Raw genomic sequence first — 72,089 nt, forward strand, 5'->3', positions numbered from 1 at the left:
AAGGCACCACAAAGACAACTTAGATTACTAGATTATCTTATCAGTAGTAGAATGAACTATGACTTTAGAGAGTATCAGCATTTTGTGTATTTTAACTTTAATATGAATTGTGAGGATGATAACATATGGACTATAGAGATAAATTTAAATTATAATGTTCCTTTCGAGTTTCCTGTAAATAGTCATATCCATCGTATCTTGTGTTTTTATATCTACGGAGGAACAGTTAGGCCCCTAAGGGTTGTAAATAATGTCTTTACATTTCACGACCATGACTTTTTTGGGAGACACATCCAATATACATTTGAGAGATATTTAAGTATAGAAATTGTGGTGGATCCTAGTGAAGCCTACCTCAGAGAAGACAAAGAATTAACTACTGAGAATCTAGCCGAGATAGAGGGCTACATGATATTGATGACTAGGATCAAGTCTTTAGTGTATGGGTGTGGATAGACACTGCTCTCAGGACTTAAGTTTATTTTAGTTATATAAATATTTATTTTAAGTCCTACAATTTTTTGATTAACAACTTGTAAATTATTATATTTTTTATATGTAAATGGAATTTACTACCTGTATATTCTTTAACTAGTTTAGTATAATGCAATTATTAAGTAACAGTTTACTTTTTACATTTTACTCCCTTGGTTAATTTTGTGGATGGATTTTTTCATGGGAAAGTTTTAATTTCTTCTCAATTTTATATTGTCTATTTTAATTGAATTTATTTTATGTCCTTCAAAAATATACAAATTATAATGTATTTGAAAAGTTAAAATTTAGAGTGTTGCATTAACTATTTCATTAGTTGATCAATTTTCATTTTAAAAACTTTCATTTTAATATATGGCCTATCATTAACTGGATTAACCTAGAATTTGATGAAACATATACTACATCTCACCTCAACCCTCAGGCCACTTTGGATTGATGGTAAAAATCATAAAAATATTAGGATTTTCAAAAGTTCTACATATGACAATTACATCTTGGTAGTTTTGAACCATATATTGTGAACCACATGTGAATGAAGAAGGTAAGGTAATATAATTATTTTTTACTAATAGCAACAACTAATATATCTCCATGAAAAATTGCATCACAAATATTTTTGTACAACTCTATGAGAACTGTTTGATTTTGCCTAATCTATCATAGTTAATCTTCTTTTGTAGTTGTATATGCATCAATAATATATTGCTAGAATAATTGACCAATATAAATAAGAGTTTTTGCTTCAAAGCTTCTTTGTTGTATTCAATGTGCATGGCATTCCATTGTCAAATTATTTCATTTTGTTTTATTTTTTCATCATTATAAGTATACTAAATGTCCAAGTGAATTCCATCCTCACAATGTGAAAATAATAATGGATATTGCATTGCCATGAATGAAGGATGAAACTCTAATATTCTTTGTAACCCATTTTTCTATGCTCTATTATTGTATCTCCTCCTTCTATTAGATTGGCCAAAATCTCCAATAATAAGTGCAACAATTTTAGTTATGATTAGCTTGTTATATTGTCGAGATTCTTTTGATCTTATACCAAGCAACTTAATTTGTACATTTTTATCATCTATGAAGATAATATATCTCTTGTCATCCTAAACACCTTAGCAATGAGATTATGCATGTCTTATCTTTCAAACTTTGGACAATTGTTTTGTCAAGATTTTGTCCACTATTGAAAGAATGTTACTTATTTTGGACTTTATTTTTTGTATCATGTACACTAAATTATGAGAATTTTGGTTTTTCACCTTCTTATGGTACGAGTACTCCAATCTTGTAATAATTTTAACCACTAATTCTAAAAACACACATGTCTGGTCTTAAATTGATAGTATTGCCAACTTTTGCTTCCATAGATGCCAAAGTAAAAATAGAATTATATGCTTGAATATTTGGTTTAAATTTAACTAACCAATGGCTACTTGATAGGTTTGTATTTTGACATGTTTTTATAGCCTATATATTGATAGATGGTCATTATTTTACTTGGGTTCTACACTAATTTATATAATTATTATGCAGATTAATATGATAAGGCCAAGTCAATTTTTGGGTGCATCTTGAGCCTAAATTGATAAGAAAATAGGGTTTCACTACAGTCAGCAAGCTCAGATCCCAACAGTAGCACAAGAATGCTTCGACCACATAAATGGCTATGTAAGACGGCCTACTCACCTGCAAGAAGCCCAACAATGAAGGGATTTTAGGTTTTTAAACCCTATAAAAGAGACCTCATAGAAAGCGACTTAGGCATCATTTTTCATACCTTTCACATATGGTTTTCATCTCATCTCTTTCACGCCTTTATCACATCTATTTCACATCCTCAACCTTGATACTAGCTAGTCACTGACAACTATTGAAGCTTCAAGAGTGCGTCAGATCAAGAGCTATCATCGTCTCTTCTCCACTTCTCCACTGGAGACTTCTTTAGTTTGCATTTACTTTTCAAGTTTTATGGATTTGTTTAATGTTGTTTTGGTTTCTTTTTATATTATGTCTGGCTAAATTCATAACTAAGGCTATGGTGAATTTTTTGCATAATTTTATGATATATTTCTAATTAATAATAATTTCACGTTTGCTTTCTTGATTAATGTTTATCCTATTGCGTTATATTTGTATATTTGGAATTAACAAATTTTAAACATATCATAATTAATTATATTATAAGGGACTGTACCATGTATAGTTAATGGATCTATAGGATAAAATAAGATAAATAATTAAATAGACCAAACCGATATCTCTCTTTCAATCGTTATTAAATTAACAACTCACAAGCTCATTATGCTTTCTCTTCCTTTTACCTTTTATGACCATTGGGAGTAATAACTTAATAGAAAGACTATTAATATTGCATGTCCATTGGGTGTTAATAACTTTAGTATGAGTGATTGACAATCATAGGAAAATTAAAATTAGAATTAATCTAAAAGAGAATATAAAGAATTATGACAATGAAACCATACGCCCTAGGATCTTCTTGATTAGTTTATTGTCAAAGGTTATGCTATTTTTAATTCTATTTTAATCACTTTTATATTTGAATTCTTATTTTATTTAATTTCATATCTTTTAAGTTCAAACAATTAAATTAAGAAGTTCTTAATAATTGAAAACAATCCTTATGGGACGATAGTTTGTAAACTTATTTTCAAAATCTTTATTATTTTTCGATAGGTACACTAGCTCATGATCACTACTTTTATAACTACGAAGATTTTTCAAAGCATTTGGTAGTTCTTCAAGGATTGGTAATTAAATTTTTTCTTGTTAACAAAAAAAAAAACTTAGACTTTCTTGATTGTTGTGGTTTATTCGCTCATTCTGCATAATACATAGACCTATCCCAATATTCACGAATGTAATTAGATGTCTTAAATCTATATATTTTGAATTATTATCTACAATTTTAAAAAATTATTGATAAATAAGTAAGTATATATTTGATTTATAATTTGTATGTCATAATATTAATTATGAGAATGGTTAAGATAAATTATATATATACATAATCAAATTATATTTAATAAATAAATAAGTAAATATCATCTTAATTTAGAATATTAACATTGATACGTACATGAATAAAATTCTATAATATTATTCTCTAACTAAAATAGTGAAGTAAATTAGTTTTAAAATAAGAAATTATTTTAAATAATTGTTTGTCAATTTAATAATAATAAAATTAATAAAATTAAGATAATATTTTAAATTATAGAAGTAATAAATTAATATATTAATAGAACTAATAAATAAACAAGTGCATTTTTTTTGTGATACATATTATTAGTTATAAGATATGTGTTATTTTGAATTCCATATGTTAATAATTAAAATAAATTTTAAAATATAAATAATTAAATATCAACACATCTAGAATATTATTATTATATAAAATTTTTCCTGTATTTTATAAATTTAAACAAAATTAACATAAGAAAAAGCAGGTGCAGTTTAGCTTGTTGAGGTTTACACTTTATAATGATATGAACAAAAATAAAAAAATATTAGAGATTAATGTAAAAGAATAATTAATTAAAAAATCTAAGGTAACAAATATTTCATTTACTACCTAAAAAATATATTATTTTTTACTATTAAGAGGTATAAATTAATTTACAAAGCTATATTACATAAAATTTGATAATAATATAATATATATTTAATTTTTTCTCTTTATTTAATTACATATTAAAAAGTAAAAATAAATAAATAAATTTAAACTACTATATTTTGTTCATAATTTAAGTTAAATTAAACACAACTAAAGAAAATATACATTATTTTATTTTGTGCATAATTTAAAAAAATAAATATAAGTTTAATATAAATATATTAAAAATTAAAAATTCATAAGTAAAAATAAAAACTATATTAATTTTTTATTGTTAGAGAAAAATAAATTAATTTATAAAATTATCATACATATAAATTAATAATAATATAACGCATATTCTTAAAAAAAGTTATTTTGTGTGCGTCATCAAATTAAAATAATCAACTTATTAATTTTTCTCATTCATTTGTCTAAATTTTAGAAATATTAATATGGTTTTTTTTTTAATTAAGAATCAATAAAAATAAATTTAACCATAAAATAATTAAATGATATAATAATATTTTTAAAAAGTAATAAAAACAAAAAATCAGTTTAAATAAAAGTTAAAATGTTAGATGAAAAGGAATAGGTAGATTAAATTAAAAATAAGTAAAGAAAATTTACATCATTTATTTAGTCCATAATTATTTTAAAAAATAAAAAACAACTTCAATTTGAAGACATTAAAAATTTATATAGTCATAACTATAACAAAAGTATATTAATTTTTTTATTGTTATAGAAAATAAATTATTTTACAAAATTATCATACATATAAATTCATAAATTCATAAAAAATATATACTAATGGGTAGAAAGTTAACAATTTTTATTTTCAATCAAACATTATAATGGATGCGAAAATGAAATATATTAAAATAAGGTTTTATTTCACAAGCAACTTGAAACAAATATTAATATAAATTTATTTAATAAATTTTTCTTATAATTTTAAAATAATATATTTAAACTTGACTTAAAATATGTGGTGTAATGTAGTGTAATAAGTAAATGTATCATAACCATTTTAATGTACATATTTTATTACATTTGAAATTTGATGATTGCTTTTAGATATATTTTTATGTGATGTTCTTGTTTTTGTAGTATATATTTGATATGTGTAACACCTTATTTTCTTAATTGGTTGTTTATTATTAATTATGGTTGAGTTGTGTTTTAAATTTAAAATTTTGAATGAAGTTTGCAACAGAGGGTCTCGCTCAAGTGAGACTGGACATTCTAGAACACGAGATTCAAGAGTATTCTCACTCAGGCAAGTGAGTCTCACCCATGTGAGATAGGATAAAGTCACCCTAACTATCCTCTCGCCTAGGCAAGATGGAGCTCGCTCAGGCACACTTGCAAGAAAATTTGGAGAACTCTTTGAACCCCTTCTCACTCAAGCGAGAATGACCCTCGTTAAGGCGAAAATATAAAAAAAAAAGCCTAGAAAACCATTGTCTGATGTTTTCGCCGTGCGACTTTGACGTGTATTTAAAGGATTTCCAACTAGAAAAACTTGCATTATAATCCAAGTTATCCTTTTCCTCTCATTTCTCTTTGAACTCTCACTTTTGTTCCACATAGAAACCTCCTTTAAACTCCAAACATTCCTTGAATTTGAATTTGGACATTCAATCCGATTGACCCCATGTAAGTTTCTAAGGGCTTAGTTCTTCAAGCTCTGTTATATTCTCTCAGTTTTCTATTTTCTCAAATGTGCTTTCTTTTGTGATATTTAGGAAAAGCGTTGTTCTTTAAACAAAATCCTTCATAAATCCTCCTTCAAATCTTTATTTCAGGGTAAGGAGAGCTTTTTTCCGTAATTATACATAGTTTATATTTTTGTGCTTATGAGAATACTGTAACCTTTGCTTTGTTTGAAAAGTATGTTCAAATAATATTTAATTGTTGTGAAAAGTTGATGATATATGTTCGGTTGGTTCTAAAAATTATGTTATGTATCATAATATATGTGTTGCATGGACTAAGTCTAGAAATGCTTTACTAAGCACGATTTTTTTTATCTGAATATTGAGAATGAGATGAAAGGAAGTGTATGATGAGTACAAAGTGATGAAAGGAATTAGTGTAAATAATTACAAAGATATACTGGGGGTATAGAGTTTAGAGATGATTACAAAATTCGAAGGAAAAGTAGGGTGATGGACGACATTCACGTAAGTGTACATACTCTTTCTGAGAATGAATTCGTCATATGGCCTCACACTTATTTTCTGACTAGACTCCTTACTATACATTTGCTAAGGGCTCATTATTGTATATATTGTATCTGTGTGCTAGGGCTAACCAACAACTATTTACCTATGTTTAAGACCTCATGAAGTGCTAGAGATATCAAATATCCATGATCACAATATACGTATTTGAGAGAGAAAAGTATAGTGATTTGTGATTAAGTATGTATGATTATGTAGAAATTGTTGATGAATTTGTTTATGTATTTGAAGTGACAATATTTCCTTTGATTTGTGAGTGAAATTTATGTTATGATGTAATTGCATTATGTTTAATGATGAAAAAGATGTTCATCCTTACTAATATTTCAAGGAGTAAGGATGACTGACTTCAGAATTAGATTAGTAGACTATTTTGTAAATTGTAGGCTAAACTACATATTTATATAATAACAATGATTCTATTATTTTAAATTTATTGTAGATCGTAATAATGAACAAGGTAATGTTTTTACCTTAGAAATGAACTCTATGAATTTAGAGTTATAGTACACCTTTAGACTATCCTATAATCAATAAGGATCTGCCACACCTTTAGTATTTTTGTTTATAAAGGAACAACTGGAAGCAGCTCCAAATTGTTTATATACCTTCCTTGATCACAACTTACATGGAAGACTAGCCCAACTTACTGTTGAGCGAGTAATGGGCATTGAAGTCGAGGCTAATTCTGGAGATTTTGGAGAGAATGAGGATTTGACTTCAAAGGAGCTGACTGAGAAAGAGGGTTGGCACGACGATGATGACTAGGACAAAGTCCTCAGTGTTTTTAGTATGGAGTATGGATAGGGACGACTCTTAGGACTTTGTCTTTTGATATTGTAATTATATAATCGAAGTCCTACTGTAATTTTGATAACAATTTACAAATATTAAACTTATGTATATAATGAAAATCCAACTATGTACATTATTTCTTTATTAATTATTGTGTAAATATAATTATTAAGAGTACATCTTACATTATGTTATTTCTAATATCTTTGTAAATCTTCATGAATAGACTTATTGACAAAAAAATTTTAATTTTATCATATTTTCATACTACATATTTTATAACAAAATCATTTTATTTCTTTTATCTCATCATAAATCATATATTTTAAAATAAGAAATTAAGGGTGTCACAATTATATGTTACTCAATTCTGCAAAAAAAATAATTAAAAAGTCAATAATCACTAAGTCTAATTTGAATAATCATTTTTAACTTAAAAAATACATAAATTTTAATAATATAATATAATAAATAACTAATTTAATAAAAAATATATTCATATTATTTTTTTTATATATAATACTTATATTTTAATTTATGTCTTGAGAATGAGTTGTAAGTTCACAAAATGACTGGAGCTTTTCATTAAAAAAAACTTCTGTGTTTACAATTGAATGCTCTAAAAAAATTTAAAACATAAGAGCTTCTATTCTAAATTGAAATTTTTTAATAATTACATAGTTGCAATATGCAATGTTAATAAATAAATATAGTTTGATGTGTTAATATTAAAAAAAAAATTATAACATTTTAAAAATTAAAATATGTCTTTCTTTAATGGTAAGTCTTGAAGATTTAGACTTCAAGAGAAAGATTAAAAGGGTAAAAAAATTTAATTAACTTTTAAATAAATTATTTTCATTTTCTGAATAAATTATCATTTCATTATTATATATTTAATAATATTCAGTTATTATAATTAATTGCTCTTAATTTGATAACAAATAAGCATTTCAACAAAATTATTAAATATAAACTATTATTAATTTATAATTGTAAAAATTTAAATTTATCATCATTATTATTATATAAAATATAAATAAAATATTATCTATTTTAATAGATTATACATAATTATAAGATATCAATTTTTATTAATTTCTTTAAAATATTAAAATTATAGAAGAAGAGGAAAAAAATTTACGGTAAATTTTTCTAATTTTTTATATGTAATAAATTTAAATAATTTTTATGAAATACAATTCATAACAATTTTACTATTGCCTATTTTTAACGTCATATAACTATTAAAGTAACTATACTGGATAAGGCACCACTCAATCCTACTTATAGAAAAAGGAAATTGAGTACCCCTTCGGCTTAAATAGCCGAGTACCCTCTCAGTCAAGTTAAAAGGTAATTAATCCAATTAAGGAGTAATAATTAGATCATTATCTACTGTAATTAAAGGGCCAAAATCAGGGCTGACTCATAAAGCCCATTAACCCATAATAATGCCTATAAAAGAAGGTAAGAGGTACAGGTAAAAGGTTGACTTTTGATTATTAAATAGCATTTATTGTCTAAACTGATGCCTGACTTCATCATCGGAGTGTCTTTTGCAGGTATATCTCCCCACGTCAGATCGTGTCAGGAAGGACATTATCTTAATCCGGAGGAGACGAGAATATCAGCGATTCCTCAATAGGAACATTTTGGCGCCCATCATGGGGCAAGATTGCCTCGCTTTTTAATTATCATGGTACTAACAAGAAGCCATCAAGATGGACAGATTCAGCATGGAGGAACCTCTCGGCGGCAGGAGGATACCACACCTAACCAATCGATCCCTGAAGTACTAGTAGAGGGGGGAGGCGATGAGAGTCTTTTTGCAGTTGTAAGGTAACTCAGAGCTGAAATGATAGAAATGAAAAGGGAGAGAGAAAAAGACGCCCTCAAGTTGTCCATGTTGAGAAGGGAAAACGCCAACTTGAGGGAAGAAATTAGAACACACATACCCTCTCAAACTACACCCCTCGCCCAAGAACAGGGAAAGTCCTTGACATTGCAAGAAAAACCAAGGGTGGTCCAGCAACCTGGAAGCTAAGTTACCAGAGAACTGGAGAGGTCTAACAGTAGATAAATATGATGGAACGACCGACCCCAGGGAGCATTTGGATATCTTTACAACCCAAGTCGGCCTATATACAAAGAATGATGCATTGTTATGTAGAATATTCCCTACTTCACTACGAGGACTAGCACTCAGCTGGTTTACCAAGTTACCTCCCTCATCCATTAATTCATTTGACACCTTAACTAGAAAATTCAGCCTACAGTTTGCTGCAAGCCGCCCCATCCTCTAACATCCTTAGCACTCGTGAACACCCGCCAAGAGAAGAGAGAAACACTTAAAGCGTTCATGGAGCGCTTTGGCAAAGTGACACTCTCAATTCACAATTTGAAGTCAGCAATGGCCATGCATAATCTTACGACGGCCTTGAAATAAGATCTTTTGTGAACAGTATTTGTAAGAAACCGCCCATGGACCTCGATGAATTAAGGAGTCAGGCTGCTAAGTACATGTAGATGGAGGAATTGGCTGAGTACCAGAGCCAAGTGCGGATGGAATAGGGAACTAATTTAAAAGAAGTTGATAAAAGAGAATCTTTCAAATCTAGGCAAGAAACAAAGATCAAAGAAATGATGCCGAGAGGCTGCCTAGAGGACCAAAATATCCTTCATATACAACCCTTAATACCAATCAGTCCAGGGTACTTGATCAAGCCCTAGCCACAGAGATATTGACTATGCCTAGGCGTGCCAACACCTCCCCTCGGCCAAACAAATCCAAATCTTGCCGATACCATTGAAATAGAGGACGTACTACTGAGGAGTGCATGGCCCTAAAAGACAGAATCGAAGATTTGATTCAAGAAGGGCATCTACAACAGTTTGTGCAAACAAATTCTCCCGGTCATGTTGAAAGGGGAAGAGACCGGTACCTTGAGCCATCAAGAAGATACAATGACAAAAAGCCTGAAAGACAACAAAGTCGGTCAAGAGAGCTCCTTGTCAAACGCTATGATGAACGTGAAAAGTATTCCAAAAGAGTTATTAACACCATAGCCGGTGGGTTTGCAGGAGGAGGATCTACCAATTCGGCCAGAAAGAGGCATTTGAGACAAGTCTACTCTGTTAACAACATATCACTGGCAGTAGAATCCGAATCCTCCCATCACATTCACTGACAAGGACTTTCAAGGAGTAGATCGGGTGCAAGACAATCCTATGGTCATAAGTGTTGACATCCTCAACTGCACGGTATGAAAAACTCTAATTAATCAAAGGAGCTCGGCTGACATCCTGTACTGGAACACCTTCAAACAACTTGAGATACCAGAAGAGGAATTGAGGGAATACCATGAGCCACATGTCAGTTTTTCCGGAGAGCGAGTAGAGACCTGTGAATGTATCGACCTATATACCTCGATCGGACTGAAACATGAAGGAAAACACATTAAGGTCACTTATTTGGTGGTACATGTGAATACTTTGTACAATATACTGCATGTGTATGTAAGAATGTGAGTGAATGTACCATGTTTTAGAATGAATGTATAAGACGATTGAGAATGTAAGTGAATGTGTGTTTGAATGGCATGCTGATTTTGAATGTAGTTGTGTTAGAATGGTTGAAAACTATGAATGGTTACACCAATACGCTGAGGGTGTAGAAGATAGGGGCGATAGGAATATCTTGGGGAAAAGAGGATGGTGCTGACACCAACAGTAAGTGTGGGTGCACCACAAGGCACACACTCTTCTTTTGACTTGACCTCTAACCATTACCTTTGCTAAGGGTCTCATGACTACACACGTTGTATCTATGAGGCGGGGGCTAACTGGCGACCATCCATGGTATAACGCCCCAAATTTTTGTAATACTGATTATTATTATTATTTTATGTAAATATGAATGGATGTTGGAATTGCACTTAAGTGCGTGATGAGTATTGAATGGTGATATATACATATGTGTGCGTATATGATAAATGTGGATGCTGATTGTGCATCAAGATTGACAATACTGAACTGTTTGAAATAGGCCGAGTATAGGGTGCAGGGTTTTTGCGAGAGAGGCTTCGCTGTAGCGAGAGAGCCCTGGGAGGAAGGCATGAAACTATCGCATTTTCGCTGTAGCGAGAGAGCGACAGTTTGATGTCCAATTTTGGGTGCAATCTCGCTATAGTAAGAGGGTTTCGCTGTAGCGAGATTCTGTAGAAATCAAGATGCAGTTTTCTCTGAGATTTTCACTGTAGCGACAAGGGGCGTCTATACAACCAGAGATGCCTCGCTGCAATGAGAGTGTCTCGCTGTAGCAAGAGTATCGTGACCAAAGGGGTATTTGAAGGGGTTATGATTTAGAAAATTCATTTCTCATTCCTCTCTTCGATTCTCTCGAACCAAAATCCTATTTCACCGATTAGATTGCCTTAAAAGCTATTCGTGAGCTAGATTGAAGGCTGGATTTATGTTGGGAACGCTTGGAAGTGAGTTTTAATGGTTAGAGTTTTGGTTTTTGTCCCTCTTCTCTGATTTCTGGGTTCTCTTTGATTTCTCATGAAGTTTTCTATGTGTTTTAGGGACGAAATTTGTGTGGAGAACATTTTTTAATGTTAGATTGAGTTGGGTCTTCATTTGAGGTAAGGGAGGACTCTACCATATCTCATTGTGTTTTGATTACCGTTTATTTTGCTAAATATTGCAATGAAGTTGAGATAGAGGGTAGAAAATGTGTGTTGATGAAAGTTATTGTGTGTTTGAATGCAATGTGATATCTGATGAGATGGTTGAACCCATTGTGGGTGATTGTGTATTGTGACATGCCATTGATTAAGGATTTAATAATGTGAATTGAGTGTGGTGAAGTCTAATGAAGATTTAATGCTTAAGTGTGATGTTGGTAAATATGGGCATATGTGCTGTGTAATGTGAATGAATGTGGGCCTGTGTGCCGTGTGTTGTGAATGAATGTGGGCCTGTGTGCCATTTACAAATATAAATATCGTATGCAATTGAAATGTATGTAAATGAGACATGTTAAATGCAGTTGAGAATATGCTATGAATGGTTCAGCGATACACTGGAGGTATGGAAGATGGAGACGGTAGAAATACCTTGGGAAAGAAAGAGTGGTGGTGACACCAACAGTGAGCGTGGGTGCACCCCAGGTCACACACTCTCCTCCTGACTAGATCTCTGACCAACACCTTTGCCGAGCGACTCGTGACCGCACACGTGGTATTCGTGATGCGTGGGTAACTGACAACCATCCATGGTGTAAAATTGTGATCACAGTGCCATAGTGAGCGTGACTAGCATGCAGTGAGTGCACATGGTTGTTGTTTATTAATTGTGTGTATGTGTAATGAGCGCATCAGTGTGTAAATAGAAATGAAATGTTAATGGTGGTTGTGAATGCTTGATTTAAATTAAGTTAGGAAACATGTGAAGTGTGTAAGGTGAGACTCTATGCTTGCGTGTGTGTATTAGATAGTGTAGAGTACTCACCCTTATATTTATTTTTCAGGTGACCAAAACGATCAGTTTCGGACTCAGTAAAGGGATGGATGAAACTGTTATAGGACTAGAAATTTATTTGAACTCTAATATAATTGAATTAGTCCTGTAACAATGATTTGATGCAAGTTATAATTCATCCTTATTTCAAAATATTTTAATGAATTATGCATGGGACAAATCACTTTGAATGAAAATTTATTTCTCCCATTTTGTGAAATTTGTTATTTAAAATTAAATTTAAGGTGTTACACATGGTGTGAAACTAAGTAAGTCCCTGAGGTTGATGGTGTCAGGAAACTATAATCACAGTGCCATAGTGACCGTGGTTAATTTGCGCGTGTGTGTGGATTGATTGAAGGTGCAGTGAGTGCACCTGTGTATGAATTAGTGTAAAATGACAATATGTGTGGTGGACTTGCCATAGTATTATGAATGTGACGTGTGCCATGTTAGAAAGAATTAGTTTATGTTTACGCAATGTATGATTCTAACTATGTTAGGTAAACGTTTGGAATATGTAAAGTGAGTCTCTATGTTTGTATATGTGATAGTGTAGAGGACTCACCCCTTACATTTATTTTTCAGGTGAGAAAGACGATCAGCATCAAGCTCACTAAATAGGATAGATGAAAATGCTATAAGACTTAGGAAATTATTTGGAAATTGTGATGTACTAAATAGGCCCTGTAGCATTTATTTTTATTCAAATTTGTAACTTATCCCATTTTTTAAAATACTTTATTGGAACATTGCATTTGAAGCTATTTGAATGGAAATTTTGTTATTATCCCTTTTTAATTTGCGAAAAAGATTATTTGAAACTAATTAAAGTGTTACAATTTTGGTATCAGAGTAGTTTATCTAAACTAGATTGGGGTATTAGGGCTGATATGTCCAAGCTGTGTGCTGATATGTTCTTATTTACTTGAATTGTGAATGTTTGATGTTATACTGACTTTTTAAATGTGGTTTGTTGAATTTGTTTGCAAGACTAGATTAGAAATTGTTGGTAAGGGTAGAGGAGCTGGTATCACCAATGACCTCCTAGAGCGGATGACTCAAGTTTTGAAGGCTCTGGTGCATAATTAGGACGAAAAGTCAACTGAGTATAGAGGAATGTCAACCTTCACGAGACATAACCCTCCGAATTTTAAGAGAAAGTTTGACCCAGATTTTAGTAGTTGTCAATGTATATTTTGACACTTATTTACTTCTTTTTTACATAATTTGTACTTAAATTCCATGCAATTTATAATTTAATTCATTTAAGTTCACATCATTTAAATTCAGCAACTTTAACCTTAATTTTGTCAAATAATAGAAGATATTTGATCCACTTCTCTTGTGTGAATTTATTTAAGGGCAAAGGCTTGATGAGGTGTTCACATTTATAGCTTTATTTTGTCTTTAAAACACCTTTCATATGCCTTATTTTGAGAGTTTTTACCATTTCTTATTAATAGAAATGATTTTGGCTTGTCTTACATGAATGTTGTAATTTTGTATTTTTAGCCAATCTAACCTCTATCAACTCTTTTGGCCATAAATTTTTCTATAACTATTATTTTTATCTAATTCCATGCATTGAATTCTACACATCTAGGGCTTCAAAATGCATATATGGTTTGCTGGATTTGGAGTTGTTTTCTTTTTTTTTTATAATTTTTGAAGATGGGTTAGATTTGCTAAAGTCACCCAGAATTTTAAGTCTCGCTTAAGTGAGAATTACCTCGCTTGAACGAAAAATGCAGAATTCACACCAGATTTTTTGCTGGTTTTCTCGCTTGAGCAAGGATAGACCTCCCCCAAGCAACAATTAGATTGCTTGTGCGAGAAATCCTGCAATAGACTTTGCTCTCTGGCCATTTCTTGCTTGAGCGAGAATCTGGATGAGAAATGGCGCTTGAGCGAGAAATTTAGTAGCAGACTTTGCTCTCGATTTTTATTTTTATTTTTTGCTTGAGAGAGAATTGGATTGCTTAAGCAATCATTCACTTATTGCCCTATATAGATAGAAGATTCAGCTAGAAAAGGGGGAGGCAGAATGGGCTTTGAAGCCACAATACATAGTGACCTAAATTGGCATTGCAAAACAGTGAAGAAGCTTGGGAAAGTGATCAAGAACCATTGGGAGAACTAATTTTTATCTCTTTTCCTTGCATTTTCTTATTGTATTGTATGCCATGAACAACTAGAACTCTAGGGATTAGATGTAATCTTCATACTCTGAATGTTTTAGAATTTTTAATATATGTTTGTTCATTTACCATGATTTGGATATGTTTATCTTGATTGTAATGCTTGTTTCTACCTTACAGGGAATTGTTCATGATCTTGGAATCCGGAGTGAGTTGGGAGACTATCTTGGAACCTAGCGGGGTAAATACACGCAATAGGTTGAGACTCTAGGAATAGATTTTAATCTATTATATATTATATAACTTTTGCTGGTAATGCTAGATTATTTGTTGTTTAGGTAAGAAATTATCACTCAATAAATATATCTTAGAATCTCAAGTGAAAAGAATCATAGAACTTTGGCATTTGTTCAATGTGTGTTAGAACCAAAATATGAAAAGGATGATAGATGAAGTTCAATCCTTAATCTTATCATAATAGTTTAATTTGCTTTTATTTGCATTTATTTTCTATGAACCAAACTATCAAAAAGTTCAAAATATTACTTAGTTGTACATTTGTGAATATTTAAGAATTTACTAATTTTAAATTGGATAGCTGAAATCACTCAAGTGTCAACATTCCTTCTGGATATGATAACTCTTTATATTACATCGAAAGATTGGTATACTTGCCAAATCCATAACAATTACACTACAACTCAAGTGACTTTAATGATACCTTTGTTGATACAAGTACTTCAAGAAACGAACTATTTGCTATTTCACTATTCATATTATTCTCCGTGTATTTATTCATATATTATTAACTTCTGAACACTTTTTGTAAAATTCAAACTATGTCTACCTTGTATAAGTAATATGATTAACCATTTAGTAATCAACATGATGTAAGAGATATATGGCACAATTAAAAGAAAATTGTAATTAAACAATATATTTGCCTAAAAAACTAGCAACATAAAATGGTTGCATCTTATGTGCTTGCCAAGTATATTTGCTTAGTGTGATTTTTCCTAATAATAATTTGGATTTAAGTCTTATGTGTTGATAGTAAAACAATTATTGTTTTAAAATAAAATTGTTTAAGCAAGTATAATGTTGGCTTAAGTGGATAAATATTAGCTTAAGCAAAACTTAAGCAAAAATTGTAAATAAAAGATTCTTACAGAGCTTAAGCAAAATTTGACAAAAATATCATTGGGTTATTACTATATAAATTTAGCTTTGTATGACTCAAGCAAATTATACAAAGAATGATTTTTCTGTATATCTTAGTGTTCAACTACATCTTTAGTCATCACCTTTACTTCAATTTAGCCAAGTTGTTTGTTCATAAAGAGTTGTTTGGGAAGAAAATTTTTGGAAGGAAAGACAAATTTTGTATTAAAAATAAATATATTTAAAATTAATATTTTTTATAATAAAATATATGAATTGATATATTTACATAAATTTAATATTTTAATCATGTATTTACCATTATAATTGATATATAATTTTTTTTAATTTAAAATTAAAAATATATGACTTCCCTTCTAAAATCCTCCTTCTAAATAGAGCTGTCAAAACAGACAACCCAGCCCGACCCGATACAGGTAGCGGGCTCAAACAAGTCGGATTTATTTAGCCCTAAATAAAAAATGGCTTGCATTTTTATTGCCCAAGCTTTGCCTTATATGGACTACAAGCTTCTGCGGACTGGCCTGACAGCCCGAATAAATTCTTTTTTGCTATTTTTTTTCTATGGTTGTAACAGACCATTTTTTTTTAATTTTTGTAACAACAAGCCACTATTTTTTATTTTTTTTTGCTATTTTCAGTATTTGTAACAGGTCATTTTTATGTTGCTTTTGTAACAGCCTAATAGGCTACTCACTTTTTTTTGTCCAGTTTTTGTATTAGACTATTTTTTTTTGTTTTTTTAAGTTGTAACAAAACCATTGGTTCTTTTTTTTTTGTAACAGCCATTTTTTTATTTCTATATACACAATAAGTTCACAAAAATATAAATAAGTTCACAATTAAATAAAGTTTCAAATGCAAAAAGTCTATACACATAATAAATGGATCAACCTGATTAATCTCAAATATATATATATATATATATATATATATATATATATTTGTGTGTGCGCGCGCATGTGTGCGGGCAGCCCAAGCCCACATGGGCTAGCTAGGTTAAAGCCCTACCAAATATCAAGCTTATCTAGACCAGGCCAAAATGTCCTGAGGTAATGAGCCCAAGCTTACCATTTAACGGTTTTTTTTTTTTCAGGTCGGCTTATTTTGCTGGCTCTACTTTTAAACATACCTGAAAAGAATTAAAATGAGTATATGATATTTTCAAATTTAATTGATATAACAATGCAAAGAAGATACGATTATTGAATTGTTGGATTTGAAAAATATATTTGTATGTTGTTAAGAGGAAAAATTCAAGTAGGACAATAATGAATTAATTTCATTCAATCTCTTAATTTAGATATCAATTTTAATCTTTTAACTTTAAATTTCAACCAAAATTATTGAATTAGCTATTAAAAGTATGAAGAAAAAACTCAAACTAACTTTATAAATAGAGATGAAAGTCAATGTGTTTGAAAGAATAGAGATGAATTTCTTATGAATACCAAAAAAAAAAACTTATTTTTAAAATTCTTATAATTAGTATTTTTTTAATTACCTTAAAAAATTTCAAAAAACATTTTAAATATCTAATATTTTAATATTTTTCACCTACAAAATATTAACAAGTTAAAATATAAATACCATAATTTCTAAAGCATGTAATAATATATAATTTTATTAATTTATTTATAAATTATATAATACACTAATTTACTTGAGACATGTCCTGTAATTTTAATAAAATAAAATATTATTAAATATATAAAAAAACAGCACTTTTCGTGATTCACAAAACAATTTTCTTTATAAACAATTCTGTAATCTTTAAAATATCGGAACGAAATTCAGTAGGTTCCCCAAATGGCGATGTCGTCGAAAGGTTCAACAACTCAATACCCGAGTGCTGCGAGAATCGCTGATTCTCAGTGTTTTCCTCAATACACTGCTTCACTCAAATGTGAGATACTCTTATTGCTCTTCCTCTTTCATCCATTACTTTTTCTCTTTTAACTTTTTATATCAATTGAATGTCTAGGCTTTGCTCTCTGATATTCTCATTGAATTTTAACTAAAAGGCCAAGGAAGTTTGAACCTTTCTAGATACGTGGGTAGTTTTTCTTTTTCGTGCGTTAAAAAATATCATTTTTAATATTGGGAATTAGGTGCTCGAGTTAAGTGGAAGTCAAGAAGTTCTTTTTTTCGATGGGGAAATAAATTTATGGAATGAAGTTGACTATTTTATCTATTGAAACAAAAAATAATTTAAAGAAATGAAATGAACAAATGGATTAAACGAAGAAGGAAGGACTTAAAGCTTCTGAGTTTGAACATTTAGTCAACATTAGTAGATGAAATGGAAAATGAAATATCGTGGAAAATAAGCTTGACCTCTATCAACATACATTACGATCCTTAAACTAGTTGGTCTGTTTGATTTGATGGTCTTGTGCACGCTAGATGTTTCATTTTTAGTGTGATAAAATATTTAGTATGCTTAACATGACCTTGTATAGCTCTTGTCTTTTAAAAGTTTATTGGTTTGTTCCTTTACAATATTATATGAGATCAACGCATCTGGGTCTTTAAAATGTATTAGGTTGTCTTATTAAGCTTTCATACTATATATTTGATTGATTGAATCCTTTTGGTTTATGGTTGAATAATACATAAATGTGAAGATAATGTTGTACAAGGGCAACCGTTGTTGAAATGCTTATGGTGCCATAGTTATGTTGTTAATTTAAATGTTGCACTTTTTCTTTTTGGTATCATGACTAATGTTGAGTATAAATGATTGAAAATTCTATGCCCTTGCTTGGGATGTAAGACATGGCCCTGTAAGTAATGTTTGACTGCATGCTATTCTGCCAATTATCAGTGTATCTTACGTTGTTTGATAAACATTTCCAGGTTTAGAGGAATTTAATTCTGATAAGAGTAAATGTCAACAACATTTTGATGTTTACAAGGAGTGCAAGAAAAAGGAGGTACTGGAAATTTCAACGGTTTTGTTTTTTCATTCCTTTTTTTGTTTTACATTGCATATTTTGAAAGTGATGGCGTGGATCTAGGAGGATTAAGTGTTTTATGCAAGTCATGTTGCTCTACCTGAAATTTTGATACTGATATTCAAAAGGAAAAGGTTGTTATACTGTTCAGTTTTATGTCTGTATAGAATTATTCAGTTTGTAAGCGTAACTGCTCATTCCTTACTTCATGTTCTCCTCTTCTACTTGAGAATGTTTATCGGGATACAATAAATATTTAAAGGTTACCTAATCCCTAGGAAGGTGGGAAAGATTAAATAGTTTTCATTGTAACCTTAGATTTTGAGAAGCCTGGCTGAGCTCTCGGCAAGGCTCAACCCCTATATCAAATTGGCAATGTCGCTCAGGCTAATCAAATTAATAATTCATTTTCTATATAAAATAAAACTACAGGAGGTTTTGAAAACATTAACTTATGTGAGATATTGATTATAAAAGCACATTTTATAACAAATCTTTTGTTATTCAAATCAAAATATGAATCTCTAATTTCACTTTCATCTAGCTGTGAAAAATTTTATTCCAAGATTTTTGTTAACTGTTGGGTTGAGTTATTGCTTTTACCAATTTCTTGTTTAATTTGATTGTTCAAATCAGTTATATCATGGAAAAATAAATTGGACCTGATTTTCTATGATTAAGCTTTGGTGGGTATTAGATGGTGACATGGTGTGTTGGGGAACTTGTTTGGAAATAATGCATTGGTGGTTAAATATGTTTACTTTAGAATGTACTTTTCTATGGTACTAGGTAATCTGTAGTAAGTGAGATTAGCCAAGACTAGGCAGGGAATTTATCTCTTGTGGTTATGCATCTTTTGAACCACTTGCCTCCTAGGGTTTAAAAATTTGGATAATGGTTCTAGATGTTGATCTGTTTTGCATCTGCAACTTCACTGAACGAATGATGCAGTCAGCACAGGTGTAAAAGCCCTCTATTGATTGAGCAACTTTCCATATCCATTGCAAGTTTTTGTTCTGTTTGTCAACCGGTGCTTGCATTTGATAGATAGATTTATAAAACAATTTTTATGTTTGGTGCATTTTGAAGATAAAATAGAATAGGACTTTGGTTAGAAAAGTGACACATTTTATGTTCCACTAAAAAGATGGAATCCAAAGAGAGCAAAGCAAAGAAAAGCTGAGAGTAAAGCATGAACGAAAACTTTTTAGGAGTTCTACCTAGATCTTAGGACCAAGGTAGTTAAAATCAGGATTTTACTTAAAATCGTTAAGAGAAGTAAAAATCGTAAAATCGTAAATCGAATCGTAAGATTTTACAAAAATTATATATACATGAATATAAGTTCATATTCTGCATATAAAATAGCTGAAATTAAAAAAAATATATTAAATCACTAAAAGTACTTCAATAATTCATATTTCATAAAAAAACTATTAAGCATAATCCACGAAAAAACAAGAGGAAGATGAGAAAAAAATAGCTAATGAGTAGGTTGGGGCAGAGAGAACCAGAGAAATCGCCAAGAAGAAGAAGAGGACTTAGCTAACAGTGCACTTAAGGTTCAATGAAGAAGATAAGAATGCAGGACTCCTTCGCGCCTAATTGAAAAGCTGTGTCGGGCTCAGGATTTCATTCGCGCCTAATTAAAAGGCTGGGTGGGCTCAAATTATATACAATTTGGGCCGATTTGACGATCCGACCCCTGTTTGGCTGAAATCGGGAGTAAATCGGGATTTCACCGATTTCCCGATCTGAATTGCGATTTCACACCGATTTCAGTCAGCTCCGATTTTTGTTGCACTCTAAATCGATTGGCTGGGATAAATCGTAAAATCCTACGATTTTACGATTCGCATCCTGATTTTAACTACCATGCTTAGGACAAAGATTAGCAAAAGAAAGATATAAAGCTTGTCAAAAATAGAGAAAGAAAATCCAAAGATTTGGATCAAGGATGAAGGGGGGAATTTTTTTTATTACCAGTGAAGAAACTTTTTCTAATGATGAGAAGGAGCAAATGATAATATAGAAGGATTAAAAAATCTCTAGTTGATGAACAAAATTTGACATACTACTATAGAATTTGAGTTGGAGAAGTAAAAAATAGAATTTAAGAGGTTGAATAATGGTAAAATTGTTGGCTCTAATAATATTTCTATTGAGGTTTGGAAATATATAAAAGAAGAAGAAATTTGTTGGCTTACTAAATTCTTCAATGAAATTTTGAGATATAAGAATATGCCTGATGAATGGAAGAAAGAACTTTAGTCCCTATAGATATGAATAAGGGCAATGTTTATAATTATGCAAATTAAAAAGGAATAAAATTGATGAGTTACATTATGAAATTATGTGAAAAGGTGATTTAGGTAGATTAAGATGAGAAACTAATATTGCAGGGAATCAATTTTGTTTTATATTGAGAAATTTACAATAGAAGTTATATTTCATTTAAGAAAGTTGATGGAAAAGTATTGATTCAAAGAAAATACTTATATATAATTTTTATTTACTTGAAAAAAAAAATGATCGTCTATAAAGAAAAATGTTGTGAAAGACTTTAGGACAAAAAAAAAAAAAGAATTCATCTGACATATATTTGGGCTATACAAAGCATGTAAATTGAGGTAACAAAAAGCGTGAAAACTTTTAGAGCCGTATTTAATGGTTTCCTTATAGGGATAGATTTATACCAAGACTTAATTTGGAGTCTACTTGTTTAATAGTCTTAAATGTGTTTATCAGTGACACACAAAAATTTATCCTTAAATGTATACTTTTTGCGAATGACATAGTCTTGATTGAAGAATTAAAATAATAGATTAACTTTAAATTTAACTTTGGAGACAAACTTTGAAATTTCAGAATTTTTTCTTATGTAAGAGTGAAACACAGTTTATGCTATGCAATTTTAGTAAAAAACAAGATAATGATTATATGTTGGAACTTAAAATGGGAGATGACATAACACTACAAGCTTTCAAGTTTAAGTATTTTAGAATGATTTTACAGAATAATAGAAAAATTAGTGAAAACGTTTTTTAGAATACAAGTTAGGTGGTTATAGTGAACGAAAAACATTGCAAGTTATTTGTGATCGTGTAGTGTTTATCTAGTTGCAAATAAAGTTTTAATTGTACCACTATATGACCAATTGTTTCATATAGTAGTGAATATTAGGTTTTAAAGGAACAACGTAAGAAAAGTGAGTTGTAGAAAAGAGAATGTTGAGATGGATAAGTGATCATACGAGAAAAGATAAAATAAGAAGTAATCGTACGCGAGAGAATATTAGAGTAATACTTATTTAAGAAAAGATGACAGATAATTTATTTAGGTAATTTGGATGCATGTAAAGGTCACTAGAGATACTAATGAGAAGAATGAATGACATGTTTTTCAGTCTAATGAAAAAGGATAGGGAGAGACCTAGAAAAACTTTGGAGAAAATTATTGAAAGAGATCTTATGGTAAATAATGTTTTATAGAATTTAATTTTTGATTGAGCTTAATGATGATGTTTGATCTATATAGCCGATCTCAAATAATGGGATAAGGATTAGTTGTTATATTCTAAAAGAGAACAAAACAAAACAGTTAGTCCCATCCATTCTAATCATGTGCCAAATGCTACCTAAGTTTTCTTGTTTGTTATGGGAACTCTCTCATTTGTATTCAGGTGTACACTCTACCCATTATACACTCTACTCACTAGGGCACCAAGTTTTCTCTCCATCTCTTAAGCTTGTAATCAAAATTAATGATTTTCACTCACTTGTCCGTTGAAGTTATTGTGTTGTAGACACTCCAACTAGTGTAACATTGTTTTTATAATTGCCTGGCCAAGCTTTGTAACAAACATTTGAGAATAGTATTTTGATTAACATCTTCGGCAAAATGCCTCTAGTAGGAGTTCTACATCATTTGAATGAGATAATGCCATTAATTCAGACCAGAAGAGATATCTTGGCTCTTTGGTGGTGATTTTCATTATCTGCTTTCCTTCCTTTTTTGTTTGTTGTTCCTTTTTGTTTCTATTCAAATTGCCTCAGGATTCCCCAAACACTTAAAATGTGTTGGAGCTTGACCTGATCTTCCAACCTTTGGAGACTGTTACATTGATGCAAGTTTGATGTTATGCAAGGGTTGAGTGATGCTAGCAACACTCTCTCTAACACACTCTTTGATCCTATACTATTGGCTAAAATTTATTGAAAACTACAAAAATCTTGTGGGTTTCACTTTTTCTCACTCCTAAATTAATGTTTCTGCCTTATGCTTTTTAGTTTTCAATAAATTTTAGTTAAGAGTGAAGAGTATGTTAGAGAGAGTGTGTTAGCGACTGTAATGCTAGCATTCCTCTTTAAGTGTTTGAATCTTGTACCAGTTTCTTTTCATCTTGAAGGCATGTTCAGTTTTCATTACCAATATTCTTACTGCTGATTTCAGATAAATCTTATTACACTTGATGCTATTAGGTGACTAGAAATTTGTAAATTTGATTGATTTTCGCCCTTGAGCCTTAAAAAATTTAAGTTCAGGCTAATTGCAAAAGCCAGCTTAGAGGACAGATTGCTGCTATGAGCACTTCTAACTGTTAGATCATTGTCACTTGTAAGCTCGAGCTGGTCAATTTTGGCTTGGAAACAAAATCTAAGGCACCTCTGTAGTATAGCTGGATTGTGTCTGATGTATTATGTCCCGGATTAGTTTGTATCAATTTTTTAATTGCAATTTTTGGATGAGACCTATGTAGCTACAGTTTAACTCTTTTTTTTCTAATTAATTTAAGAAATTACATATTGGCATTTTGTCTTATTTATCTTCTTTCAGTGAGGCGTTGTTCTCTTCCTTGTGCATCATGCGCTGTTGCATTTGTTATGATATATATATATATATATATATATGCTGGGGAACTCAGATCAATTGTTTTTAAAATTATTGTAATATCATTGCTTGATAATGGTGCATTGCATGAAAATTGGACTGTTAAACATGGTTTAAAAAGTTCTGCGACTATGTCTTTCCATCTTATATATAGTATAAACATACACACGCTATTTTTCTCTGGAAGCATTCTGTATTTAAACCAGGCTGGTTGAATAATTCCTTCTGCTTGTGTTATCAGAGAGAAGCACGGTTGGAACGTAATAAAAATCGGTCCTTCTTCTCTTGAAATCTTAGCTGGGTTTTGCTGATTATATCATAGGAGACACAGTAAATAGTTCATCAGGATCACTGAGGTTATGAAGTTTACTGAAGCTATGACAAGGTGTTGCAATAAATGTGTGCAATGATATTGTACAGTGTTCCTTCTTGTCTCAATTATTAGCTTAGGTTTCAATAAATGAATTGTTTAGTGAATTATGTTGTTCAAGTGAAACCTTGTTCACCCTTGGATACTAAAATTACTCTGATAAATATATATAAATTTCCGTTTTCTTTGTTTTTACTGATCTGATAATATATGTTTTCCCTGAAGAGTAGTGCAGTTGTTCCACATGGTCACTAGAGCAAATTGCTTCTTAGAGTTTGTTAACTTGTACATTCAGTAAGAACATTTGATCAAATTACTTAGCAATGGGTGGATGGCACTGGCCTAAAATTCGGCAGATATCGTTGCAGCTATCAATCACACCCACACAAAGACGCTAAAAATCTGCAAAATATAATATATCTTTAACTATCACTTATTAAAATATTAAAAGTACTTGGTGAGATTTATTTTTAATGAATTTTAATCAGTAATAAAAAATGTGTTTGAAATTATATTGCTAGTATTTCTCAATAAAAGATTAACTAATATATAAAGAATAATAAATTAAAAGCATGCAAAATTCACCATAAAACTATCACAATTCATAATTCAGGGATAATTTACTACAAAGTATTATGTTCAATATAAAGATTATACTTGTAGTTTAACCAATAAAATATTTAGTTCAAAGACAAAACATTCGAAATGACTAGCTTAGAGTAAATTAGATTAATTTTTTGCGCTATTCTTGGATATATATAAAAAAATTATTTATAATAATAAATAATGAAAAAATTATAAAAATATAGTTTTATTTCAACTAATTTTTAAAAATATATCTAATTATAAATTATATATCTAGTTAAAATTTATTGATGACATAAAATATTTCTTATATTGTTATCTGGTCGCATAATATCATATTAGTGAATGCTTGATTTTGATAATAAAAATATTAAAAAAATGGACACGATAGAAGTTAAACTTAAAGTCAAAGTTGAGATTAAATTTAGTAAATTGAAGATTAGAGTATATATATATATATATATATATTGAGAGAGAGAGAGAGAGAGAGAGAGAGATGTTGTAAGAATTATGAAAAACACTGCATTGTATGAGATTATCTCAAAAAAAATTTATGTACGCATATTGTATTTTTTGCTAATTTATCAGTTCAACTGAAAAATTATTTCGTAGATAAAAATCGCCGAATATTCAATACTTTAATTTGCTGAATTTAAAACAAAGGAAATAATTTATAGCCAGTGTGAGTGATTCGCCATTCGAGTGTGTTTTTTTCTATTAGTTACACTTTGGATTTTGTAGTTTGAATTATATGTAAATTGTTTTTAATTTTTTAAAATAAATTAAGTCTCTTTATTTTTAAAATGAAATAATTTTTTTTCTCTTCATTCAATTTTTTTTTACTTAAAATTATAGAAATTTAGGAAGGGTATAATAAATTTGAACATTAAAAAAATTAAATTTGAAAAATAAAAATTAATTAAAAAATACTTTTCATAAAATCAAAATATTTCACTTACACTTTGCTTAGAAGTTAATTTTTGGAAAAGAAAAAAGATAAACAATTAGATTTATGATCTTTGTTTAACAGTTTTTAAATATAAAAATAATAATTTTTCTAAATTAATTTTTTAAAATATTATTATTAAATAAATCTTTTCTTTTCTTTTCTAAGAAGTAACATTAAACGAAGACCCGGCCCGACCCGATACGAGTAGCGGGCTCAAACGGGTCGGGCTTAATTAACCCAAGATAAAAATGAGCTTATATTTTTACTGCCCAAGTCTTACTCTATGCGGGCTACGAGTTTCTGAGGACTGGCCCGACAACTCAAATAATTTTTTTTTCTTATTTTTGTAACATGTCATTTTTTTTACTATTTTTATAACAACAAATCATTATTTTTATTGCTATTTTTAGTGTTTGTAACATACTATGTTAAGCTATTTTTGCAAGAACTTAATAGACCACTCGTTTTTTATGTCTAATTTTTGTATTATACTATTTATTTTATTTTATTTTATGTTGTAAAAGGCCATTAATTTCTTTTTTTTTATTATTTTTGTAGCGGTGTAAAAGTATATAATTTAGACTTGTAATTTTAGAGTTTTAAAACTAAAATATATTCTCTTTCAAACTCTTTAAAACTCAGAATTTAATCTTAATATATATATATATATATATATATATATATATATATATATATATATATATATACGGGCTGCTAGAACCCACATGGTTCAACTCAGTTAAAGCCCTATCGAGTAGTGGACTTATTTAGATCGGGCCAAAATAGCCTAAGATAATTTCGAATCTTATTTTCTAAAGTTTAAATTTACCCATTTAACAAGTTTTTTTTTGGCCAAATCCATCGGACGAGCCCATTTTAAGCTCATGTATCTCGGGAGTGATGTTAGGCCAAGAAGACAAGAGCATTGATTATTCGGGTGGTACCCGACCCAGTTGGATCCGAAGTTGATAAATTGGCGTGGGAAGCAGAAGAGGAAGCATAAGTAAAAGAAGGAAACTATGGAGCACAGAGATTTGAGCCTGCTGGACGAAGCGTTAGGCCTTCACAACAACAAGGCAAAGCCATGGCCTCTGAGTGGTCGATTCGTGCTCGTGGAAGATTGTGTTGACACAAGCGCTGCATTCGTTCTTCACCACATCCTCAAGCGCTCCTTCTCTTCTCACCCTTCTTCTTCCGTGCTCTTCCTCTCCTTCTCTCACCCTTTTCCTCACTATGATCGCATCCTCAGAAAACTAGTATTCCTCCCTTCTCTCTATTTTCATTTTTTTCTTTTAATTTTAAATGATCATTGCTAATACCTTTTTTCTTTGCTGTTTGTGTATTGGGGAACTGTGTTTCTTGTGTTTTGAACAAAATATTTCATTTATGTTATTTTTGTTATCTGTTGTGTGGTTCAATTGTTGTATTATGCTGTTATTTATGATCAAGTGTTTAGTTGGTAGTGTCTAAGCTATTATTTTTCTGAAATAAGTTAAACCGAACAGGTTCTAAATATTTGTCTTTGATTCTATTAAATAATGTTGTTCTTGATGACAGGAGTGCACTGTGATAGTGTCCCTCTGTCTATCCCATATGGTCTAGTTTTTTATTCCTCCCTGATAGTTTTTATCCATTTCATGCTAGTCATTTCTTTGTCAGATTGTTATGAATTCGGTTAATTTGACAATCTGGATGGGTACCTATGATAGGGTTGCAACTTAGCTGCTCAAAGAGATAATGGCAGATTCATTTTCCTTGACATGCTTCTGTTGCATTGTCCAGGTGAGAAAATCAGGTATTGATGTTTGGTTCTTTTTATTCCCTTGGTGCTTTGATCACCATTTGTTTGACAAAATTAAATGATGTAAGAATGGATTCATTGTGATAGTTCGTGTTTATTTGATTGTTACCGGTGTTTAGAACTTAAGAGCAGGAACTATATGTGCTGAATGTATTTTAATAAATGAGATGAATCAAGCATAATAGTTCTCCAGAAAAGCCATTGGTTCTTGGTGGGCTTTGACCTGATTGAGTAGAGGGTCAAAGGTAGGGTATGTGTCTCTTCTTAAAACATTGTCCAGCTATTTTTCAACTACACGCAACTGCAAATTGTTTGCTTCCAAGTTTATGCTCTCTAAATTGCATATCTGCAAGTTCCTTCTAAAACAAATGCAAAAGCCCTGGTCAACAAAAATACCAGAATGTTTAATTAAACATTGATTGCATCAGGATAGTGTATTTACACAATTGTTTTTGAGTCCTTGCCAGTCTCATTTTGTTTGTGTGTAGGTTATATGTTCTCTCTTTAAGTACTTACCCTTCTTTTCTCTGTTTTAATTTTATTGCATGTTATCATGGAAGTGTATTTGTGTCGAAGGAAACATATATATGATTCTCTTTTTTATTGGATCAGTAAAAGCCACCTGATTAGTTTAGTTAGGATCTCTTACCTTGAAAATCTCAGCCTTTTCAAAGATAAAACCTATCACAAAGAAGTTTTTGATCCAAAGAAATATATCATGCATATGCTACTCCTTGACTCATGCAAGGCTTAATGGACACATTTAGGGGTTATACCAAGTTTCTTAGAAATTAATTATCCTATTTTAAAACTTAAAATTCTAGTATTGCTGTATTTGATAAGTATTACAAACTATTTTGTTACCATTATTCTCTTGTAAATTATGCATTACATGCTTCTCCCAAAACTTAATGCTTACATTTTTCTTAGAGTAAAATTATACCTTATACGGTTGTAATATTTATATATCTACTGTTTCCAAGCAATATATTATTTTGTATAAACATATACTTACCTTTATGAAAATTTATAGGTTTCTACACTACTTTGACCTTAGCAAAATTTTTATGAAGTAAAGCAAATATTATTCCCATGCAAATAAGTTTTTAAAGCACATTTTCCATCAAGTACCCAACACTTTATTATAAAATTTCACTACTTTAACCCATTAAATGAAAGTTGATGGATATTCTTCTACCTTTGGTAAAGTCTAGGTTCTCCACTTGAAATATTCATTTTCTTTGGAGGTTTCTTAAAATTTTGTGCCCCTTTTACCCCAAAAATCATTCTTTCTTCATAATATCATTATTTCCATTAACTACTATATTTTCTCCACATTTTCACGTTTGGATTGCACCATGCGCGCACACATCTTCAAAACAACCGTCCAACATCACAATGACTCTACTATGGGTGGTGACCCCTCTTGAAACATGCAAAACTCATTAAAACATTCAAAACATGTAAGATCCTAATTTTTCTCAACCAACAGCCATATACACTATAAGAGAAAGGGAGAAAACATCCATAAAATAGCTGCAAAATCACATATTCATATTCAACAACCACCTATAATGAGCCCCCAAGGTAGGACTTCATTTTGTGCAACGAAAGTCACCCAAACATAAGAACAAAACTCCCCCTTGTACCTTGTCCCAAGATGCATGAAAATGGAAGGGAAAAAGGAGAACTTGACAGATTGATGTTCCCTCAAAGTGGTGTCCAAGGTCCAGCTCCTAGAGTCCTCTTGGTGCTCCACTAAAAGTTCCTCAAGAAAAGTGTGGTTATGGAATTTCTCAAGTGTTTTCTCACCAAGACTTCCTCTAACCAAAAATGAGTTAGAGAAAGAAGAGAGATAGGGGAAGGAGATGAAGTGGAATGAACAAAGTAGTGCACTCAAGGCAAATGGGGATAACAATTTTGGGAGAGGAGAGAAAGTGTGGTTATGGAATTTCTCAAGTGTTCTCACCAAGACTGCCTCTAACCAAAAATGAGTTAGAGAAAGAAGAGAGATAGGGGAAGGAGATGAAGTGGAATGAACAAAGTAGTGCACTCAAGGCAAATGGGGATAGCGATTTTCGGAGAGGAGAGAAAGAATGGCTTCCAAGTGTATGATATGTCACTTAGGGGTGGGCAACACCCGAAGGCCTGCCTGAAACCAAGGTAACCAAAAGTCTAAAAACACTAATTGGGTGGGTTAAATTGGGTACGGGTTAAGTCGGGTTTTATTTTCAGACTAAATAGAGTTAATGTGGACGGGAACGGATTGTTACTTTTGTAACTGATTAAATCCATCCCGACCGAACAAAATCATTAATCCCTGAGACTTCCAAGACCCCACTTGTTTAATGCACGTCTTTATAGTATACTCCGCTCTAATTTACAAAACTGACAATATATTCCAGAAATTTAAGTTCCTCTTGAAAATACTTTTAGAAATTCATTTTTGATCTCTTGAAAATTTCTCGTCAGTTAAATAAATTAAATGGATGCTGACATACTTTCAGTCTGTTAGATTGTAGGAATTTACTCGGCACATATCAGGATCATTACAAAATAGTCTCAAATGAGGTCAAAATTGTATTAAACCAATTTTATTCAACCAATTCTAAAAAACAGAGGGTGTTACAATACTCCTCTCTCGTCTTTGAAATTTATTAACTTGAGTCAAATAGGTGCAGGTATGAATCCTTATCTTTGCTTCTAGCTCCCATGTGGTGTCTCCATCATGTGTTGTGCTCTAGATCACCTTAACCAACAGAATTCCCTTGCCTCACAGTTGCTTAATCCTACGATCACTAATCTAGACATGCATGGTTTCATAAGTTAAACTCTCTCTCAAGTGTACTTGATTTGGTTCGATGACATGTGAAGGATCATGAACATACTTTCGGAGTTGTGAAACATGAAAGACATTATGCAGATTAGATAGAAGTAAAGCTAAGGCTATTTGGTAAGCTGAGGCTCCTATTTTTTTAAGAACTTGGTAAAGTCCATTGAATTTAGGGCTAAGTTTTTGAGACTTCAAGACTCTGCCTACCCCGGTTGTAGGTGTAACATTCAGAAATACATGGTCTCTCTCTTAAAATTCAAGGGATTGCCTCTGTTTGTCAATATAACTCTTTTGTCTATTCTCCGCTGCCGTCCTTGCCATGATAGTTTGCAATCCCATGATCAAAACAATTTAGTGACAAGAAAACATCTACCACAAGATTAGGCCTGAGTAACAAGTCAGAGTCACACAGAATTTGGGTAGTTTAGGCCATACCCAAGGCTGGATGAATTGAACTGTTCTGATACCACCTAATGTGAAACCCCTTAATTCTCAATCTATAACCTAATAAATATATGATCATTTATATTAGGTTATAGATTGAGAATCAGGGGTCTCACAACAGGCCTAACTGGAAGATTCCAAACTGCTTTAGTGTGATTAACAAAATTGAGATATTTGATGTATATACTTGACTGTGTAATATCGATGTTATTGATGTCTAGATGAAGGAAAATCTGATCATGATGGGCTTGATTCTGTATTTGAGAAAATTGAAAGACTGATCACTGCATTACATCAAGACAAGAAATTCGTTTCTATCATGATAGATGATGTATCTATTCTTGAAGTTGCTGCTAATGGCTCTTCAAATGATGTTTTAGACTTCCTGCATTATTGCCATACACTAACATCAGAATCTGTAAGATAATACATCTTTCACTGTATTTGAAATCACTTTCTATGATTTTGTTTCTTATCTCTCTGTTCCTGTCTCAGGGTTGTGCATTTATTGCACTTGACCATAAGGATATTTATTTGAATGAAGAGAGGCCCACTGTTAACTTAGAGATGGAGTACCTTGCTGACATTTTGGTCAAGGCTGAACCTTTGGCCACTGGTTTGGCAAAAGAGGTGCATGGGCAGGTATAGTTGTATTATTCTAGATAATGAATTCAAATTGCATCTGTTTATGTGATTCTACATTGCTTTTAAGGTTGATGGAGTAAAGTAACTCTACTGAGAATAATCCCTTTGAGTTCTGTCCGAGATATATTGACACCCATATTGGTGTAACACCCATAAGGGAACCTGAAGTTGCTATCTTTCCATCATTAATAGTTCTGACTTATGAGCCACTCGGTTGACTGAAATATTACATTATTTCATTTTGTTGATTAAATAAACTCTGCCAGTGCTGCTTTTCTGTTGCCATGGAATACAGAATAGGAGATCTCTCCTTCTGAGGCAAGAGATTGTATTACACAACATGCTTGCCTTGTTGTGCTGACTTTAAAAAGTAAGAAAAGGTGTCAATTCACTGAAGACACTACTATTGGTTTTCCAAACATACAAGGTCTTATGTTTGGTCTTAGTAAGAAACTTGATCTAAGATTTGTCCTTTTTATCTAGTATTACTACATTTTATTTTTAAAAATAGAAAACTGTTTTTAGAAGGGAAATCAAACATGCTCGTTTTTCACTTTTCCTATATAAGTTGTCTGTCTTCTGCCTTTGTTCTTTTCTCTTCTTGGCACTTGAATGATACGGTCCACATGTAAGGAGCTGCAATGATTCCTCCTAATATTTCATAATAAAATATTCTGATTTCCTTCCCTATTTTCTCTCTTTCCTTATTTATGTAATTAGCATAATTGGGTATGATTGATACCCATAATTTTAGCATAGAATTAATTACCATAGCTGTATAAATGGGAACTATTATACACCATAAAATCAATGAGAAATATTTATTCAATAATCTGTCGGGTACCAAATTCCAACTATTATTAAATCCCAATTACCAAGGAAATTTGTCATCATTTTGTATGCTTTGCAGCCAGGCCTATGTCAAATTTATTCTATTTGTTTCATGGCCCAGGATGATCTCAAAACACAGCAGAGCGCAGTTGATCTGCAGACCTTTAAATGCAATGATTTTTGCTGCTTCTATATCATGTCTGATCCACAATTCAATTCTGCGGCATCCAATTTTAATCCCTCATTATTTATCTATCATCAATGGCATTTTAGTGCAATTATAAAGCTTTTTGATCCTTTCCAATAAAGATAAAAGGAGAAAAGAAGCCATTATTGTTTATCTTTTTACTGTTGAATTATGTTGTAGTAATGCCTACAACTGCTAATAGCTCATGCTTTTGTTTGCACTGATTCCATGGATTTCTCTTTTCTTTTCAAGATGATTTAGTAAAGCAACTGCTATCTGTAAGAATAGGATAAATCATATCACCTAAATTTCGGTTGATTATGTTTTGTTATTCATCTTATGCAGTTGATGGTGTTAGATAAGGAAACACAACATCAACATGGAATTTCAGCCATTAAGCTTCACAATTTTCACTTCAAGATCAAGGAAAATGGAATCGAATGCTTTTATCCTGGCACAAAAATCTAGTGCTGCTCTATAATGCTTGTACAAATCACCGTGTAATCTTGAAAGAGAATAAAACTTTATCTTATTTTTGTTTATTTTTCGTTTATTTGGTAGAAAGAAAGTCATTCTTAACTTTCAGTAGGGACCTTACTTATTTTAACATGAAAATTTCAAGGAAATTTTGAATTGTGTGAGATAATGGTTTTCGTTGTCATTAAACATAGATTGGTCATCAAGGAAAATGTGTGCATGCTCACTCATAAAGTTAGTCCTTAAGATGTGTCAAATATTTTAATTTTTTAACTTTGTGAAATTGACAATCAATTGTCTCATTAATATAAAATAACGATGAAAAATAATGGAAAAGGAATGAAATGAATGACCTTAAAAATTATAAGGGACTAACAATGAATTTTTAAAATTTTAATGACTAAAATATTTGGTTCATATACTTGAGGATTTACACACACATAGTTGATATTACGTTTAGTACTAAAATACTTCAACAAAGCATGAGTTGAATCAACGTTTTACTAAATCTTTTCAGCCTAGTGCAAACGTCACTCCTTTCAAAATGTGTTAATGAAAAATATGGAAAAAGGTCATTCTTGATGAGAGACGAGCATGTAAAAATATTCGAAGCATAATTTTACTTTCCCCATTCTTTTCTACCTTCATTTTTTTTCTCTCTTGCTCACCCTCTTTGAAGTTTCATTTTCTTCTTTACCATCTTCAATAGACCATCATAAAATCATTGTTGTCTTGGATCACACAACAATAGAACACTAGTTGGACTCTGATGTGCATGGCTATCACTAGATTGAATTACTAACATTGATGTGTTAGCCTGGAAGGTTCTCTCATGTGTTAGACTTAGTTGCTATCAATCCGACCAAAACAAGAAAATTGCTATCAAACACATTTTTTTCCTTTCTTAATTTAAAATAGTAAGATGATGCGGCTTTGAAAAGGGAGGAATTTTCTAAACATTTTCTAAACATTCATAGCCCCTAGTTCCAAAGTCATGGGTCTTTTTATGCTTCTTTGATCCATGGTGTTGCTGGGATCAATTACCAGTTCAACTAGTTGAATTGATAAGATCAAGGTTATCAAGCGGATAGTGGGTCATAGCGAAAATTTAAAAAATTATTATATAGGTAATAAAAAATTATAAAAAATTTAAAATATAATTAGTTTAACCCACAGTTTAAAACATAACTCAATACAAAATAAACAATTTTATATTTTTTGTTATTTTTTTTTTTATTATTCATCTTCTACTGCTCTGTTTTAGGTTCTGTCCCCCGTACAATGCAACAGTTTCAGTGAAAATGTCTACTTTTCTTTTCTATCTCGTAGTTTATAGGTTTTTTAAGAGTAAAAAAAGACTTTTCTCATTTTAAAAAAATTAGTCTTTTCTTTTTGTCTCTAAAATAACCATGTTTTAAGTTTGTTTTTAAAGGTAAAATAGTCTTATCGGAATGCATCACTAATCCATTTTCTTCTCCACTTCTATTTGATGCTCCCTTATCGAATATCCATTTGTCTCTATTTTTTTAGTGGGCATGTCCCTGTCTCTGGTTTGGGTGACTTCCTTCCCTCATCAGTTGCCAGAGATGGAGTAGTTGTCGCCGAAGCTGCAGAAACAATGGTCGCCAGAAAGGGGTTGAAGAAGAGCCAAAATCACAATAATAACAAAAAGTAGAAGATGGAAGGTGAACCACGAATGAAGAACACATATCGAACAAGAGAAAAATGAGAGACAGAGAGAGGCAACTGTTATTTTTTAGGGTTTGGCTCGTAGTTTCTTTCTTTGGACTAGGTTGAGTCACAACCTAACTCATTTTTTTTGCAATATATATATATATATATATATAATGGAGAGCATGAAAACAACCATTGATTCCCATTATAGCCGCACCATAATGGTTATTTGATAACACTGGTCTAAACTAAGTTTCACAAGATTGATCAATTTTATCAAATTTAAGACTCGTCTTTTATCGGTGTGAAATTAAATAAAATTGGTTCAAGTGGTATGCTTGATTATTCTTTAGGTGTTAGATTCAAACTTTTGAGTATGAAAAAAATTCTTCCTATGAAAGCTAGCTCTTACCCGCCGTGAGAATAGTTGTAGAGTAAGATTACCTCAAGATAATTGTAATTTAAAAACAAAATGAAGTAAACTGGTGTTGGATCCAAATTAATAATAGCTTATTGATGAAAGGATAGCTTAGTCCTTGTTACAGATCCTATTCTTGCCTGTACATTAGAAATCCTAACTACGGTGGAGCTTCAATTTGAATAGTAAGATGACAAGGTTCTTATTTGTCATTATATCTTATTTGTAGAAGTCGTCGACTTTATTCTTTTTTCCTCCAACTGATAGTGTTAGTATATTGTTCTTTTTCTTTTTCTTTTTAATTTGAGTTAGTCATATGACCACTAAAAAATGTATGAAATGAATTTCAGACAATACAGAAATTTGATTAAAACATTATTAATTATAAATCAGGTTTATTTTATCATGTAAGACACTACTCATTCATGATTCAATCTCAAGGTAACTACTAAATACTTATGCTATGAGGCTAAGTAATATAGGAAAAACAAATTATTTTGTTATGATTTTTTAAGAATTAAACCTTTAATTTAGTTATTAAGATTGTTAGTATAAGACATTTTAGTTTTTAAAATTTTAAAATGTTTTGACAGTCTGACATTTTTTTCTATCATTTAATTTAGTACTTGAAATTATACACTATTAAAATATAATAATAAAATACTAAAATATCATGTTAAGTGACATATATAATAGATTATATAGAAAAAATAATATTGTATATAATATGTTATATGTTTTTATTTTATTTTAATTTTGAAAATAATAAGTATCAAGCATTTTAGTTTTAAATTGTTAAAATATTTTGTCTATTCATTTTTTTTTATTCATTCCTTAACACCATCGGTTGAAAATTGTAACATCTCTTATTTATTAAAAAAAAAAATTCTTTGAAGTATAGAAATATCAATATGATGTGATTAAAATGAGTAAAGGATAAACAAATATAAGAAAAAAATTTGTGTATGTAAAATCTAAATTACTGAACATAGGCAAAATTTAAAACTTTATACATATAATAACGATTAATTACTAATTATTACACCTCTACTTTGAATCATTATTTAAAATAATTACATCTTATAAATAAATTTGAATTGAAACTCAATTAATAATATATTTAGAATTTTTTTCCCAATAAAGTAAATCATGCAGAAGAGTTTCTTTCCTACCATTCCTTATAAGTATGATTCTAAAATGGATCAATCCTCTTTTTATCGCTTCATTATCTGAAAAAGTTCTAAAGGTGAATATTCCTCGCTCCACTAAAATTCTTATTTTATAGAATAACAAATAATAATGCAGAAATATTTTTTTATTTAATTAACCTAATTAAATTTAACGCCTGAATTTATACTTTATTTATTCATATAATTCTAATCAAACAAAAGTTATTCATGAATATTACTCCACATTTAACTAATTTTCATTATCCAATCCATATTTTCATGTCACTTTATCCATCTCAGATTTGAACATCTCATCAACGGTACTCTAAATACTCTCGAGCTCCTAAATCGCTGTCAATGCACTCTCCTTAGTTACGAAGAATTTACGCAGCATGGATAGTCGCTGGTTAGCTAAACTACACACAGATACAACGTGCTCGTTCACAGCCTTCCAGACAAAGGTATAGTTAGGAGTTCAGTCAAGAAATGAATGTGAGGCCTGTAAATGCATTTCACTTTTACATCGTGTACACATCAATGAACCGCATTTACCACTCTTATTTCTCCCATATTTTCATAATCAACTCCAGCCTCTATACCCCTAGTGTATCTTTGAACTATTCATACAATATTTAAACAATAGGACATCAAGTTATATTATTCTAATACATATGTTGCAGACACATTAATCGATGTACTACAATATATATGTTATAATCTCATTCGTTGGTGTATTACAACGCATATATTATAATCGCACCAATCGGTGTGTTTGTAACATACATACTTGTATCCCTTTTTTCTTTTTTCCACACATATTCATCACTTTTCATATCATACAATTTCCTTTTCTTTTGATAACATATAAAATTTCCAATCCATATACTTTATCTCATTCATCAATTTCAATTTCACAATTTTCCTTTTCACATAATCAATTTTATACTTTCTCAGATATTCTCAAATATCCAGTCTTATTCAAACTTAATCCAACTCACACATACAGGATACAATACCTTTTATATCACTCTCACATAACAATAAGCTTTTCGATTATGCATATAATCACAAGGCAGACACATATCATCACAAGTTCAATATAATTATCATATTCTGTCATTTCAGCATATATTCACAAGACAATAACATATTATCACACAATTCCATACAATATGCTGAGGGTTAGACACTCTCGGACTCAGCCCAAATTGTGCAATCCATAATATATTGCCAGATATCACATTCTCTCAGTCTTAATAGAATCTTCTAGCCTAAAGTTTAGCATATTTCACTGTTTAACTCATTCTTACTCGTGACTATTTATGATAAATTTCGTCTCAAGTGATTTTAAACGGATCAAAACCTCTTTTATACCAAAAATCCATTTCAAACTTATATAGTTTCAAGAAAACTTTATGGATTTACTTTTTAAAATAAGATAGCCCCCTTACCTAGAAATGGATCTTAAGAACTAAGTTCTTCGTGTGCTCTAGAGAGAAACTTTATGTCTCAACCAAAAATACTACCCAAGGACTAGAGTTCTTCCTAACATCACAAGGTAGATTACTATTATGAAAGAGAGAAAAGAGAAATAGGAACGAGATTCAAGGGATGAGCTCCAAAAAGATTCGAGTGGAATGGATGTTTAGGCTCAGATTCGAGGGAGATCCAAAGTTATAGGAGGTTTTCTTTGGGAAGGGAGAGGGAGAGAACGAAGAGAATGGAGAGGAAAAGATGATTTGGTTAAAAAATAAAGTTTTAGGACAAAAGTTCTTTAAATATCTCTTAAACTTAAGACCTTCTCGCTATAGCGAGCAGCTCTCGTTGCAATCAATAAACCAAAAAGTTTTCTTCTTTTACTGTCTATTATTCTAGTTACAACAAGAGATCTCTCGCTATAGTAAGAAATTTTAGCTACAGCGAGAATGTTGTTAGGTCATCTTTATCCACTTCTCGCTATAGTGAGACTCCCTTGCTACAACGAAAGGACTCCAGAGAGCTTGATTCTAGATGACTTGTCTTGCTACAGCGGGATATCCTGCAATTCACATCAATTAAATACTCCTAATTTCCAACAATATGCACAAACAACTAACATAAATTGCAATAATAATAAATAACAAAATGAGGATGTTAAAGAAACCATCATAACACCCTTTCTTTCTCAAATTTTCTGGAGCTTCATGGATTCACCATCACGATTTGCCCCCGGTAATTGAATAGACTTTCACTTCACAAAATGGGAGATTGATTAAAAAGTAACACTGATGTGGTGGTTTTTGGTAGGTTGAGGCAATGGTAACAAATCAAAACCTTTCAAGGGTAGCAAGGTGTAAGGTTTTAAGACACAATGACAAAGAACGACAAAAGATGGTGTCTTGTTGATGAAGGAGTTAAGGTTGAGAGGAATGAAATTGATGGAGAAACTATAAAGGAGAAAGTCTTCTTAGTCACATAAAAGTTTTTTGGTGCTAGATTGGTTGGACGAAGATGATGACAAGGAAAGGTATTATGATAATTTTTAGCAATTGTGGTTTCTAATATAATAAACACAGATAGTGGTTTCTGACAATGGACAAAATGAAAGATTTAAAGAATTAAAGACTAAAATATCTAACATATTACATCATATATGATATTATTTTTTCTACACAATCAATCATATATGTTACTGTATCATAATAAAAAAATATTAAAAACTATTAGAAACATTTTAAAATTTTAAGTACTAAAATATTTTACGCTAACAATCCTAGGACTAAGCTAAAAGTTTAGTCATTCCTTAAGTAATTACATTTGAAGTTAAATCCTATGACTTTCCTGCTTACAATGTCCTAATAGATGGCCAAGGATGAAGACTAAACTAGTAACATTGATCATTTACAAAAGATAATTCAATACTTCAAAAGGTAAAGCAGCTAAATGAATAAGACAGTAGTAATTGATAAGTGATGTAGGACATGTGTTTAGAAATACACTAAAATCATGTTAAATTATGTTTTAACGTTAAAATTATAAATTGTAGTATTGAAATGAAGTAATGTATAAGTAGATTAATTTAATGTCAATTCTTTGAGTGACAAATGCACAAGAGATCGATCAATGTAACGAGATATATATTCTAGTAATCATGCGATAATTACGTTGGCATTTTGGTATTTTAGGATATGCATAAAATTTGGTAAAATCAAATCTTAATCCATCCGTTAAATTAAGTAAATTATGTGGTACTCTAAATTTTTTTTATAAGTACCATACCCAAAAAATTTAGACCAATATAAAAAAAGTGTGTCAAGTTAAAAAAATTTATTATATATAATTTATTTAAAATTATATTATTTATATTGTTTGCTATATAGTCTTCTTTTATATATATATTGTTATTCAATTTTTTTATTTTTTTCAAATAAAATAAAATTTATATTTATTATAAATAAAAAATAATTATAACATAATATATTAATATAATAATTAAATAATTAAATATTAATAATAATAGAATTAAGAATATAGAAATATATTAATATTTTTTTTTAAATTTTAGTTAGTTTAGTTTTAATTGTATCTTATTCCTATTTTAAAATTTAACTGCTTTTAACTTATTTAAATATAACAAATATAATAATTTATTATTAAATAAATTTAATATAAATTATATTTTATTTGAAACTAAAAAAATTAAATATAATAATAATAACAACAACAATAATAATAATAATATGTAACAAATAATATAAATAATATAACTTTAAATAAATTATGTATAATAATTTTTTTTAATATGACACATGTTTATTTTTTAATGTGCGATTCATAAAAAATTTTAGGATACTACAACTCACACCTTTAATTTAACATTATTTTAAGATATTCATTTGTGTACACAGGAGGCTAAAAGTGTATGTATTGTTGATGTTGCACCAACAGAACTAATTTTTTTTTTCTATTCAACATAACTAATTTTTAACTGTTAAATCCAATAAAAATTTTATTTACAATTATAACAAATGTCAGTAAAAACGTAATTTATTATAGCTAAAAACTTTAATTCATAATGATAAATGTTAATAGTAATTTTAGATGGTTATTAAAATTTATTTTGAAATTTATTTTTCTATTTATTTATTAGTCTTTATTTTTATAGATAAAATTTTAAAATTGCTTTGATTATTGATTAATAGTTTCTTAAATATGAATAATTTGATTAATAAATCTTTTTATTAATAATCAAAATTCACACATCACAATAACAATGATTTTCTGTGAGAAGTAAATTCAATATGAAAGTGCATCTTAAATTTCAAAGTATGTTATAATATGATGTTTTCCTAAGTATTGTTTGCCTATGAACAAATAAAAAAAGAAAAAGAAAAAGAAAGACTTTTCTATATAAAAGCACATCATAATAGTGTTTGTCTTTGCTTGTCTAGACTTTTGATCCTCCCTTCAAAATTTACTTTTTCACAATGGTCATGCTATCCATTTTATATAAATGATTTGTTAATAAGTTCACCAATGTCATCCATGATTTGCATGCAAAAATATTTCATTAATCATAACAACTCATTATTACATATTTAATATTTAATTTTCTGTTTTAAAAAATATTACAAAGAAAATAGTAATTTTCTATATAGAGTTAAGGTTATAAAGAAAACTACATGCAAAAAATAACTTCATTAATCATCACAACTCATTTCATATTTGAAATTGTATATCTCACATTATCCAGAAGACTAATCTTTCACCTTAGCAATTTAAAAAATAGAAAAAAGTTAAAATATTTATTGAACTCAATCATAGCATGAAGCTTATGAATCCCTACATCTTTTGCCACGTAACCTACTAAGAGCTACCACACATAACACAAATATCATAGAAAATTATGAATGAATAAAAATAATTTATATTTATAATAGGTGAATATATAGAAAAGATAAAAGTTCAATGCTAAAAATTTATTTAAAAGCTTAAGAACTAAGAAAATGAAAACAAGAATGACTATTATATTAACATGTTAGTTACTAGCTTCTTTTTAGATAGGTTATAGAATCAATAAATTTTTGATTATGTGCTATATCCTAGAAAGATATCCCATACTGTAACATCCTTAATTTATAATTATGACATAAATTATATAAAAAAAAAGCAATTGAAGAAAACACTTTTATTACTATTATTATTTTTTTCAAAGGATTGAAGAAGGGCCAAACTTTCATTTCTATTATTTAGTTTCATGAAAACTTCAAGGTGTTCAAAATTTTCAAAAGAAATATTTATAAAATTTAAATTTTTAAAGAGAATGAAACTAAGATTTTCTTTTTAAGAATTTACTCAGTCCATGATACGTACATATAAATTTGCAACATGAACTACACTTCCTTCTGACAAAGTAAATTTCTATTTTAAAATGATTATAATTACGATTAAAAAGGGTTGACTATCAATATTACAAATATACTTCAAATTAATACTTACAACTAAACTTTCCAAAGCATTATAAATTCAAAAGTCAATATTTAGAACGATTACATAACTTTGTCAAATTAAACTAGAAACTCATTACAATATTACAATTTCAAATAATTTAAATTCTATATAGCAGTCTTTCCTCTCCATGTCACTAAGCTATGATCCTAGAACAAATCAATCTTCCTTTTATTCTCTTTAATTTCATCTCCTGAAAATAATTAGTAAGGGTGAGTATTTCCCACCCCACTAAATCTCTTATCTGATAGAATAATTTAAATGAAACTTAAAATATTATCTAACACATTTTAATATATATTAATTAATAATAACACACAGATCATACCAACAATTATCATAGCAGAGCACATATACTAAGTCAATCACATTTCTACACTGATCTATATGTCATAATACATATATTATATCACATCAATCAATATGTCACAAACATGTGTCCTAATCACACCTGCCGATATATTACAACACATATATTATAACAACCCTAATCTATATGTTACAATGCATATATTATAATCATACAATTTCTATACAACTTCATATTCATCACACTTTCATAATCATTGCCCCTGGGATTCCTTGAGGTCTTCATAGTATAGATAGTTATTGGTTAGCTGTTGCACATGGATATAACGTGTATTAACCCAGTCTTTTTAGCAAAAGTATGGTCATGGGATTAGGTTAGAAAATGAGTGTGAGGCCTGTGGTATCTTTTTTCTCTATTTTCATTAATTACGTGCATTTAAAGAAAAGTATCCACCACAATCATCTTCCCCAGGTTTTCAAAATCGATCCCATCTTCCACACTTCCAATGTATCCCTATAACTATCTATACTTATTCTCAGCATTTCTTATTTCATTTCCACATTCTTTTCATAGATCAACATGTCGTAATACGTGAGTTTTGATTATATAAATCAATGTATTACAGTATATATATTATAAGTACAACCTTTGATGTATTACAATACCTATATCATAATCACACCTATCAATCGGTTATGACTCACATATTATAATCACACATCTTATAATTCTAGGATCATGTTACATTATTCACTTTTGTACATAATACTCTTTCTTCATCCAAGAACATTGAAACATTTTTCATTAATAATATACATCTACTAATTTCAACATACCTCAGCTATCATACAACATCCAAAATTATTATATCATCTAATACAGAAAGATCATCAATCAATTTAACACCACACAAATCAATACAACATGACAAAGGTCAGACACCAAGTAGTTGAGTTTTCTAAGTTAAATTACATAAATGAGACTTAGGGTTTAGGATCAACTCTCCTTATCTAGAAATGAGTTTCTCAGACCAAGTTTACCTAGAGATTGAAGGGAAAGTACAACATTCCTGATGGAGGATATCATCTTGCAAATCAAGGTTTCCTTGAGTATTAAAGAGTATAAAACTTTAGATTAAGAGAAAACTGAAAAATATGAATGAAGTTGGAGAACTAGGCTCCAAGAAATTTATTTGGATCTGAATGAGATAAACGTTCGAGCTCAGATTTGGAAGAGATTCAGGGTTCAGCAGAGTTTTCTCTAAGAAGAGAAGGTGAGAGAACAATGAGAAATGAGAGTGGAAAGCTGTTTGGTAAGAAATAAACATTTTTAGGGTTAGGATTCCTTTTAAACCCTGTATTCTTGCTTGAGCAAGCCAATTTTTGCTTGAGCGAGCCCAATTTCTGCCTCAGCAGAAAATCAGATAGTGGAACTACTGAAAACCATTCTCGCTTAAGTGAAAGGCATTCTCGCCTGGGCGAGAATGAGTCCAGAGAGTTCTCCGCTTTTCCTACAACTCCTCGCTAGGCGAGTTCTATCTCGCCTAGGCAAGAGGACAGTTAGAGCAACTTTATCCTATCTCGCTTAAGTGAGAGTATTCCATAACGCCTTCTTTTCAAAAATCCTGTTTCGCTTGAGCGAGATATATCTAACTTGACCGTTGCACTAAACTCCCTCTTTTCTAAAAACAAAGGTAATGAACTTAAGGGTGTTACGCATACAATATTGTCTTTTAACTTATGTCTTTTCTCACTTGGAACATGAATGTAGCACATTAATCCAAAAACTCTAAGATGCTTTATAGATAGCTTTTTCCTACTCTAAGCTTCAATATGAATCTTATTTTGGATGTAAATAGAAGTGTAGATTGTTATGGTCAAACCATGTTTGGTAAGCCTTTCCCCTTTAGCATAAATCTTACCATCTCTATAATTGTGCGATGCTTTCTTTCTAATACTCTATTTTGTTGCAAAGAATATGCAACTTTAAGTTGTCGCTTAATGCCTTCATCTTCACAAAACTTGTCAAATTTATGGGATGTGTACTTTTTGCCATGACCACTTCTAAGTATTTTTATATATTTCTAGCTTTGGTTCTTTGACAAGTGCCTTGAATTTCTTGAATACTTCCAAAATTTTTTATTTTATTTTAATAAAATAGACCTATATTATTCTAGAGAAATCATTAATGAAGAGTACAAACCTATTGTTGTGGAGTGAAAATATTCTCACTAGTGCACAAATTTTGGTGGATCAACTCTTGCACGTCCTTTACTTTCCATGCTTTACCAATTAAGAACAGTAGTCTATGTTACTTCGCAATAAGACCGCTTCACATGCTTTATGATTTTCTTTTATTGTTAGCAGGCCTCTCGTCATACCCTTTTATGTGTAAGTTTCAAGGCATATGAGTTTTGAAGAAGTCAAATCTTCGATGTCATAGTCATGAATCATCAACTTGGATCTTTGTGAAGTTATATGTAGTATATTTGAAATTTATTTAAAAGTTTGTATTTTTCTTCTTTATTTTTCCTTAGGCTACTCAACCTTTTTATTATTATTGTCATATATTGTATAAGTATCTCCTTTAAAGTGAAGAGTAAATCCTTTTTTCACCATGTGACTAATACTTAAGAGTTTTTTTTTCTTAAGTTGAAAACTAGAAAGATATCCTTGATGAGTCTTGTACCTTTCTCTGTCTCCACTATGGTGATGTCTCTTCCTATTGACTTCACCATAATGTCATTTTCCAATTGAAATTTTACTTTGATGGACTTGTCAATGTCCTTAAAAATGCTTCCTCAACCATATGATTACTACATTTGCTATCCAAGTACCATTTTTTATTTTCTTCATTGCAAGAATCTTTGCTAGCATAAAATAGATATTGCTCATGTTTGTGCTTTTTAATGAAATTTGTTTGGTGTTTAATTTTGTTGCAAAATTTCTTCTCTCTGTGCTCGAGTTTCTTGAAATGTTGACATTGTAGCTTTCCACAATGCCAATAATCTCTCTCCTCATGACTTGTTTTCTTACAAATGAAGCATGAAAGATATTTATTTTTCTTGTTATTAGAGAAATTTCTAGAATCATTTTTAGATTTAGATTTTTTTCCACCATTATTCTTTTCTCCATTTTTTTTATTTTAAAACCATAATTTAATCTTTGATTGAAAAAAATTAACTAAATTTTTACCATACTTGCTTAATTGTTGCTCATCACTTCAGAGAGCCTATAATTTTGGTCATTAATAAGATAGATAAATCTTTTGCTTGTTTAATCATTTTTATGATTATGTTTTATTTTTTAGAATAGAAATTAGAATTTTCTTAACAATTCTCTTGTCAATATTATCTTCATAAAGTTTTATTTGATTCACTATCTCTTTTATCTTGGAATAGTAATATTTCATAGTTTCAAATTCCTCCATTTTAATTAATTCAAACTTCCATCTTAGAGTTTATAGTTTAATATATGTACCTTGTTATTGCTTTGAAACTCCTTTTGCATTATGGTTCATGTTTCTTTGGCAGTTATAGCTCCTTTTTTTTTTTTTTGGAAAATCAATACTATCAACCATGACCTAATGTAGAACACAAGTGTCTTTGAATCTTTTTGTTTACTTTTTTTTAACTTTTTTCTTTCAGCTACAATAAGGGTTGGAATGTCTTAGCGTTAGTGAACCTTTCTTCTATAGTGTCTTGTAAATTTTGGAAACAAAGTTATGTCTTCATTTTTATACCCTAAAGATCATAGTTTTAACAATGAAAATAAAGACAATAATAAATGATGATTGAATAGTATTGACCATAAGTTATGAATTTTTTTAGAATTAGGATACTGATGAATCTACAATTTATAGATATTTTGTTTAGCTTTTTTTATAGATTTTAATAAAAAAAAATAGACTTAGAAATTGTAAATAATATAACAATCTCATTTCGGTTAAATATTTTTTTAATTTTTACCTTATTTACACTAATTTTTGTGAATATATTTTACAATTTTGATCATTTGAATAATTATGCAGGAAATTCAAAACAAATTCCATGAATTTTTTACTCTTGGGAAAATATGAAGTGAGAGTAATCACTCTCAGGTACTATAGTAATCACTCCAGGGAGCCAATTCTAAAGGTTAGGCCAGAGTAACTACTTTCAGAAGCAGCAGTGATTACTCAAGAGCTAAAGGGAACCACCATGTCTGCGCGTAATCACTCTCGTGAGTGATAGTAATCACTCTAAAAGTCCCCAGGTTGAAAGACCTTGCACGTGATCACTCTCATAAGTGAAAGTGATCACTCCAGTGAAGTCCAGACTAGAACACTCTACGCATATTCACTCTTATAAGTGATGTTAGACTTGTAATCTATTATTGAGTAATCTATAATGTTTTATACTTGTTAAATGTTAATTGAAGGATTATTTGGTATTGGAATAGATTCAGATGGAGTTTGAAATTATTTTTTGTTTTTAAAAGAAAGAGTGAACAGTGACATACCATGATGTCATCACCCTGACGTCACATACGTGTACAATGCGTGTATAGTACGTGTGCAGAGTGTTTCTGGCGAAAATAATGTCCTGAACAGTGTTTTCAGTAGTGAACAGTAAATTTTGAAAAATTTCTATAAAAAGGGGGCTTCACACGAAATTTTCATTTCTTCACTCCTATCCAAGGTTCTCAAAGGTTCCAAGGTCATATACCACCATTTTCTCTCATATTAAACTCTCCTAAACTTAGATTTCTCTCCAGATCGGTGATTCTGCGTTCGTTCTAAGGGATTTGAAGTAAATTTTTATAAGTTTGAAGTTAGATTTATCGTTCGTTTCTCTTTTTTTTTTTTCTTGTAGATAGTTGATGATACCTTAGGAGAAACTTCGTTCTAAAGCCGAATCTTCAGTGAATCTTGCGTTAAAATAAGTAATATTTGGTAGATCTGGTGTGAATCATCGTTTTGAGGTAAGGGAAGCTTATTTTAGCTTATGAACTATATTTTGAATGGTTTGATATGCTAATACAAGAGGTTTTGATATGATTTTATTAGATCTTTTGAATAAAAGCTATTTTCTAAGCTGTAACTGTTGTTAATTGATTTAAAATGGTAAGATTTTGGCTGATCTATTATAAAGTTGTCGTAGCTGAGCTGTTAAAATAATTTTGGCGGTGCTGCATCATGTTGAGATATATATTTTACATCATTATAGAGCCGAGTTACATGTTTAGGTGGGTAAACGTGTAATGGTAAGTTCATGCTGAGCTGCTGTGCTGTGCTGTCTAGATCCAGATACCAGAATGGGTCTCTCCCGAACCGGCTCGGTTCCTTCTAGATTACTTAGGCTGTGAAACCAGTTGAAAATCGTTTTTCATGCTGTGCATTAGATGGGTTGGAAATGCATGGGGCTATTGCTGTGAGAAATATTTTGCTCTATATATATGATTTTATTTTATTTTTGGTAAGCTCACCCTTGCATTTCTATCTATGTCGTTGTGTGTGTATACTATGATGATCGTATGGTGGTACGTGAGCAGATGTAGCAGGTGTTGCATCTACTTCACAGGCTGAGGGGCCAGTGGAGAAATGTTAGGAGTTGGAGTCGAGTAATTTTTGTATCAAAGTCCTTTTTCCTTATATTTTGAGACCTCATGTAAAGGGAGCTACGTAGTATAATGTTGTGTATTCTGAATATTATGAACTAAATGTAATATTATGTTGTTCTATTGGATATTTGTTGTAAGAAACTTTATTTTATTTTAGATGAGAAGTGAATTTAATACTTATATTCTCTATTATTTATCTATCTTAAATAAGTATGTGGTGTAGAAACAATGTTCTCGGTTCCTTATAAAAGGGGTCATGACAAGTGAGAGTAATTACGCTCAGCCAAAGTGACTATTGTGTTATACATGAGAGTGATCACTATAAAAAGGGGGGAAGCCTGAGGAATGTTGCATATGTTCACTCTTGTAAACAAGAGTGATTTGATAAAACATATTTTATGTCGAGATTTCTAGTTTTATTTTCACTTATAAACACTTTTAATATGCTTTGTTTTTATAGTTTTTACTATTTTTTACTTATTGGAATAAATTGGGCCTATTAAAAATAAATGCTTTAATTTTGTATTTTTTGGTAATTCTGACCTCTGACTACTCTTTCAACCATAAATTTTTCTATAGATATTATTTTTAGCTTATGCTAGTTGCATTGGATTCTATACATCCAGGGCTTTAAAATGCATATATGGATCGCTGGATTTGGAGTTGTTTTCGATTTTTTATGATTTTTAGAAGTTGAGGCAGATTTGCTGAATATTTTTGCAGGATTGCATTTGGACCATTGTTATTTAATAATTGCATTTGGGCTTTTAGATATTATTGAGGCCCAAATTTTGGCCAATTAGTTTACCCTAATCAGAACCTATAAATAAACTAATGAGATTTTGAATTAGGGTGTGCGCGGTTGCGCATGCGATTAGACACTTTGAGCTTTTGAGACTAGGCTGAAATAAGAATCCTTGTTTTTACTTTCTCTCGAACCCTCTCGTTCTTTTCTCATTCTTGTGTGGGTTAAGTGTTTCGATGGAAGACTAAACCTCTCGTTCAACCCGCGGAATCCAAACGCTGTAGTTTCGACTTGAGTTTTGTGCTAATTGCTCCGAGTTTGTTCTCTTTTTTCTCTCTAATCTCAGAATTGTTTATTGCGATCGTGATTGACTTTTCTGTTGTTAGGTTTCAAATTAGGACTCGATTAATGCTCTAATTTGATAATTAATGAGAATTAGGTTAAGTGATTATTTGATTTAATTCGTAACTCTATTCAATTGGGTTATCCGATTGAATTAATAATTGAATTGGGTGATTGTTTAAATGTGGATTTAAATCTTTAGATACTGTGATAGTCAGAGTTACATGCAATTGGTATTCTGTGGATTTGATATTTCTTAATTCATTTTTTTTACTCACTTTAATTCTGTTCGTGATTTAATTTGATTAATTGCAATTTTCAAAACTCCAAAAACCTTATTTGCATTTTTTAAAAGAAAACCTAAAATTGAATTTAACTGAAAATGTGTCTCTATGAATCGACCTAGGTTTAGCTTTATACTACAAAATCTTTAGAAAACTTAGTTGTTTTGATAGCGACTCGGCAATCGTCTATAATGGCATCAGACGTAGTATATATAGATTTTTGGGAATTGGTTAGAGAGTTTTTTTTACGATTTTAGATTTTTGCCATTTCCAGAGATTGGTAGGACATTTCTCTCTATTTTCCTTTGATTTTTGCATTCATGTCATTGAATTCTCTTTATTTTCATCTTGTATTTGTGAAACCCGTCCTCATGGAAGGCTAAATCTTTTTGTAATCCTTAGTGAGTTCAGTTAGATTCTTGAATTCATGAGTTATGAATGTTAATACAATTTCCTTTCCTTCATGAATTTCTTTTTCCCAATCCTTTGAATTGAATTAATGGTTGAATGAGGGGGACATTGCGTAATTAACCCTAATTCATTTTTGATGAGATTCTAAACTTAGGTTGCTTAATTCTGAGTTTATTTTTTAGGTTGCGTAATCTTGGGAAGAGGGTTTGGAGTCCATTGAATTTGCTTAAATTCGTATGGAGTTTTAAGGTTGATTCTCTCTTGTTAAATTAATGTAATTCAAAGGAAGAGGAAGAGTGTTGAATATTGAGAGGAATAGAGATAGAATCACGTGAACGAACTAAGAATTGCTACATCTTATTGATTGATGTATGGCATTTGTTCAGCTATAGACCATTACACTGATAGCTGTCCTACACTGCAAGAGTCTGACACTCTAGAAGGCAATCCTCAGGCTTATACAATAAATATTTATACTAATAAATTTCCTTTTCAGCATTTGCAGCAACAACCCAATTGGGATCTATCTTCTAATAGATATAACTCAGGCTGGAGGAACCATCCAAATTTGAGATAGGGAACTAGTAGTAAGGCAACCAATATCAAGCACATCATGTTGGCTCAAATAGACCCCATCAATCCTAACAACATCACTAACCATCTTCACAATTCAGTGCAGCCTAGAAGAATGAGCCATCGCTAGAAGAGCTCATGAAACAATTAACCATGAACAACATCACTTTCTAGCAGAGAATCGATACCAGTATTAAGACTTTGGAGAATCAAGTGGGACATTTAGCCTTCTCTCTGAACCAGATGCAATGTCAAGGTTCAGGAAACCTCCCTGCACAGACCGTTGTAAATCCCAGAAATGTGAGAGCATATCACCCTGAGATCTGGAAAAGTGATGCAAGAGCCCACAATGCCCAAGGAAAAAAGAAGACTCAAGTTATACTCTAGCTACATTTAATCAAATGGAGAGGAAAAGACTCAAGAACAATGAGAACTCACACCTGCCCAACCAAAGGTGGCAAAAAATGTTGAAAGAGCAGTTCCACTACCATTTCCTCAAAGAGTCATCCAGCCAAGCAAGAAACCTGAGGAAACTGAAAAAGAGATTTTAGAGACCTTCAAGAAGGTAGAAGTGAATATATCTCTACTAGATGCAATCAAGCAAATATCCAAATACGCTAAGTTTTTAAAAGATTTGTGTAGCCATAAGAGACATCTTAAAGGTAATGAAAAGGTAAACATAGGTAGGAATATTTCTGCACTTTTTGAGAAACAAAGGTCCACAAAGCCTAAGAAATGTAAGCACCTTAGGACATTCACCATTCCATGCATCATTGGTAATGATAGGATTAAGAATGCCATGTTAGATTTAGGAGCATCAATAAATGTCATGCCATTGTCCATTTTTACTTCACTTTCTCTTGACCCTCTGCAGCCTACAGGTGTAGTTATCCAATTAGCCAATAGGAGCATAACGAACCAAGCTGAGATTATTGAAAATGTGCTAGTCAGAGTAAATGATCTCATCTTCTCAGCTGACTTCTACATTTTGGATATGCAAGAGGGAGACTCAATGAAGAATGCTACACCAATTATCCTAGAAAGACTGTTCTTGAAGACTGAAAGAACGAAAATTGATATGCATGTTGGGACACTTACCATGGAGTTTGGGGAGACCATTGTGCGCTTCAACATATTGGATGCCATGAAGCATCCATCTGAAGAACATTCAATTTTCCATATTGATCTGTTTGATGCTCTGATAGATGAACAATTTTTAGAGTTTTTAGAAGATAACTTTTCTCTTAATTTTTTTTGAATGTATAGACACTTCCATTTGTGAATATTGTAATAATTTCTTTATGTGTGACACTTGTATTTCTGACCTTTTGAATGTAAGTTCTGCAACTTATGATATTGAAGAGATTGAAAAACTAGCAGGGGTAGAAAGTGATTTATTGAGTTCAGCAAGTACAATTGAATCTAACCCCTTTCATTTGAATGTTGCAGAAATTTCTTCCATTGAAAGTGTCAAATCACTTCCCTTTATGGAGCAACCTCCCTCACTAGAGCTAAAACCCTTACCAGAACATGTGAAATATGCCTATCTAGAGGCAGATGAAAAGCTCCCAGTGATAATCTCTACCAAGCTGAATGTTGATCAAGAGGAGAGACTCCTTGAAGTGATAATGAGGCACAAGAAAGCCGTAGGCTGGACACTTGCTGATATTCTTAGAATTAGCCCCTCTTTGTGCATGCACAGGATACTATTAGAGGAGAGTGCTAAACCAGTGAGACAGCCTCAGAGGAGGGTGAATCCTATCATTTTAGACGTGGTGAAGAAGGAGGTCACCAAGTTACTACAGGCTGGAATCATCTATCCTATTTCAGATAGCACTTGGGTCAGCCCTGTCCAAGTGTTCCAAAGAAATCTAGACTCACTATGGTGAGGAATGAGAAAGATGAATTAATACCCACCAAAGTTCATAATAGTTGGAGAGTCTGTATAAACTACCGGAGACTAAACCAAGCAACCCGAAAGGATCATTTTCCATTGCCCTTCATTGATCAGATGTTAGAGAGGTTAGCTGGTAAGTCTCATTACTGTTTCCTTAATGGTTTTTCTGGTTATTTTCAAATTTACATAGCACTTGAAGACCAAGAAAAAACCACTTTTACATGCCCTTTTGGCACTTTTGCCTATATGAGAATGCCTTTTGGCTTGTACAATGCTCCTGACACATTTCAAAGATGTATGTTAAGCATTTTCTCTGATTTAGTGGAGTATTATAGAAGTCTTTATGGACGATTTCACTGTGTATGGCCTATCCTTTTCTACATGCTTAGTCAACTTAGAGAAAGTTTTGAACAGATGCATTGACACTAACCTTCTAATAAATTTTGAGCAATGTCATTTTATGGTGGAGCAAGGTTGATATATAAAAATTGCTTATTAGGCAAGTGCACCCATTGTCAGAGTAATATCACAAAAAATAGAGTACCAAGTGTTATATCCACATGAACTGTTACTAAGATTTACTTCCTTGATTACCTCAATTGTTAACGAATATAAGCAAAGAAATTGTGTAATAAATTATGCTGACCTAAGAAATTAGTAATTTAAAAGAAATAGATTTCTATGATAATAAAATCTAGAAAAATATGACTAAGTGTATTCAAGAGATATAAGTGAGTATCTAGACTGTAAATCCTCTTAAGTGTCCAAATAACTGAAATTCTCCTTCAACTACTTAATTATAGTCCCTTGTTGCTACAGGAATTCTTGAAATAAACCAATACCTTTCTCAAGGATAATGGTTCCTAACCTTCAGTTGAATAATCAAAATCTCTTCCTTAATTAGTTCCCCTAAGTTGCATTAAGTTCATTATGAATTCCATAATTAGGGTTATTCCTAATACAGAAAACTTATGTCTTTCTATCTCTAGAAATACATTCAAGTCCTTTTAATTGAGTAATGGTAATTTCATGCAGAATTTTTACTCAAAATCAAACAAGAAAATAAGATAGGAGACAATTAATACTACTTAATTAAACTCAAGGGAAGAGAACATGAAATAACATTAAGAAGAATTCCTAAAGGTTTGGTCACATAGAATTCATTACATCTAGGTACTCAAAGGAAAATTAGAACCTAAACATGTAGAAACTACAATTACAAAAAAGAGAAATTAAAGAACTTGATTCCATTCTCCAGCCATCACTTACTCTTTCTTTCCCAAAAATAGCGTGCCTTAAGTTTCTATGCCAAGTTTCCTTTTATATGAGTAGTCCAAAGGCTCATCTTCTCGCAGAAGTTTAATTCTGACATACATTAAAAGTACATGCCCATGTACACAACCATGTACTTTCACTGTGTACATCTCTGGTCTCTAACATTTGCCCTTCACAGCTTGTCTGAAAAGTACACGCCCATATACTTTGATCATGTAAATCTCTGGTTTTGATGATGTACTTTAATTGACACGACTAGTGAGATACACGTTCATATACACGGGCGTGTACTTGCTCGTGTATATCTCTGGTTCTTTTCTTGCTTCAATTCCTAATATCCTTTAAGCTCTCACTTCTTGATCCTTTTTCCTGAAATATGAATAAAATATACTTAATAATAAATTCTCTCAATGAATAGCTAAAAAATCTTAGTTATCATTCATGAATTACATTATAGGATCAAGTATAGAAGGCATTTATCAAATTTTCCCGAACTTGAACGATTGTTTGTCCCCAAGCAAAGAAATGGATCAAATTTACCTTTGATAACAAAGAATAAAATTCCTGAATTTTTATTATTGTTATTATTTTTTTAAGTTTTTAGAGGAACAATAATTCTTAAACATCAAATCGTGCCTTCTTTTAACGTTTGTAACTTCAAACAGAACTGGATAAGGACCTTTCTACCATTAGCTCTTAAAAATCAAACTCAAAACTTTGAATTCTTCCATAAGGCGTTATTTAATTTTCTTCACTTTGAGCCATGATCGACTAACAGGGTGCATCTTATGCTCCATCCCAATTAGCACAAGGTATTAATGGAAATTTCATCCCTTGATTTCCACATCAGTACCTCAAACAATTTTGGGATTCTAGGATGTGGTATCTGGACATTGCCTGCAATCCACATTCCACTAGATATGCTTCTGTGGCATGCTCTTTTATTTTTTAGCAAAGCCCCAATTTTTTTGTCAAATATTAAATATTCTATCAATTGCATATTTTCTTAAACATTTGGCATAGATTCAAGGTCCTCAAATCAGAAAAGTCTTATGATACTTCAATCGAGAAATAATTGAAAACACAATTCAAATAACCAAAATAACTATATATGATTTTTGTCAACAAAACATTTTATTTATATAAACTATCCAAGAATATCATTTCTAATGCAAAAGCAAAACTGACTCAATATTTGCTTGAGAACAAAACAAAAATTCAGTTCAAACATTTATAAGTATCCACCCCACACTGTAAGATTTCCATTGTCCTCAATCAAATATAAGAATTGAAGTGCAAACTAAAACTTCCCTGAAAAGCAATAGAAATAAGCAAAGAGTGGTGAGAGTCACAGCTAATCTGAGATTCAAATGAAGAAGAAACCTGTTCAAAATGAATTTATAGGGAAATTCAACTCAGTTCAAAATGATAAAAGGAAAGGATCAATCAAAATAACACAATGAAGAAAAAAAAGCAATAAAGAAACAAGAGGAATTTAAATTCTGAAAATAACAAAACCAAAAGAAATCCAACAACTAAGACTATCCTAATTGTAGACTAAAATACTGCACTAGCATCATCTGAGTAGAGAGAAATGGGAGGAGAGCGTGGGGGCGAGTTCAAAGTGGTAGAGTGGGAGTGAGAAACTCAGAAATAGGAAAAGGATATGGGGTTTGGATGGTGGGTGTGTAGAAAAATAGAGGTGGCACAACACGAGATAAAGAAACAGGGGAGGGGGAGCGTTTAAATTTGTCGCAAAATCTACACAGCCATGTAAGTCACTGCCTAACAAAATCAAAAGGGAAACAAAGTACATGGGCGTATAAACCAAGTGTGTACATCTCTGTCCGACCCATATCTAAGCAAAATAAAAGTACACGACTGTGTATCTGGCCGTGTACATCACTGCCTAACAAATTTAACGTGAAACATAAGTACACAGCCATGTACATGACTGTGTAAGTGGTCGTGTATCTCACTGTCCTCTCTTTTTTTATTTATTTATTTTTATTATTATTTTTTAAGACAAAAAATATAAATAAATAAGCAAATAAATAACTAAATTAAAATAAACTAAACCTACCCAACCTAAACAATTTAATGTAATTCAACATTTAACATGGAGGAGTTTAAACTCCTTATTTGCAAAAGTTTGAAGTTGACCCCTTGGTACAGTTTCAGCGTATGTCCATTCACCTTAAAGTTTCCTTTTTCTGGATGGGTTAATTCAATTTAACCATAAAGAAATACCTCATGCACAGTAAACGATCCAGACCAACAGGACTTGAGTTTACCTGGGAATAATTTGATGTGAGAGTTGTACAACAACACTAAATCACCTTTTTGAAATCGTTTATCTCTTTTGATTTTTATTTTTTTACCATGGTAGGCCTTCAATTCTACATCTGGTGGTTCATTAATGGATGGGTTAGGTTGCTTCTCTGATTTCCACTCCAAAACTTCAAAGTCCCTCTTTTTCAATAATGGCTTAGTGGCTTCTAAATGACACCACTGTTCTTGAGTTAGAAAGCTTATATCATCTCTTCCTCCTTCATGAACTAAGCTTCTTTCCAATGGGTCTAAAATCAAGAATTCCTATGCATAATCAGAAACATAATCATCAATTACATTAATGAAGTAGCAAGAATCATCTTGTTTCAAAGACTTTTTCATTACATCAGGAATTTTGAAAGTGACCTTTTTATCTACAACTCTCAAAATTAACTTTTCATCACTCACGTCAATTATAGCCTTTGCAGTAGCTAAAAATGGACGACCTAAGATCTAGGAGACTTCAGTGTCCTCGTCCACATCAAGAATCACAAAATTAACAGGAAAAATAAATTTGTCCACTTTTATAAGCACATCTTTAATGATACCCCTAGGATATTTAATTGACCTATCAGCTAGTTGAATACTCATCCTAGTTGGCCAAGGTTGCCCCAAACCTAATTGGTGAATATGGCATCAAATTAATGCTAGCACCTAAATCAGCCAAAGCCCTATCAACTATTGCCAGGCTTGTCATTTATTATTGAGTAATCTATAACATTTTGTACTTGTTAAATGTTAATTGAAGGATTATTTGGTATTGAAATAGATTTTGATGCAGATTAAAAAAAAAGTGAACAATGTTGGTGAACAGTGTCAGTGAATAGTGCAAAACGCGTGAACAGTGGCGTTGTGAATAGTAATTCCAGTATGAATAGTAATGTGGTGTGAACAGCAACTCCAGCGTGAACAGTGCCAAAATTTTTTTTCTATAAATAGGGGTCTTTGCACGAAATTTTTACTTCTTCACACTTTTCATTCCAAGGCCATTATCACCATTTTCTCTCATACTAAACCCTCATAAACTTAGATTTCTCTCCAGATTTGTGATTTTATGTCCGCTCTAAGGGATTTGAAGTAAGTTTCTCTAAATTTGAAGTTAGATTCACTGTTTGTTTATCTTCTTCTTCTTCTCTTTCTCATAGAAGTTCATGGTGTTCTTAGGAGAGACAACATTCTAAAGCTAAATCTTTAGTGAATCTTGCGTTAAAACATGTAATATTCAGTAGATCTAGTGTGAATCATCGTTCTAAGGTAAAGGGGAGCTTACTTTAGCCTATGAACTATATTTTGAACAGTTTGGTATGCTATTAAAGAAAGGTTTCAGTTAGTTTTGTTAGATCTCTTTGATAAAAGCTGAGATATAAAGGATTTAATACTTGAAAGTTGTTTTTCTATGTTGTAGCTGCTGATAACTAATTTAATAACACTAAGATTTGGCTAATTTATTATAAACTTGTCATAGCTGAGGTGTTGAAATAATTTTAGCCGTGTTGTATCATGCTAAGATATATGTCTTGCATCATTATAGAGCTGAGTTACACATTTAGGTGGTTAGACGTGTAACGATAGAGCATGCTGAGTTATGCTGTGTTGTGCTGTTTGGATCCAGATACCGAAATGGGTCACTCCCGGACCAGCTCGGTTCCTTCTGAATTACTTAGACTCTGAAACCAGTTGAAAACTGTTTTCATGTTGCGCATTAGATGGCCTGAGAATGCATGGGGCTGTTACTATGAGTAAATATTTTGCTCTATATATATGATTTTATTTTATTTTTGTAAGCTCACCCTTGCATTTTTGTCTATGCTGTTGTGTGCATGTGTACTACGATGATCGTATGGTGGTACATGAGTAGATTTAGCAGGTGTTGCATCTACTTCACAGGCTGATGGGCCAGTGGAGAAATGTTAGAAGATAGAGTCGCGTAATTTTGAATTAAAGTCCTTTTTCCTTATATTTTGAGACCTCATATAGAGGAAGCTATGTAGTATAATTTTGTGTATTTTGAATATTATAAACTAAATATAATATTATGTTGTTCTATTGGATATTTGTTGTAAAACGTTGTTTTATTTTGAATGAGAAGTGAATTTTATACTTATATTCTCCATTATTTATCTATCTTAAATAAGTAAGTGGTGTAGAAATAATGTTCTTGGTTCTTTCTAAAAAAGGTTCGTGACATTTTAGTGGTATCAGAGCATGGTCTAGGTAAGCCTACAAAGTAAGATTGTTAGGTGTCAGTTGTGCATATTAGGCAGGTGAGTCTTAGTTGTGAATCATATACCATAATTTCTAATCATCAAGTTGTGAGAGAACGAGCTTGATCACATCGGATCTCAAACATGACAGATGTAGGAAATTTTGGTATATGATACTTGAGTGAGCTATAGGTGAGTCATGTTACATGAATAATAGGCTGTTAAACTAAGTTGTAAATGATTGTTGAGATAAGTGTGCTTACTATGCTGTGTGAATGCTGATATGATGTTATGCTAAGTGCTAAATTGATTAAATTGCTATGATATACTTAATATGAATATATCACTGTAAGCTGAATCTATGGATATAGCTATGTGGTGGTATTGTTTAATATGTTGAATGTTGGTAATCTTAGCTAGTTTTATTTTGTATATTAAGATGGCTAGACTGAGAAGGTCTGTTGCAAACCCTCCTTCTCTTGCTGACGTGAACCAAATGGCTCACTCCATGGAGCTATAATAGTCATAGTGAGCCAAAAGTCTAGAAATGATACAACAGCAACAGGCTGCAAATCAAGCCACTACGACAACAACAGTCACTACCTTAACTGTACCTCCTCTTGAATATTAGGGATTGTCTGAGTTTAGGAAGAACGATCCTTCTCTGTTTACTAAAGTTGATGGGCCGGATGCGGCTAAGCAGTGGATTAGATATATTTGTGTGAGAAACTTAGGATTGTCCGTGAGCGATCTAGGATGTGAATTGGTAGTATCGACACCTACTCTGAGTTCGATCAAGGCTTCGACAATTTGTGTTAGGTGTCCCATAGTAGTTGAGGGACAAAGGTATAAGGTAAATCTTATTTGTATCCCGATGTCAGGACTAGATGCAATCTTAGGGATGGATTGGATGACTTCCAATCGTGTACTAATTGATTGTAGATAGAGGTGTCTGATTTTTCTTAAGCAGCCGACGTGTGTTGAGCTAACTTCTACCTGTCAAGTAGAAACATCTTTGAGTGAAGGGCTCTCTTGTTATGTTCTTTTAGCCAATATGAATACAGAGAATGAGCAGAATTTGCAGTCAATACCAGTAGTACAAGAATTCTCTGAGATCTTCCCAGAGAATATTCCTAGAACACCCCAACGTAAAGAGGTGGAGTTTGCCATAGACTTAATTCTTGGAGCTGAACCAGTGTTTATAGCACCTTACAGAATGGCATTGAAAGAGTTAATAGAGCTTAAGGAGCATATTGAGGATCTAATGCTGAAATAGATGATTAGGTCGAGCGTATCACCTAGGGGAGCAGCAATTCTCTTGGTGAAAAAGAAGGATAGGAGTTCTAGGTTATGTGTTTATTTTTGTAAGCTGAATAAGTTGACAATTAAGAATAAGTACCTGTTGCCACAGATTGATGATTTGATGGACCAGTTAAGAGGCGCTAAAGTATTCTCTAAGATTAATTTGAAGTCTAAGTACCATCAGATCCAAGTAAAGGATGAAGATATCCCAAAGACGACATTCTGCGCTAGATATGGTCATTACGAGTATATAGTGATGCCTTGTGGAGTCACTAATGCTTCGGTAGTGTTTATGGACTACATGAATCGGATCTTCAAACCTTTCCTAGATCAGTATGTGGTAGTCTTTATTGATGATATCTTGATTTATTCTAGTTCATCAGAGGAACATTCAGAGCATTTAAGGATTGTACTTAGTGTTTTGAGGGAGAAACAGTTGTATGCTAAATTGTCTAAGTGTGAGTTTTGGCTAGAAGAAGTGAAATTCCTTGGCCATATTATTTCAACTAAGAGAATTACAGTTGATCCTTCCAAAGTTGAAGCAGTGTTGCAGTGAGAAAGGTCGAAGACAGCCACAGAGATTCATAGTTTTGTGGGTCTAGCGGGTTATTACCGGAGATTTATAAAGGGATTTGTGAAGTACCTGCACCATTGACACGGTTAACTTGCCGTAATCAATCCTTTGTATGGATTAAGGAATGTGAGTAAAGTTTTAATAAATTGAAGCAGCAACTAACTTCCTCACTAGTGTTAATTCTCCCTGATACGAGTTGATCATTTGAGGTGTACTGTAATGCTTCCCATCAAAGATTAGCGTGTGTTAATGCAAAATAAGAGGGTGGTAGCTTATGCGTCTCGTCAGTTGCGAATTCATGAGCGAAATTACCTAATCCATGACCTTGAGCTAGCTGCCATAGTTTTTGCTTTAAAGTGTGGCAACACTATCTTTATGGAGCTCAGTTTGATGTGTATAGTGATCATAAGAGTCTAAATTATTTGTTTGATCAGCGAGAGTTAAATATGAGGCAGAGGCATTGGATTGAATTCCTTAAGGATTATGATTTTAAGCTCCAATACCATCCAGGAAAAGCTAATGTGGTGGCTGATGCATTAAGCAGGAATGTAATTTTGGCATTCTCCTTAAGAGTTAGTGAAACTCTTTTGGTAGAACAATTCTGAGACCTGAACTTACATGTGAACTTATCACCTAGAAAGATTAGTTATGGTAGAATTGTGGTAACTAACAATTTCTTTCGGGAAATTAAAGACAAACAACTGTGGGATCCTATATTATGTCGGATCGTATTTCTCTTAAGACAGAAGGTTTTAGTAGAGGTACTAATGGTATTCTCAGATGCCAAGGTCGAGTTTGTGTCCTTGGAGATGCTGAATTAAAGAGATTAATTCTAAAAGGACATAACTCTAGTCTTAACATTCATCCTTGCGTTACCAAGATGCATCAAGACTTAAAGCAGATGTTTTGGTGGCTAGGCATAAAGCAAGAGATAGCTGACTTTGTTAAAGCTTGTTTGACTTGCCAGAAGGCAAAGGCGGAGCATTAGAGTCCTCCAGGAGAGTTGTAGACAATGGAAATTCTGGAGTGGGAGTGGTACCATGTGACTATGGATTTTGTGTCCTATCTGCTCAAAATAATTAAAAATCATAATGTCATATGGGTCATAGTTGACAGGTTGACTAAGAGTGCACAGCCGATCAACATGACCTATAACTTAGAGAAATTAGTAGAATTATACCTCAGAGAGATTGTCAGGTTGCATAGAGTACCTTCTAGTATTATCTCCGATAAAGATCCTCGATTCACTTATCAGTTTTGGCAAAGTTTCCAGGAAGCTATGGGCACGTAGTTAAGGTTGAGTTCTGCATCCGCAGACGGATGGTCAATCTGAGCGTACTATTCAGACCTTAGAAGACTTGTTGCGGACTTGTATTGTGGAGCAGAGGGGTAATTGGGGGGATATGCTTCCTTTGGTAGAATTCACTTATAATAATAGCTACCATTCGAGTATAGACATAGCATCATTTGAGGCTCTATATGGCAGAAGGTATAGAACCCCTATCTATTGGTTCTAAGATGGAGTACATTTAATAGTTGGGCCTGAAATGCTGCAAGAAACTAAGGAGAAAGTTGAAATTATTAGAGAAAAGCTTAGAGCTACTCAGAGTCGACAGAAGTCTTATGCTGACTAACGCAAAAGCCCTTTAGAATTTGAGGTTGGTGATCATGTATTCCTGAGAGTGTCATGAACCACAGGTGTGGGACAAGCCTTAAGGGCCAAGAAGTTAACGCCTAAGTTTATACGATCATATCAGATATTACATCGCAGAAGACCAGTAGCCTATCAATTAGCGCTACCACCTTAGTTGTCAGAACTGCATAATGTTCTCGGTTCCTTATTGAAAGAGGTCGTGACAGTCTTTTTGAATCAGCCCCTGACCTCTATAAAACTAAAAAAAGTTTACAAAACTAAAAAAAAATGAACTAAGTGTGCTTCCAAATCAGCCCCTGACCTCTATAAATAGTAGTCCAAAATGAATAAAAAAAAATGGGCCAGGGCTGGGCCGAAAATAAATACAATAAAACTGCAAAAACAAAAGCAATACAAAATCAATACAAAAGTCAAGCTAAAAGACTGAATTTCTAAAATTCATAGAAAATAGCTCTGAACATCAAATAGCATGATCCATATGTCCAAATTGAAACCTTAGAAGTAAGGAATCCAATGGAAAAAGAATTAGCCAAAAAGGATATCTACAGAAAAAGTTATGGCCAGATTAGTGAACAAAGGTCAGAATAGAAAACATGAAACTAAAAAAAAATGAGTATTTACAAAAATTCCTAATTAATGTGAGAAATGCAAAAACACACTAATGGAAGAAATAAGGGAATAAAAAGACATCTAAAGGATGCAATAAGACTATAAATGTGGGAACAAAATATGAGTCATCAATGGGCAAACATATGATAGGGTGAAGCAAAATGTATGAATTGAGGAAAACACTTAGCATAAAACATTGATGAGTAAAGAGTGAAATACTATCTTATGAGCTAGATAATTTCTTTGCATTGTGTGAATTACATGAAACCTTGCTAAATTTTTGTTTTAGTTCAGTGGGACTTTGTATGAAAATAATTTATATGAGTTTGATTTCTCTTTTAAATGAATCCATGATTTTGGAAGTGTTGGAAGTGCCAATTAGAGTCTAAGATTGGAATGAAAATCTTTGAGAAATTTTTTGGGATAAATCTAACCCTTTACATCAATTTTCTCAAGTTTTGGTTTGCTTGAGAACAAGCAAAAGTTTAAGTTTGGGGTTGTGATGAATCCACAATTTATAGATATTTTGTTTATCTTTTTTATAGATTTTTAATAGAAAAATAGACTTAGAAATTGTAAATAATATAAAAATCTCATTTAAGTCAAATATTATAGCTTTCTTAATTTTTACCTTATTTACACTAATTTTTGTGAATATATTTTGCAATTTTGATCATTTGAATAATTGTGTAGGAAATTCCAGACAAATTTCATGAATTTTTGGCTCTTAGAAAAATATGAAGTGAGAATAATCACTCTCAGGTACCATAGTAATCACTCTAGGAAGCCAATTCCAAAGGTTAGGACAAAGTAACTACTTTCAGAAGCAGCAGTGATCACTCCAGAGCTAAAAAGAACCACCATGCCTACACGTAATCACTCTCGTGAGTGATAGTAATCACTCTAGAAGCCCCAGGTTGAAGGACCTTGCGGGTGATCACTCTCATAAGTGAAAGTGATCACTCTAGTGAAGTCTAGACTAGAACACTCTGTGAATGTTCACTCTCATAAGTGAGAGTAATTATGCGCGCCCAAATTGACTACTGTTATACATAAAAATGATCACTACAGAAAGAGGAAAGCCTAAAGAATGCTACGCGTGTTCACTCTTGTAAACATGAGTGATCACTATGAAGTGGCATCAGACTTAGTATATATAGGTTTTTGGGAATTAGGATAGAGTTTTTTTACACTTTTAGATTTTTACCATTTTGAGAACACTTGCAAAGCTTAGGTCAGCCTTGGGTGACAGTCAAGGACCCAACCTAGGGTTTGATTTACATTTTCTCTCGACTTTCCTTTGATTTTTGCATTCATGTCATTGAATTCTCTTTATTTTCATCTTGTATTTGTGAAACTTATCCTCATGGAGAGCTAAATCTTTTGTAATCCTTAGTGAGTTCACTTGGATTCTTGAATTCTTGGGTTATGAATGTTAATACAATTTCCTTTCTTTCATGAATTTCTTTTTCCCAATCCTTTGAATTGAATTAATGGTTGAATGAGGGAGATATTGCGTAATTAATCCTAATTCATTTTTAATGAGATTCTAAACTTAGGTTGCTTAATTCTAAGTTTATTTATGAGGTTACGTAATTTTGGGAAGAGGGATTAGAGTCCATTGAATTTGCTTAAATTTGTATGGAGTTTTAAAGTTGATTCTCGCTTGTTGAATTAATCTAATTCAAAAGAAGAGGAAGAGTGTTGAATGTAACACCCTAAATTTTTCTCATTTCATGAATGATTTTGCATCATGTTAACCTCATTTAATTAAAAGTAAGTAGTACAAAGAGACTTGAGAACTAAAATTTTCCTTAATAAAATTTACCGAAACAAGTCCGATCGGTAAATAATCGACTAATATAAAAAGGAAATAAAAACTTAAAAAATAATAAAATTTATTTAATATTTTAGAATATCTAAAATATTTTTTTTTATGAATTACAAGAAATTTAGAAAGATCCAAAAATAGAAAATAAATAAAATTGTAAAATTTAACTAAAATGACCAAAATACCCCTAGAAAAACCTAGAATGGAGGCCCATTTTGGACAAGCAAATGAAAGATAAATTATGAAATTTTTATAATTGATGGCCCATGTGTAGAGGTTATGGACGTGCAAATATGGAGCCAAAAGAGCAAGTATAGAAATTACCCAAAAATCACCCAAGAAGAGGCCCAAAAACCACGTGTATATGAAAGAAAGTGGGCTAGGAATAGTAGTAAAGACCCACATGACCTATTAGAGCCATGTGAGACTAATCATGATTAATGGATAAGATCATTTATGGTTTAATCTCAGCTGGATGAGTATATTCTATAAGAACTAATGAAATCAAGCCAAAATAACAAGGTGAGCATTCTTATAAGATAAGGCTAATGATGAATAATTTGTGGACTAATCCCCATCTAATGGATCTAATTGGACCGTGACCATGGCCATTGGATTTGAACTAAATAGATTTCAAAAAGTAATTGGAATGGTTGAAATGGAATTAGGAAGGTTAAAATCTAACTAGAATTATAAAACTATCATGAAAGGGCAATTTTGGACATTTACAAATGTGCACATGGGTAGGCTTGTAGAAAAAGCCAAAAAGGAACCAAAATTGAAAACCAAGAATTGTGAGAGAGAGAGGGTGGAACCATAAGATGCATGGGGGTGGGCCAACATCAAGAGATTTTCTATATAAAGCCATGCATGAAAGAGAAAAAGACCCTTCATACTAATTCTCATGCAATCCAAGAGCTCTTTACTTTTTCTTCATCTCAATTCTCTCTATACACATCCAAGTTCATCTCAAACACTTTACTTGAACCCCTCAAGTTAGATCACCCAATACCACTCCATAAGGATCTTGAATCAAACCTATAACCCCACTAAAAACACCAAGATACCCCACAAAATCCACCAAGCCCCCAACTTTCTTTTTTTATACTATTTGGAACTTAAGGAAGTAGGAGGCCAAGGAAGGATATACTCACTTCCAAAAGGTGAAATAAAACAAAAGGGAAGAGGAGAAGGATCACCCAAAGATCAAGGCAATATCAACCCAAAAACACCAAGTAAGGGGGAGGATATTTTTCATAATCAAGGGGAATACCTTGTTTAAATAGTTTTGAGTCAAGGGGAGCCTTAAACCTTTTGGTTGAGATTGAAATTGTGTGTGTTGATGAATCCATGATTAAATTTTTGATTGAAATAAGTAAATGCATGGGAATCACTAGGAACCACAAAATGTGTTGTATTTGATGATGACTTTGCTTGTTATGTGATTAGTTGTATGAAAATCTTTCATGTTTCATTTTGTGACTTATTTTATGATGATATCTAAGTTGGATTCATGATCATCTTTTGGATTGAAATTATTTTGGAGTCAAAATGAATTTCTAAAGTATTTTAAAAATTTGTGAAAGAAACTTCTAAAAGGAAATTGATTAAAAATGGAAAGTGACCATGATGAAGACCCTTGGACTTTTGGACATATTTGGACCTATGGACTACATGGACAAATGATGAGAACAACCTTTGAAAAATAATAATAATAATGATAAATAAATAAATAAATTTCAAAGATTGAACCTAAAAATAGAAAAATACCATAGACTTGGACTAAAAATACCTTAGAAACACGTGTGGTAGGATCAAGAGAATAAATCGAATCATATTTGGACATAAATTAATGACCTTGAACACATGGAAGACATACTGGACAATTTGATGCTTACCAAATTGGAGACAAGGACCTTTTTGCAATTACTATAAAATATAAGGATTAAAGTGTAAATAATATAAAATATGAGAAAATCTTTGAAATTATTTTTTTTAGTATTTTATTCAGTAATATACTAAAATTTAGATTATTTCCCCACTGGTTTTACTTTATTTGGATTTATATTTAATTAGTTATGATTTTTATAAATTCCTGTTGCATGAAAATAGTATTCTAGAGCACTATATCTTGACTTATTTTCATCTTACTGTGTGTTTGGAGTGTTATTTTATTGATATTTTTTTATGAAAATAGACTTCTTACTGGAGGTATACTCACTGGTTTCACTTGATTTAGAATTGAAATAAAATAGTTATGAATTTTTTAATATTCGGTTGTGTAAATGTTTTCCTGAGAATAGTGTACTTTAAATCATTTTTGTATTAGAATTCAAGTGTGATTGTATTTTATGTATTTTTTTTTATGAAATTATAATTTATAAGGAAAATATGCTCACTGAGTTTGATCAATTTGGAGTTAAAATTAATTACTTATGATTTTCTCAAGGTGTTGTTGTATGAGAGTAACATTTTGTGCATACTACTGAGAAATTTCTTTTCGTTTTAAAATGTATAAGTGACGTTATTTTATTATTATTTTTATATGAAAACAGAGACTATAAGAGAAATATCCTCATTGGTTTTATGAATTTTGGACTTAAAATAAAATAGTTATGACTTTTCTAATTAACTGATTCTGAGAAGTTTGTTACTGTGAGTGACAGAGAATGTTTAGGACTTACTCTGGAATCTGGAAGCTATAAATTTTTAATTATATTTTTCTGTGAAACTAGATAACCAAAGTGAAAGAATACCACTGGTTTCATGAGTTTTGGTGATGAATTGAATGGTTTATGATTTTTTCTAATATGCTATTGTTGAAATGTGTCATTCTATGACATGAACTGAGATACTAAAGCACGAATTAATGTCTGTGAATATTTTAGTTTTGAAAGTATTTTTACATAAAAATAGACATGTTAAGGAGAATAAACTCACTTGTTTCATGTGTTTTGGATGAAAAATGAATTTATTACAAATTTTCTAATGTGCTGGCTGTTTAGTGAATTAATCTGAGAATAGCATAGATGAATTGAGGCTTAATGAATTTTCTAGAAGTGTTTGAATTTTTACTGTAATATTATATTACAGTAGACATTTAAAGGAAGAAAACCTTGGTGATTTCATGATGTTTGGACTTGTATTGAATTAGTTATGAATTTTACGAGTTAGTTCATGAAATCTGGAAAATTTTAATTGTTAGACATGTCCATGTAATTGATTGTTCTCTTGAAATGGAAATGTTATAATTTACCTGTTGGACAATTAATGGCTATGATATGCTTTGTGATTATGATTGTGAAAGAGGTTGAATACACCACGATACAGGCGAGGAGCAAATAGTGTTGGTCTGACCATAGGTGATAGGAGAATGCCCAAGACTTACAAGAGATCAAGTCTAGCTAACTTGTGCCGTAGGCAGTGGGAACTTTGCTAGCCTATCCTGACAGCACTAGAGCATACCAAGATTGGTTTGAGTGTGGGTTGTTGGTAGTGATCATGAAGTGAGAATTGTGCACTTATGTTCTGTCTCTGGTGAAGGGAGAAGATGTACCTATGATACTAGCTGGATTGCAGACACAGAACTCCCAATCTCAACCTAAAATTAAAATGTTGGATAATTAATTAATTACTCCATGGAGGACTCATAAATAAAAGATACTGAATGATTATTGTTTGATACTTGAATGTTGTTTTGTTCATTTAAGCAAACATATTGTTTAATGCTTGCTATTGTTGATGTCTAAATGATGTTTTGTTCATTTAAACATGAGTATTGCCTATTAGGTTGTTTATGAATATTTGTACTCACCCCTATCTTTTTTTGTGATGTGTCCAAAATATATATGGATCCAGAATGAGTGAAGTTGCACCAATCATCCATGCGCGTACCATGACCTTTAGTATGGGGACTGGAGAGTGGAGTTTCAATGACTCCAACCAACCATTATATTTCAAAGCTTTATTATCTTAACTATATCTACTATTAATAATCCTTACATTAGTCCTACTATTATACAGGGAGAAGCTAGAGTGGAGGTACCTTTTCCTCTCTGCCACACAGCTGCATACCTTGGCATTAAACTCGACCCTCCTCTAGAGGGGTTGAATGAATAAGGAATGAGTCAAGAGGAGAGAAGGAGTTTAGTTTATTTATGTATTATGTGTAGTTTGCTATCCTAGATTGTTATCCGTCCTTGTAATGTTTCATAGTTAAATAATTTCGAAAACAATTTAGATGGTATGTAATATTATATTATGTACTCTAAATATTGTGCTTGAGGACATAAATATAATAAGCATGTTGATGTGTATACATTTAAAATTGTGTAGTTATTAAACACTTTAATTTATTCTTTATTCACCACAAGAAATGGGATGACATTGAGAAATACCTATTGAAAATAGGGACGTCTCATTGAATGTTGAGAGGAATAAGGATAAAATCACGTGAATGAACTAAGGATTGTTACATCTTATTGATTGAATTTGATAATTTCATTATTTGCTTTTTACATTGAATCTGGAAACCAAACAAACCCTCCTTTTTACTTGCTTTCATAGTGAACGTTTGTAACATGTTTAATGCATATTTTCAACTAAAGTCATTGGAGACAACATATGCTTGTATCCTAGACTACATAAAATTCCTGCATACTTTGATGAGGATTTGTGACAAATCTTTATGCAAATCTTTCGTTCATCAGATACAAGAAATTTTTTTAGAGATATTTAAATACTGTATCTACTTTGGTAAATGATCGAACACAACTCTAATACTACTAATAATATTTATAATATTAAGTAGTAGATTTAAAATGTTATTGATTTGTTGAAATAAAGATTAGTTGGAATGGGAGAGGCATTAGGATATGATTATAGTTGTGGAAAGGATTTTTATTTTTTTTAATTACTTTTAGACTTAGGATACAATGTTAATACCATGATTTTTTATATTTATATTTAGGCTTGCTCCACCGACCTTGAATGTCATTGAAAATATTTTAAATGGTTCTAATTAATACATTACATCTAAGTAATAAAACTTTAGTTATTTCTTAAATTTTTCTTTAATGTTATACCAGTATGCTATTTTTTTATATTTTTGAATTTGCATCATATTTTAACAAAGACTTGTTAAGTCAACTTGATAGATAATCAAGCAGAAGGAATTAACTATACTAAGACATTTGCTCGAGTTGCAAATATGGTGATGATGCATGTAGTATTGGTAGCAGTTTCTACAAGAAACTATGTTATACCAAATGAATGTTCATAATGTTTCCTACATGGAAAATTACAAAAGATGAAGTTTTCAGTTAACTTTTACATGGTTTTCATGTGCTCCAACCTAGCATGGTTTGGTGACTTTGTAAATCCCTCAATGGCCTCAAGCACGTGCCTAGATATTAGTTTACTAAGTTGTTTCAAGCTCCTATGACTTATAGGTTTCAATAATCTCTATTTGATTACTCTCTCTTTGTCTTGTTGAAAGAAAGGTCAATATGGTTAATTTAGTATATGTGAATGATCTCATTATAATTGAAAACAACCAGGTACCTATTTAATGATTCAAGATATGAATGCATGTTTTCATATGAAGGATTTGGAAATGTTAAAATATCTTTTGGGATTTAGGTTGTTCGATTAGTTAAACATGCATTTCTTTCACAAAGAATATATATATGTCTGGGACATTATTACAGAAATTGGACTATTTGAAACTCACCCCATGGAAAAAAATCACCATTTAGCTAATATTTTGATATTTTAGGATATGCATGAGATTTAGTCAATTTTATTTTCTATTAGACAAGTTGGGGATTTGCAGCTTTCATCATGTATGTATGTGATAATTACATTAACTAACATTTTGATATTTTGGAATATGCATGAGATTCAGTAAAATTAAATCTCAATTAGTTTGTATAAAACTTAAGCATTATTGTAGGATATTTGTTTCTATACATAAGAGGCCTAAAAGTATGTATTTGTATTATTTTATCACTTTTGTGAAATAGACATAACTTAAGGAGTTTGACTCTAAATGAAGGCCACAAAAGCAAATTGAATTCACCTTATATTGATGAATATGTACCAGAACTTGAGGAGGACATTATAGTGGCCTATAATAAAAAGGTTGTATTGAATATGCAAAGGTTGTAACTAAGATAAGGACTTACTACCAATCAAATTCATCTAATGTAACAGTTTTACACAATATATCATTTAATATTACTCAAATCTTTTTTGTATTGTAATTTTTCTCAGTTACATAAATTATCTTTTAATTTTTTATGCAGTTATATAAATTATGGAAGGTCGAAATAATATTTAAAAAACATATCAAATAAAATTTTGTGAAACATGTGAATGTAATTTGTCCTAAATGAGTTAAAAGATAGATAACACGAGAAGATCAAGAGAGTATTAATTATAGCCAATCAAGCTTAAATAAGGATTTAAAATAAGCTAAAATACATGGAACACTCTTATTATTATCATCATAAACATCTCTTATTCTTATTCAAAGATGATTTTGCATGGCGAGTGCCTGACATAGCATAAGAGCCAACTCTCCTAATTTTATTTGACATGATTAAATTTAGTTAATTTTCTATATAATATTTAAATATTGATACGTTTAGACAATAAAAGAATAAGGTAGTTGTTATTTTTTATATAGTGGGTCTTAGAGAGTGATATTAATTTTAGTGAATAATAAAAATATATTAAATTAAAATATTTTTTATTAATACTACTACACACACAAAAATGTAAGCAATCTCACCTTTTGTTTCCTAAAGTAAATTATTACCTTCCCAAAAGAAAAAATAAATTTAATAAAAATAAATTTTTAACGCATAAAATAAATAAAAGCAGTTGGATAATATCTCGAGCTTAAGAAAATATAGTGAATTAATGGTACAATATATTGTGATGAGACATCATGTTGATTGATAGGGCAATGATGAACAAATACAAAATATAGGGGATGGACCCATTGATTAATACAGGAGACACAAGCTTCGCTAGAAAAATAAAGTCTAAAAAATGGATAAGGAGCCTTCAATGCTAGTTGTTGGAGGATTTAGTAGCATACAAAATAAAGACATATATATTTTTTTACATATAAAATATGTTTCTAACATTTATTTATATAATAATGTGAATATCATATTTTGTCTTATTTAAAAAAAATAAAAATAATAAAATAAATATATGAATTTTAAATTTGATTTAATTACTTATTGTGATTTTTAGGAATTAATTGAAGAGAAAATTTTTAAAAAATAAATACTACTTTTTGATCCGAATCTCAACCTTCAATAAGCTTCAGTTGGTAATTTTTCAGAGGCCTTCATTTTAAAATTACTTGTGTTATGCTTCTTATTTTGGTTGTTGTATTCATCCATCAAGAGTATGGTTTTTTTTTTCCTGTTTAATCGTGAGAATTATTGGGAAGATATATTTTTAATATATTCTCAATTATAATATAAATTTTAAAAATATATGTAAAAATATAAGTGAATCTTAAATAAATTTAGAGTAGAGTTAACATAATTTTTATAATCAATAACAAAGAATATACTTAAAAAGAGCATGGATTATGTGTTGTTAATATTATTCTATAAGTATACAAGAAATTAACGTTTCAACTTTATTCTGAATTCAATTATATATATATATATATATATATATATATAGGGGGAGAGAGAGGATAAACTTTTAAATTATCAAAATAAAATGGAAGAGGAAGACACAACACCTAGCTCTATCACATGGTTTCTATTATAAAAATCACCATTAGACCATTCCACTCCCTCCACTGAATTAAAAGTCTAACACAAGATTGAAATTGTGTCATTAAAATCAGATGTGTTGTCATTGTGATTCTAGCATACTAGAAATTTAAACAGTAGAATTTTCTATATATTTTAATCCGTGATAGATCATTTTCATATTTTCATACCAATAATTTCAAGTTTATTTCATCTTTTCACTCAACTATTCTCAATTTCTACGTTATCTAAATTCATTAGTTTTGTCAAATGGGTCAATTTAATATTAAATATTCTTTAAAATTTAGATAAAATTATCAATCTACCAAAAATAAAATCTTGCAGATTTTCCAAATTCAAAAAATAGTCAAAACTCTACAATTTTTTTTTTCTAATAAACTCTACAAATTGTTAGTTTCCTATGTTACCATACCCTAATTAATTACTTATGTTTCTACCACCACTGAGTCAATGTTACAACCGAGTCAAAGTAAAGTATAATTTCTTGTGGTACAAGATATGCAACCTTAGTGATCTCTTGAGAACTTTAATTAGTTAGCCAAATTAATGTTATTGCAAGAGGATTTATGGGATATAATAGTGCAACAAACCAAATTATTTAAGTTAAAATTTTAT

The 72,089-nt window shown here is 31.1% G+C and overlaps 2 protein-coding genes across 3 annotated transcripts; both read left to right on the forward strand.

Moving 5' to 3' along the window:
• The first annotated feature begins 17,754 nt into the window (after positions 1 to 17,754).
• Positions 17,755 to 24,237, forward strand: LOC113851422 (cytochrome c oxidase-assembly factor COX23, mitochondrial). The gene is made up of 3 exons (XM_027481887.1): positions 17,755 to 17,916; positions 18,870 to 18,946; positions 24,099 to 24,237. The coding sequence occupies exons 1-3, from the start codon at positions 17,820 to 17,822 to the stop codon at positions 24,144 to 24,146; spliced, it is 222 nt and encodes a 73-aa protein (XP_027337688.1). The 5' UTR covers positions 17,755 to 17,819; the 3' UTR covers positions 24,147 to 24,237.
• Positions 24,238 to 26,760: 2,523 nt separating this feature from the next.
• LOC113850321 (elongator complex protein 6) lies at positions 26,761 to 33,119 on the forward strand. Of its 2 annotated transcripts, none has more exons than XM_027480816.1 (5): positions 26,761 to 27,017; positions 27,471 to 27,543; positions 31,061 to 31,257; positions 31,335 to 31,481; positions 32,848 to 33,119. In XM_027480816.1, the coding sequence occupies exons 1-5, from the start codon at positions 26,781 to 26,783 to the stop codon at positions 32,968 to 32,970; spliced, it is 777 nt and encodes a 258-aa protein (XP_027336617.1). In that variant the 5' UTR covers positions 26,761 to 26,780; the 3' UTR covers positions 32,971 to 33,119. The 2 variants fall into 2 exon arrangements, with proteins under 2 accessions (XP_027336617.1, XP_027336618.1); XM_027480817.1 differs by having other exon boundaries at positions 26,773 to 27,017; positions 31,067 to 31,257; positions 32,848 to 33,089.
• The last annotated feature ends 38,970 nt before the right edge of the window (positions 33,120 to 72,089 follow it).

The sequence above is a fragment of the Abrus precatorius genome, unplaced genomic scaffold (genome assembly GCF_003935025.1).
Source record: "Abrus precatorius isolate BTA unplaced genomic scaffold, Abrus_2018 Scaffold9, whole genome shotgun sequence".
NCBI lineage: Eukaryota > Viridiplantae > Streptophyta > Magnoliopsida > Fabales > Fabaceae > Abrus > Abrus precatorius.

Bases quoted from the DNA above. Each gene is read 5' to 3' on its own strand.
- LOC113851422 (XM_027481887.1), top strand. From the start codon at position 17,820: ATGGCGATGTCGTCGAAAGGTTCAACAACTCAATACCCGAGTGCTGCG. The intron at 17,917-18,869 runs GTGAGATACTCT...AAACATTTCCAG, and splicing joins ATACACTGCTTCACTCAAAT to GTTTAGAGGAATTTAATTCT. The intron at 18,947-24,098 runs GTACTGGAAATT...TTGTGTTATCAG, and splicing joins AGGAGTGCAAGAAAAAGGAG to AGAGAAGCACGGTTGGAACG.
- LOC113850321 (XM_027480816.1), top strand. From the start codon at position 26,781: ATGGAGCACAGAGATTTGAGCCTGCTGGACGAAGCGTTAGGCCTTCAC. The intron at 27,018-27,470 runs GTATTCCTCCCT...TACCTATGATAG, and splicing joins ATCGCATCCTCAGAAAACTA to GGTTGCAACTTAGCTGCTCA. The intron at 27,544-31,060 runs GTGAGAAAATCA...ATTGATGTCTAG, and splicing joins GCTTCTGTTGCATTGTCCAG to ATGAAGGAAAATCTGATCAT.